We start from the raw sequence: 72,089 nt of genomic DNA, 5'->3' as shown, positions 1-72,089 counted from the left end.
ATGTGTAGACAGTTTTAAGGGTTTATAATATGCTTTTCCATGTGTTATCTCATACAGCATTCTCAGCAAAATTATGAACTTATTACCCTGTTTTAGAGAGGAAGAGATTGAGGCTCAGAAAAGTGACATTTTATTCAGGGAGATAACTATGGGTAACACAGAAGCAAACTTAGCGAAAGAGTAACCTGTAAGTATGGAAATCTAATCAAATCATGTTTCTGCTTAACACCTATGGTTCTTAGGATAACATTTCAACTTTTAGCCAGGTGCAGTGGCAAGTGTCTGAAATTCCAGCTACATGGGAGGAGGCAGGAGGATAGCTTGAGTCCAGGAGTTCAAGACTAGCCTGGGCAATATAGCAAGACACCATCTTAAAAGCAAACAAAACAGAACAACTCAACTTCTTAATGTGGCAGCTAAAGCCTGGGATAACCCAGACTCCCCACACACTCTTCCATCTTCTCAGCCTCAAGACTCCATTCCAGCTCCTGGAGAACTCTTTAGTTTCTCTATATCATGATGATAGCTCTAAGCATTGGCCTTCCTACTTGCATTCTTTCTTTCTGGAACAATCTAATTCCTACCACACCTCTTCCTATTTCCATTTGGATGACATCCATACTTTTTGGTTCTCTCAATGTTTATGTCACTCCTTTCTCTGAAACACACAACTGTGGGCTAGATGGCCCTCCTCTGTGCCCCCTTAGCCCTTGCTCTTGCCCAACCCAGCACTTTATGTGCTGTGTTATGAACTCAGCCTCTTTCAATATACATTTGTATTTTTCAGGAAGACAGGAGCTATGATATAACTCTACCCATACAGGTTTGGTCCACAAGAAACATGCCACATTGATTTGACTACCCTTGGAGTTTCTATTTCTTTCTCAGATAGGAAGGTGGAAAGAAGTCCTGAGAAAGTTAAGCAGGACTTTTATGGTGAGGTAAGGCTAGACTCTGATCATAAGTGGTGGGATGAATTTGCAGAGGGGAGGGGAGAGGAAAATACACCCAGAATTTGGGAAATAGCATCAGATCCTATTGAGCATGGCACTTTAATGGAATAAAGAAGAACTTGGACAGGCTGAAGAGGAAGCTGTGCATTAGTGAGGAAGGACAGCAATAGCAAGACCTGGAATTTATTGAGCACTTACTGTGTGCCACTCACTATTTCTAGAACTGTGCATGTATTAACATCCCATAGCAACTCAATGGAAAGTAAACAACTCAAGATCAAACAGCTAGCTATATAGAGGCAGAGCTAGGATTCCAACTCGGTTCTTCTGTGTGTTAAAACCCATGATGTTTCTGGTCAGGTGTGGTGGCTCATGCCTATAATCCCAGCAGTTTGGTGACTGAGGTGGGCAGATTACCTGAGGTCAGGGGTTTGAGACCAGCCTGGCTGAAGTGGGGAAACCCCATTTCTACTAAAAATAGAAAAAAAATTAGCCGGGCATGGTAGGACATGCCTATAATCCCAGCTACTTGGGAGGCTGAGGCATGAGAATTGCTTGAACCCAGGAAGCGGAGGCTGCAGTGAGCCGAGGTTGCACCACTGCACTCCAGCCTGGGCGACAGAGCAAGATTCTGTCTCCAAAAAACAAACAAACAAAAGAAAAACCATGTTTCTTCCATGTAAATTCCCATATAATAAACACATTGGGTCTCTCAAGCAGGGAGAGGATAGCAGGGTATTTAAAATGCCACTTCTAGTGAGAAATCAAAGACAGGCCATCAATACAAGTACAATGCTATGGAAAAATTCTGAGCAGGAATCAGAAGGTATGATTGAAATTAATGCTTTTGGAATACTTCTCTGGTACCATGATGAAGGAAAGAAATAGGCAGGAAGAGAATGGCAAACTGGGGGAAAAATAACAATCTGTTGGAGTGGTTCATAATGGAAAATAAAAGAAAAGCAATGGTTAACGAGGAATTTGGAAGGAAAAAAAAAAAAAAAACATAGCAAAGCAGTCCAGTAATTCAGCTTGATTTCCTGAAGAAACATCCTGGGAAGAGATGTGCTGGTAAGTTTTTCACAACTGGCTCTAAATGGGAGACCTGCTTGGTAGGGTCATGGTGGAAATACTTTCCCTATGGCTGCTTGCCACGGTGTAAATATTCTCAGCATGACTGATTTCAAGTTAGTAACATGGCATCTCTGAGCTCAGAGCTGAGAAAAGAGTAAGATGAATTCCCGAAAGCTAGTAGGAGCTGGTGCCAGGACACCAGTGGCCCTGAAACACAGAGGGCCCAAGTTGAAAGTTACAATGTCCTGGGGCCTGAAAATGCCCTGCTTGACTCTGATACGCAGCAACCTTTATCAGGTCCACAGGAAGTAATGGAGGGAGCTAAGATGGTGGATGAATAACCCGTGTGGCAGCTTCCACTTAATCATGTGACTCCCATGACTCGGCACTGTGCTGGGCAATGCAGACACAAGTACAGTCTCATTTAATCCCCAAACCACTCTGGGAAGTAGGTACTGGCTTTTCACAGATAAGAAAACAGAGGCTTGGAGAGGTTAGTTTATGTGCTCCAGGTCCCACAGCAAGTAGGTAAAATGGAGAAGAGATTAAACATAGGCGTACCTAACACCAAAACGCTACACTCTACTTCTTCTCAATGACTCTTCCTATCAAACAAGAGACAAGGGCCGTGAGAGCAGAGTGGGAGGAGAAAATCAAAGATTGCCTCCCACAATATAAACCAAACGCACATTTACTGCATATGCTGAAAATTCCTAATTCATGCCAAACAGCAATGCTAGAGACCCTAACTCCACCTCCACACCAGATTTGTAATGTGATTTTCTTACAACCTTTTCCCTAGATTCCTGAAGAAAATGATAAAGCAATGTGAAAATGAATAATATCTCTTTTGCAATAAATTAGCAGCATTCTGTATCTGTACATTGGACACATATCTAAGACAGAAATACAACTCCTGGCCCAAGTTCCCCACTTCTCAATCCTGCACGACTTATCCCTTAGTCACTTAATATTGCCTACACTGAATGTTTCTGGACCTAACAGCCTGACGGGAGAATAAGTTTTCATGTTTAATATGGATAGCACCATCATTCTCAGCCAGCACACAAGCCATGATAAGATGACATTTAGAGTGATGATAAATTTGTAGAACCATCAAAAGACAGTGGCTTGTTCATGCCATTACTTATTTTAGTAGTGAGGGAGAAAGCTATTTTCTGGTAAAGACCAACAGTTTCAGATTAATGTAGGCTAGGAGTTGAGATGTCTAATTTGGAAAGAGAAGAAAAGAACACGAAACTTACTATTGAAAAAATATTTATTAATAGAAAGCCAAAATAAGGGGCAAAGGGTTCAAAACCATGGGAACTGTTACAATTCAAACTGAGACTTCCTTGGATAGTACAGAAGATACCAAGATATCCTGAAGCATCCCCAGCTCCTGGTTTCATACCTTGCTGTAGCTCCCCCCAACCATGAATAGGGCTGATCTGTGTGATCAACAGGATATTGCAGAAGTGACAGTATACACCTTCCAAGGTGAGGTCATACAAAGTGTCATAGCCTCTCTCCTGTCCTCTGTTAGGTCACTCCTTCTGGGGGGACGCAACTACCAATCCATGAAGAGACTCAAACCACCCAATGGAAAGGTGCCCCTAGGGCAGGGAAACACAGCCTCTAGCCAACAGCCAGCACCAACTTACCAAACAAGAGTAAACCAATTTGGAAGCAGATCAACTAACCTCAGTCACACCTTTAGAGGACTACAGCCCTGGCCGAGGTCTTGAATGCAACCTTATGAGATTCTAAGCTGTGTCCAAAGTCCTGACTCCCCCCAAGAAAACATGTGAGGTAATAAATTTCTCTCTTTTTTCATCTGCTAAGTTTCAGGGCAATTTGATACACCGCAACCTAACTGATACAGATGGTGACTTGCATCGGGTTCCCTTTAAACAGACCCGGAGAGTGGTATTCAAACACTTATCATTTGAGGGAGTCTATTTCTGGAAGGATCTCTAAAAGGAGGAGTAAAGCAGGAAAGAAAGGGGAAGGGGCTGAACACGGATGCAGTCCCAGACAAGTTCTAGCCTTGCCCGGGTCCTTGGGAGCCTCTGGAGCATAAATTGCCCTGCTGAGTCATCCCCTGAGGAGATCAGGCGTTGGTACTTCTGCATCCATCAGCATCGGAGGTGGGCTTTGCCCTTTGAGCATAATTTCCTGGGCGAGGCAGCTCTTACAAGTGGAAGGAAATTCTCCAGAGAAGGGGGCAGTGAGAGCCATGAATGGCAAACTATCACCAGGCTATGGGAAGCGTCCACTGATTTCATAAAGAGGCTTGTGCAGGGCTCTATGGCACTCCTGCCCATTGGAAACCTCCAGCGTCATCTCCATCCTATTGGGCTCACTGTTCTGCTTCCCAGCAGGCCAGCACCATTCGATCTCATCTTCCAGGCAGCTTCCTCTATTCTAGCAGGTTCTTCCTTCCTCTTGGAACTGGAGATGGATTAGGATTCCTGTGAGTTCAGGAGGAGTGAATATACATTTATATCCCAGGAAGAAAATAAAAGAATAGAAACAAAATGGCAAAGGCTTCATGCAGTTTAACACTTGTAAGTCCAAAGCAACCCGGAAGCACTACAAGTTGAGAAACTTCCACCGTCGGGATGCTTTCCCAGTTGAACTTAGACACACACACACCACTTTTTATTTTTGTCTTTTTTTTTTTTCTTTTGAGACAGAGCCTCACTTCATCACTAAGGCTGGAGTGCAGTGGTGTGATCTCAGCTCACTGCAACCTCTGCCTCCCAGGTTCAAGCAATTCTCATGCTTCAGCCTCCCAAGTAGCTGGGATTATATGCACACACCAGCACACCTGGCTAATTTTTTGTATTTCTATTAGAGGCGGAGTTTCACTGAGTTGGCCAGGCTGGTCTTGAACTCCTGACCTCACGTGATCCACCTGTCTCAGCCTCCCAAAGTGCTAGGATTACAGGCATGAGGTGAAAAATATTTTTCTCTTTTTCATTCACTGTTATATCCCTATTTTAGTCTTTAGTTTATCAAGTTTTGCTGTTTATTTGTACTTAGCAGTCCTTTTTAACTAACTCCCTTACTGTACATACCCTTCATATTGTAAGTGGCAGAGATAATATAGTTTGTTAAAGGAGAAAAAAGAAAACAGACCAAGTCATAGTGTTGGTTAATCCATCCCACACAGAGAGTCCACGAGGCGTTGCAGAGAGTTCAGGCTGAATTGGTTGATCACAGTGCTCAGGGAGTCACCTTCAGTGGAATATCGTGATGGGAGCCTCCACGCCCTTGAATTCAGCCAACAGGTTGACAACAGCACGGGATTCTCACTTAGCAGGTATGCGCTGGAGGCAGCCCTAACTCATCTCAGTGTCAAATGTCTATAAAACCACCAGACATTGCTGATAGAGTAGATCTTTGCATAAATCCTAAGTCCAGCTAAGCTCCACACATCCATCTCTAATTTCTGCTTTGGTCACCTCTTCCTGTTCACTACTTTTGTCCTTGCCCAGACCCTGAAGTGGGGAAGGGGTACATGCTATAGCCCAGGAGGGAGACAAAGGAAAACAGCGAAGACCAAAATATCCTGTCACACTTTTATTTATGGGTCACTGGCTCATGCATTTGTACATTACATCTGTACACATGTACTGTTGTCTCCAATTCAACCGGAAGCTTCTTTAAGCGTAGGGAGGTGGGTGCCTTATTTCTTTTCTATCTTTGCCTCCAGAATATCTGTATCAGCTGTACCAAGGCTCACATTTGTATATACTAACATCTGTATTTTCTGATACCGTGTCTACTGCGACAGGTTCCCAGTAACTACTGGTTACATCATTCATAATCTTCTCAATCTGTTATTTTCCCCAATTGTATCATGACATGTAAGATTCTTAACATCCTCCATCCACAGCTTCAGGCACATAGCAGGTATTGTTGAGCGAATCGACAACATATCAATAGCTTTCTTTTCAATGTGGCATTTTAGGAAGGCAGCCTGACCCCGTCCCACTGGTCTCACCAGGCATGGTCCCAGCTCAGAGCTCATACACTTGAGGTCCCCTTTACCAGATAAGCCATTCCTGTGAAGAGCCACACTCTGCTAACTTACTACAAGGCTTCATGTCACCCTGGCAATGAGATCACGTCTGAAATTGCAACAATGCTTCCCCCTTCCCCATCTGCTCCGGTTTTATTCCTTAACCCTTGAAAACATCAAAGCTATCAAGTAACTATTTATCTTCAACTGTCTATCTTGTATATATTGTCTTTCCTTACTAAGTTCCACAAACATGGGATTTTTCTCTTTTTTATTCACTGTTATATCCCTAGTACCTAAAATAGGTCGGCGCAGAGTGTACCCTCACCAAATATTTCTTGGATTAATAAAGGAGCGAATGGCTTAAATGTGCATTCAAATCTAGGTTCAGCTATTTATTGGCAATCTGAGTCCCATTTTGGAGGACTTTTCTACTATGTGATGTGGCACGTCATTTGATTTTTATGAGCCTCAATTAACTCAAATGTTAGTAGGCTGCCTATTTTCTTTACTTGTCACTTTTGAGAAACAACATCTCAGCTTTTCCCGAGAGAGGCAGAGCACCTCTATTCAAAAGACAGCTTTTAACACCAAGAAGCCTGGAAAGACAGCCTTGTTGAGTCTTTCTGTGGGAACCAAGTTGAATTTGAAATGCCCCTGGTTGCCTCAGCTGTCCCAAGAACGTCTGCTTAAGCGTTAATGAATTATTTCCATCTTTATCATACACTGGGGTCACCAGGGAGAATATTGTTCTTGGACAAGAACGCACACATCCTCGGGAAACTCACACTTCGAGTAACCTCACCAGTAGGTCAGACTGTCTGTGTCTCTCTGGGGCAGACAGAATGAGAGCTTGAATTACAGTGTTTGGAAGTCCCTTTCTTTGTGAGCTTGAATTTAGACTTCCCTTAACCTTCAAAAGGGAGGGCAACTCAAGGTGTCAGTGAAAGAACTCAGGTACAAAAAATGTTACAGGATTCAACAACTACCAGGATTTAAATTAGAAATGTCTGCATGTGTGAGTGTGAGTGTGTGTGCGTGTGTGTGTGTGTGTGTGCACACGCACGTGTGTGTGTGTGTTGGGAAAGGAAGCAGCAAAAAACATTGGGGAAACAGACTGAACAACTTCTTGAATAAGACTTGAATCTCAGCCGGGCGCGGTGGCTCACGCCTGTAATCCCAGCACTTTGGGAGGCTGAGGCGGGTGGATCGTAAGTTCAGGAGATCAAGACCATCCCAGCTAACACGGTGAAACCCCGTCTCTACTAAAAAATACAAAAAATTAGCTGGGCGTGGTGGCGTGTGCCTGTTGTCCCAGCTACTCGGGAGGCTGAGGCAGGAGAATGGTGTGAACCTGGGAGGCAGGAAGTTGCACTCAAGCCTGGGCGACAGAGCGAGACTCCTTCTCAAAAAAAAGAGAGAGAGAGACTTGAATCTGTAATTGAAAAGGTATTTTGCCCTTGGCTGTAGAGGAGGAGAACAGAACTTACCATTATCTGCTATCTGCCATGACACGCTGCGACATCCAGTCACCAGGAAAACAGTGTGATCAAATTGTAATTTTACAGATTTTTAAGAATGCAATAAAATAAAAAGAGGTTCTATTTGCTGAGGGTCCTTTTGTGTTAAAAGCTGGTCTTTTCACGTTACACCTTTTTCATCTTAATGTTGTGGCATAGGAAATACTTATATTCTTTTATTAAAGATGAAGTCATCAGGGCTCAAAGAGCTCAAGTGACATCTACAGAAATGTCAAGAGACTCAAATTGGAGTCTGCCTAACTCCAAAGACTGCAGTAGTTTCTATTTGCTTGTATTAGCTGGGGGATGACAGGAAGGCTTAGCTGTTCTTTCCTACCTGGTCATTCACCTCTTTTCTCTTATATCCATTCTCCATTTTCTGCCTGCCTCTGTATTTCAGGAAGCCGCATTTCCCATGTTCCATTGCTTTCTGGCTTCTGGATGGACTTGACAATGGGAGGCACTGGCAGAAGATTAAAACAGTAAAGTGAGAAGCCAAAGTATTCATTCTCTCTCTCTCTCTCTGCTTCCTGGAGAAGATCCACCACAGCTCTGGCTGCTGCCCTGGCTTCCATACTCTGATGACTACACCTATTCCTATTATTTCTCCCGACATAAGGATGGTAGAGCTGCTACACAGCTCTGGGTTACCTCATCTCCTTTTTAGGTTCTCTGCTCTCCCATCATCCATGTGGCCATTTCCCAATATCGCATTGTGTCTGTTTGAAAGACCCAGATTGGTATATATTTTCCCAGCTATGCTCTGGCTGATACATATATCTTCTTTCAGAAGACAAACACTATTCAGAGCATTTACGACCAATATTAAAACTACGGTTGGAATCAAAGCATAAAGAAGAGAGAGGGTAATCATCGGAATGATTTAAATTATGTGCATTTGGTATTATGCTGAGAACCAGTGTGCAATAACCACAGGCTTTGTCATTAGAGCTAAAGCTTCTCACTGGTGTTTACTAGCTCTAGTGACTTAAGGAGAATTATTTCAACCTCTGAGTCTCATTTTTATTAATATAAAAAGCCTCTTTTGCAGTGTTGTTTCACAAAGCAGAAATTGCACGTGTAAAATAGAAACACATAATTCCTGACACATGGAAGACAATCGATGAATGTTACTTATTGTTACTGCATTCCAGTTAGCTTCAGGAATCTGAAAGATTTCAAAAGGGCTGAAAGTAAACATTTTTCAGTAATGGCAAGAAAAATACATTGCTTTCATTTCAGGAGAAAATGACGAGAATGACATTTAAAATGAGGAGCTAAGAGTGAAATAGCATCACCTGAAATAACGTTAAAACTAAAAGATTGGAATAGGAGGGGCAAAAAGAAGACAAACGTTATAAAAATGTTTTTAAGAATTTTTTTTTAATCACTCAGCCGGGAAGTATTTATTTACCTTCTCCTAAATCCAGAGCTAGGTGAGAGACACCAAAATTAAGTGGCCTCACACTGGGAATAGAGATCTGGAATGACCATCAGGAAACCTGGGTGCTGGTCCCAGCTCACTTCTCTCAGAGCCTCAGTTTCCCCATCTGCTAATTACTAGTTCAGGGTCATGTGCTTCAGGATCACTCATACAACTTTTTCATTTAACTTTTACTTTAAGTTCAGAAGTACATGTACAGGTTTGTTACCAGGTAAACTTGTGTCTTGGGCGTTTGTTGTACAGATTATTTCATCATCCATGCATTAAGCCTAGTACCCATTAGTTATTTTTCCCAATTCTCTCCCTCCTGTCACCCTCCACCCAGCCCCAGTGTGTGTTGTTCCCTATGTATCCATGTGTTCTTATCATTTAGTTCCCACTTGTACAACTTTTTTTTTTTTTTTTTTTTTGACACAGTCTTGCTCACTGCAACCTCTTCCTCCCAGGTTCAAATGATTCTCCCACCTCAGCCTCCCAAGTAGCTGGGACTACAGGCATGAGCCACCAAGCCTGGCTAATTTTTGTATTTTTAGTATAGATGAGGTTTTGCCATGTTGGCCAGGCTGATCTTGAACTCCTGAGCTCAAGTGTTCTACCCCCCTCAGCCTCCCCAAGTGCTGGGATTGCAGGCATCAGCCACTGCACCCGGCCCTCATACAACTTTTAAAGCACACACTTACCCAGGCCCTACTGTCAGAATCTGATCCAGTACATTCCCTGGAGGTGCCCCAGGGCAATTTATTCCTAAAGGCTGAAGACTCGGACATGCACTTCTGCTTAATGTCCTTGCTTATGACATCGAAGTCCCCTCTGGCTTTAAGACTCTCAAGCCACAACTGTACATCCACTGGAGGGGAGCAGAGAAAGGAGTAAGCAGCGAAGACTGCAGGAGGTGGAGGAGGCTCCAGGAGAAGAAACGCCTCCAACTTTGAAGGCTGATCAAGATTGAGATAGAACTAGGAGTGACGTCTTTCTAGGTAAGAGTAAACAAGGTAGAGAATGTCAATTTGTTAGTTAAAAATAATAATAATAATAATAATAAAATTAAAAAGGCTCAGCTTCGTGGCTCATGCCTATAATCCCAACACTTTGGGAGGCCGAGGTGAGAGGACTGCTTGAGCCCAAGAGTTTGAGACCAGCCTGGGCAACATAGTGAAACCTCATCTCTACAAAAAACACAATAATCAGCCAGCCATGGTGTTGTGCCCCTGTACTCCCAGCTACTCGAGAGGCTGAAGCAGGGGAATTGCTTGAGCCTGGGAGGTGGAGGTTGCAGTGAGCCAGAATCTCACCACTGCATTCCAGCCTGGGCAACAGAGCAAGACTCTGTGTCAAAAACAAAATACGAAAGAACAAGAGGTAGGCAGGGTCAGCAGGAGAACAAACTACTCATGGATTTACACCTAGTAGAGGGGCACACGTTCATAAAGAAAACTATTATTCTTTTCTGGTATTCCAAAGACTTCACTAATTCAAACTGCCCTTTCAAGTCATGCAAATAATTGAGATTCACAGTGTCTTAAAAAGTCCTAATGTACAACAGAACAGGCTGAGAAGTTTGACTAAGCATGGATTTAAAATCCAGCTCCACGTCTCTATAACCATGACTAAGCAAGCTTTACTTTCTCCAAGCTTTAGTTTCATCAGTAAAAAGAGTACAATGATAGACTGGATAAAGAAAATGTGGCACATACACACCATGGAATATTGTGCAGCAATAAAAAAGAATGAGTTTATGTCTTTTGCAGGGGCGCGGATGAAGCTGGAAGCCATCATTCTCAGCAAACTAACACAGGAACAGAAAACCAAACACCACATGTTCCCATTCATAAGGGGGAGCTGAACACTGAGAATACATGGACACAGGGAAGGGAACATCACATACTGGGACCTGTCAGGGGCTGCGGGACAAGGGGAGGGAGAGCATTAGGACAAATACCTAATGCATGCAGGGCTTAAAACCTAAATGACGGGTTGATAGGTGCAGCAAACCACCATGGCACATGTATACCTATGCAACAAACCTGCATGTTCTGCACAAGTATCCCAGAATTTAAAGTAAAATTTAAGAAAAAGTGAAAGAAAAACTTGTCAGAGACACTGGAACTGCTTCCTAAAGGGCATAGAAAATGTCTTATTTCAGCTTAAGGTTTATCCAAACTGAGTCAGTAAACGGTTTGTCAGTTCAATGTGTTCCACGTAGAGTCAGGGAACTCGTTAAAAAAAAAAAAAAAGGTACAGTGATGGTACTGGTATCATAGATTTGAGGGCTAACTAGAATAATACTTTATGTGCTTCTAATAAAAGAGAGCTAATACCATGGCCATTATCATCACTATTGTTTCTACCGTTTTCTATTAATTTCCTCTTGGATGGCTCACCCTGTCTTTAAACTCAATATGCCTATGCCTCACACTACCGTGGTAAACTGCCGGAATCAAGCAGGAATAAAACGGAATCTGGGGTCTTGAAGAGAAACTTGGATAAATGGAGACAGAAATGGAGGGGATCCGGAAGGGTGATGCGGAAATTAGCAAGATTTAGAGCACGGCCTCTCACCTCCGCACTATCGGTATTATGGGCTGGACAGTTCTTTGTTGTGGAAGCCTTCTAGTGCATCTCCCTGCCTCCACCCACTCAATGTCAGCTACACTCCCCAGTTTTAAGAACCAAAAATGAATCCAGGCATTGCCAAATTCCCCGTGGGGGGTCAAAACCATTCCAGTGAAGGACTTTGAATTTAAAGTAATGAAAATGTCGAGTCCTCAGGAGGAAGAGGTAGCAAACGAAGACTAGAGGATTTAAAAGGCAAGTCCATTTTAATATGTGGAAAAAACAAAAGAGGGCAGGTGTTTTTGTTTTTGGCGTTTTTTTTGTTTGTTTGTTTGTTTTGGCAGGGGCTGAGGGGGTTGCTTGTCCGTTTGCCTGTTTCAAAACCTTAGACCAGCCTAACATAAAGAATTCCTAGATTTCCAAGGTGCTCAGGAGATGCAAGATGAAGAAATGAGCTAGTGAGGCTCCTTGACAGTAACACAGTTTTCCCGGGATGGAAACAGTATCTAAGTCCAGATGACTAATGAAGAGTAAAGATCTTGGCTAATCACCAGAGGACTTTTTTCTCCCTTCAGTGGCCCTGGTTGCTGTGGAGATTTTCAGAGTTTTCCACACAGCCCACGCCTGACCTCTCATCTCCCCACGGTGTTCAGATGGCCCAGGGAAATCCTGGAGGGGACCTGCCAAGGGCTGTGGCCGAGGAAGCAGATCTGCCTCCTTATCGGCGAGCAGGTCAACTTCCCCCCATTCTTTCCAAGAGGAAAATGTACCAGGCAGCCAGCCTCATCAGAGCTGCCTGACAAAGGCCAACTGGTGAAGAGGTGAAGCAGAAATGGCCCAGCAGCCCGAGCATCGGCCACCCCTGACTCAGCTGCAGGGCTTTGCAGGCCAGGGCCAGGGAGGGGCAGGGAACAGCTGCTGGTTGTCCTCTAAAGCAACCTGCCTTTCTCCTACCACACAAGCCGTCATTACCCCCTTCCTTCCTCTCTCCGTCACTCTGAAGTGCCCTCTGTTTTCCCAATGTCACTTCGCTCTGGCAAAGTCAGGCGGGCCACACGAAAGGGGTTTCCTTAAGATGAATGTTAATTCAAACACTCCAAGCGAACACTTAAAGGAGCTGGTACAGTGAAGCACCGTACGTAACTCCCAGAATGTTCTTTGTCACCCTGACTTTATCGTTGATCCTTTTGCTCTTATTCTGAGGCTTTCATCTATGTCAACTCCTGTGTGAAAGATGTTTCCTATTTACATTTTAAGCCACCCTTGAAGACAGGTAACAGAATGTACACATAGCAGAGTGTACATTCATTATTTTTTAAATCCCCAACAACACATAACTTCATGTCAGGCACTGTGTAGGTGCTTGGTGAGGGCTTGTATGAATCGATAAATTGATCAAAAGTATCCGGCAATCAACAACTCCACTTCTCAGTTTTGTCTTGAGTCTGAACATTCACTCACTCGCTAGCCCGGTGTCATTTGATCACTCAATCTCTCATTTAACCACTGTGCAGTTATTTCCAGGGCACCTCCCATGTGTCGGGCACCAGGTGCCGGAGCCATAATGGTGGAAGAAAGACATTGTCCCCAAACTCACGGATATATGCCTAGCAGAGGGGTACACATTCATAACGAAAATGTTTTTTTTTGTATTCCAAAGACTTTTCACTAATTCAAACTGCCCTTCCAAGTCATGCAAATAACTGAGATTCACAGTGTCTTAAAAAGCCCTGGAGCTCAACCAACTGCACCTCAAATAGAAAAATAAGTTTATGTTACATCTACATCACACTCAATTTAACCTACTTTCCTTCTTGGTCCATGCAAGATCTTTAGTTCCTCCCCACAGCTTCCTTTTATCTCTAATTTCTACTCCCATTTTCTACCCCATAAACCCTGCTATACAATTTTCAGTATGTATCCTTAAATATGCTTATAATATTATAAATTATGTGCTTTATGTATATGTGTGTGCATGTGTGTTAAATTTACATTGAAGGTTTTGTGTTCAAAATCATATCCTGTTTATTTTCTTTTTTTCTATTTTATTTATTTATTTATTTATTTATTTATTTATTTATTTATTTGAGATGGCTTCTCTCTCTACTGCCCAGGCTGGAGTGCAGTGGCATGATCTCGGCTCACGGCAGCCTCTGCCTCCCGGGCTCAAGCAAATTTCCTTGCTTCAGCCTCCCGAGTAGCTGGGACTACAGCTGCCCGCCACCAGGCCCAGCTAATTTTTGTATTTCCTAGGAGAGATGGGGTTTCACCATGTTGGCCAGGCTGGTCTTCAACTCCTGACCTCAGGGAATCACCTGTCTCAGCCTCCCAAAGTGCTGGGATCACAGGCGTGAGCCACCATGCCCAGCCTCTTAATCAGAATTTTTATACAATCTGTACATCCTGCTGTATCTTATATGTTTTATGAGTTAATAGAGAATGCTGCATAGTATTTGTATCCATTTCTGATTGCTGCTGTAACAAATTGCCACAAACTTAGTGGCTTGCACAATACAAATGAATCATCTTCCAACTCTCCAGGTCAGAAGTCTGAAATGCATCTCACTAAATCAAAAGTTTCACTACATGCATCTCACTAAGGGCTAAAGTCAAGACATTGGCAGAGCTTCATTCCTTCCTAGGAGGAAATCTTCTGTTTTGTAAACTCTATGGCTCTAGGGAAAAATCTATATCTTTGCCTTTTCTGGCTTCTAGAGGCCTCCCACATTTCTTAGCTTGTGGCCCCTTCCTCCATCTTCAAAGCTAGGAATAGCAGGCCAAGTCTTTCTCATGCCACATCACTCTGACACTGATTTTTCCCGTCTCCTTCTTCCACATTTAAGGACCTTGGTTACATTGGCCTACAAGAATAATCCAGAATAATCTACTTTAAAATCAGCTTATTAGCAACCTTACTTCCATCTGTGACCTAAATCATCCCCCCTTTTCCATGTAAGGTAACACATTCCTAGGCTCCAGGAATTAGAATGTGGAAATTGTGTGTGTGTATATAATGGTGGGAAGAGACAAAGAATTATTCTGCCTATCACAGTATTCCATATTGTGTGTCCACTGTGTGTCTAATGAGTTAATAAAGAATAATGCACTGATGTCCATTACCTATTGCTGCTATAACAAACTGCCACAAATTTGGTGGCTTACACCATCCAAGTATATTATCTTCCAGTTCTGGAGGTCAGAACAAAAAAAACATACACATAGGGTTTTTTGAGGTAGAGTCTTATTATGTTGGTCAGGTTGGTCTCGAACTACTGGGCCCAACTGCTTCTCCTGACTCAGCCTAGTTTTCTGTCTCCAGGGAAATGACAGACACCAATTCCTTGCTAAAACAAACAGGGTCTTGTTCATTCTAGCAGATCTATGAGAGAATTTCTCTGGGAGATATATATATATACATATACACCTGGGGATGGAATTATTGAGTTTTATATAGGATTTATAGTTATGATACTGCATGATTTCACAAAAAGAAATGTTCACTTTGACTCTCTAGCAGGCAGGCAGTATTTCTATGGAAAATACAAGAAGACATTAGGCCAGGCACAATGGCTCATGCCTGTAATCCCAACACTTTGAGAAGCTGAGGCTGGCAGGTCACTTGAGGTCAGGAGTTCAAGACCAGCCTGGCCAAGACGGTAAAACTTCATCTCTACTAAAATATAAAAATTAGCCAGATGTGGTGGCATGCACCTGTAATCCCAGCTACTCTGGAGGCTGAAGCAGGAGAATCGCTTGAATCCAGGAGTTGGAGGTTGCAGTGAGCTGAGATTGTGCCACTGCACTCCAGCCTGAGTGACAGAGTAAAGACTCCATCTCAAAAAAAAAAAAAAAAAAAAAGAAAGAAAAGAAAAAGAATTCCACGACATTGCAGCTGTACACAAATTTTTCGTCTTTTTCCACTTTCCAGGCATGTGATGGGATCACCCCACTCTGACCTCTTTGAAGATAGGCACGCAACTTGTTTCGGCCAATGAAATGTGATGGGAAGTGATAATGGGCCCTCTAGACAGAAGCTGTAAGAGCCAGTGCACAGCTTTACCACTTGCCATGGAGACCATAGACACCTATGCTGATATAGAGCCTTCATCAAACACTGGGTCTCTAAGTGAGTGCAATGGACAGAGACCCCTGCCCCATCACCAGTAATCCTGCCAACCAACTGGACGTTTAGAATCAGGAAAAAAAATCAAGTTTTTATTATGTAAAGCCACTGAATTCTGTGGCACTTATTGCGCCATAAGATAGTCTACCCTGACCAGTATGTCCTTAAAAACAGGAATAATCCAAATTTAAACATTTAGATGTCAAGAAATGTTATAAAGCGCTTTCTTACCTATTATTTCTATGTTTATCACTTGATTCTTCCTTTATCCCTCAGGGTCATGGGCCGGTTTTGCTTTCCTTCCTATGCACCCTGTTGATGAAGATATATTCAAACTATCTCTTCATTATCTTGCTCACTGGTTGGTGATACCTAGTGGTACCTCCAACTGACAGCGTGTTCCTTGAGTGCATAGGCCACAATTTCTCATCAAGTCCAGGCACAATAGTTGCTACCTGTCACGTGTGTCAAATAGTAGTGGTCAAATAGTGCTGACTTAGATTATTCTCCTAATTTTATATATACTAAGGGAGGCTCAGAGAGGACAGAAAACTGGCCAAGATCACACAGCCAGGAAGAGAAGGTCAGGATGAGAACACCCAGGCCCCTCATGTAACATAATTCATTCTTGGCCAAATCCAGTCATAAGCATTCCATGGTACTATCCAGGACCTAACCCATCACTGCCTTGCCCACCCCACACAGATACAGACACTGAAGTTTAAACACAAGAGGGGCTGCATGGATTCCTTAGAGACTGGATGGATTCCCTTCCTTGTTTTCAAAGAATGTGCAAATAATGGCTCTGAAATCTATTTCTGATGAAATTCACATTTGGGCTAATTGCTTCTCAGCATCTTGGTTACACGTTTGCTAATCCTTCCTCTTTGCTCATTTGCACAGGATGCCTCACAAACATGCCTCATCAGATGGGACATCATACAGCATGATGTAAGCCCAGTGTCTCCAGAGATGTAAACAACTCACATTGGCAAGTGTTCTGGGAAGTAAATATAGACTGAAGGTATGGGGACATACATGGAACATCCAGTCCAGAAAAGAGGGCCCATGTTTGGTTTAACATATAAATATAGAGCTTGAATGGGAGAAAAACCAAAATGTTCCATTTCCTCGTATATTGTCATAAATGTGGTTAACACTGATCCCAAATGTACTCAGAGACTTGGCTGTGAGCAGATGGTGCGGCTTCCTTATCAGTTCGTCAGCTGGGCTAACATGACCCTGTAGAAATATATTTTTCTCCACTGCATCTGTGCAAATAAACGCTGGCAATTTCTAATACTGAGCCGCTTGCCTGTAAAGTGATCTAAGTGATGTAAAGTTAATAATGCACAAATGATGGCTTGCCTCCAGTTGGACCTAAAACATCAATTTGCTAATTCCTCTGATTTTCCCTTTTCTTCTTGCCCTTGACCCTGACAGATTATCACCTTGAATATAGGTGAATAGTTCCAAGCTGGAGGTCCCATTGTTTCTAGGACTCAAACTTCCAGTTCTTTGAAAGGAAATGATAGTTGTGACCCCAGAGAGCTGGAGGTGAATGTTAACAATGCTATCCTCATGGTACTCCGAACCCAGAGCTCTGGCAACAAGGAGGCTGAAGGATTTGACTTTGCTGTGGAGTTAGGAATGGCCCTGAGGGTGCTAATTGTGCATGATGTAAGGAAGCTTGAGCCTTGGCATCAATCTCTGGATGAGATGATCCAGCCGGCTGCTCAAGAGCTTAGGATTTGGACCTGGGTTTGAATCCTGCTCTGCCACGTAGTAGCTCCAGGCCCTTGCACTTAAGTGTATTTAAAGTTTCCCAACATGTTCAACTGGAAAAGGAGTATCATAGTCGACTCAGATAATGTCATTTTGAGAATTGAGTAAAATTATTTATATAAATGCTTTACACAGTTCCTCTGTGAACTATTATATTAACAAAGAGAAGGATATTAAGCATAGACAATCCACTGCGGAATAGTGAGATATGTCTGCAGGTATAATACCCAGCCTGAAATAAGACTTCACGAACTAAGAAGGTCACCCAGGACACACAAATCTCTGGAGCCCGGAGAAGCAGGCTCTCCTAGAGGAGAAAAAAAGAGTTATCTAGATGGGCCAGAAGCATCCTCTTGGGATGTGCCAACAGTGGTGAGGCTATGAGCATCATGGGCAATGGATCTGTCCAAGGAGAAGATGGCTGGGGAGGAAAGGTCACCCCACTGGAGCTTATGGGAGTCAAGAGCACCCTTGCTTGAAGAGCCAGTTAGCAGCTGCCAGTCACAAGGAACCAACCCTCAAGGCAGACCCTCAAGGAGTGTTCAGTGCAGTGGCTTCTGCCATTGGAGGGCAACACCATCTGAGATCAGCAAAAGAAAGTTATTATTCTCTTGCTTAAAACCCTTCAATGGCTTCTCACTGCCATGGGAGGAAAACAAAACTCCTGTTCCATTGTAACAGGGCTACTCCTTTCTCACTCTCCAGCGTCGACTCCCCCCAAGCTCTAAGCTCTGCTCTGCCACCCAACACAGCAAACTCTTTCTAAGCTCTCAGCTGTTGCAACTTCACTCTCCCTTAGGTTGACCTACCTCCTCTGTGCCCAGTTCACTCCCATGAAGCTACACATTTCAGTTGCAGCATCATTTCTTCTTAGAAGCCTTTTGCAGGTATTCATAAGCACCCTCCCTATTGTGGCTGCAGCCCTCAAAGGTGCTATAGGTCTAGGAGTGAAGGGCTTTCCACCATGAATGGTCCCTGAGTGTTTCAAGCCCTCTGTTAATTCCCGTAACCTCTATATAGTACTGCCTCCTTTAAAGACTCTTCAAAATCTCAAGTTTTACTAGAATCTTGGCTATCTCTTTCCCAAATCAGGAAAAAAATGTCAGAGACCTCAAGTTTACATACCACACTTGACTCACTAATCATTCCGTGAAGTTTATGGCTGCCTCCTCAGCTACCACAGCATCAGCTTATAAATTGGGGCAATCAGCATGTTTTAAGACAGCCGAGTGAGAGCTGCTGAGTGGCCAGTCCAAGACAGGCTCAGAAAAAAGGACCAGGATGTTCCAGCACATGAGTCTTCCCCAATTGTCTGCACATGTGCAGAGCTAACATCACACAATGGGAGGTTCCTTGTAGCTTTAAAAAATTTAGACAATACAAGCCCTGAGCTGAGGGAGATGCTGAAATGAGAGCAAAGGGGTGAAATCATCCTTCCTCAAGTGATGGTCCCAAGGGCATCAATGCCTCTGTGGTATCCCAGGGAATGTGAGTGCTTCCTACAGGGAATGCAGAGCTGATTGGGAAACTGCAAGAGCTGTCTCTGCATGGCATGTAAATACACTAAGGTCTGCTCTTTCCAGGTGTTTTGGGATCCCAAAATGACCAGCAGCTGCCTTGAGAAGTTTTCACTCTGGAAATTTATTTAAAATTATTTAAAGCCCACCCCGCCTCCATGATCTTACGTATCATTTTCTGAACCGTGGAAATATATAGTTTTCAACACTATGATTCTGGTCTGGCTTCCCAGAAATGTGTGCCAAACCTCAACCTGGCCAACACGGAAAGACCCAAAGGGGTTTCTGAAAGGTAGAGATTGAAGCTTCTAATCCTAGAGGCCACTAGTGACTTGGAAAGGTGACATCCAGCTAGTGTCTCAGATCAAACTCCCCAGCTCATGAACCACCCCACAATGAGGTCTGGACTTGGCTCAAAGTGGGCCAAAGGGTCTCGTTTGCTTCGTATCTATGAACTTTAGTGGGAGTTTGTCATTACTGGCAGCTCACAATCCATCCTCCTTCCTTTTGGGCTTGATGGCTCTTGCACAGGGGCAAGCATTGTCTGATGGCAAATCCAGGTAACTCCAGTCGTATTTGGGCAGCTGAAGCCAGACAGGGAGAAAGCAGGCTAACTTCAGCAAATTAAGCAGTCCCTCCCGGGATTTTGAATCTTTAGCACATCACTGCAGGTCAGAAAAGAAATGGGTTAAAATTCATTATTTCAGGTATGATTGAGTGACTTGCTAAGTTACTCTAATAGCTGAAGTCTAGCTGCAAAATACTACAAATCACAGGCATTAGTAAGGACTTAAAACCATCAACATAAAAGTTTCAATGCCAAGAACCTACTACATGTGGGGGCAGGGTTGATACCCCACCCAGACCCTCCACAGTATCTTTGCGCTGCGTGTGTACAGCCCTGGCTTCTGTGTGCTTTTACTTAAAACAGCCAGCAACAGGAGCTCTTAACAGATTCTGATCTCGGGCAAATGAAGTTGGCTTTGCTCATAAGCAGGAGAAGCCACAAGTTCCTTGGAATGTATGTCCCTATGTCCCTCTCCTCCTCCTGGCTCTTAACAAATGACTGCAAGGTGCAGTAGGAGGAAATCCTCATCTCCCCTGCCCCAGATTCTAAGTTGTAGCTTGCCCTCCTAAGTCTTCCTGACGGGATCAGGCTGAAGATCCCCCAGAGGACTTTGTCCAAACTTGCCATCTCCCTTGGCATCTTCCCCTGTCCTGCCCTGCCCCCCTACTTCTTGCTCTTCCCTGGGAGTCTCTTCTTATACCTGTATCCTCATTCCAGGGTCTGTTCCTGGGGCCATCTCAGTTTCATTAACTCCAATATTTCATTCACTGCTACAGCAGCATTTTCAAATGTGAAAGTGAGAAAGTGTAGAGGGTGTGTGTGTGTGTGTGTGTGTGTGTGCCAATGTCTATATTGAATATATATATATATATAGGCACACATATATATATATGTGCCAATATCTCATCCTGTCACCTAGGCTGGACAGGCTGGAGTACAGTGCTGTGACCTTAACAATATGACCTTGCTATATGCCAATATCTATATTAAATATAGATATATTCTCTCTATATATATATATGCCAATATAAGTACTGGCATATATATATATGTAGGCACATATGCGCCAATATCTCATCCTGTCACCCAGGCAGGACAGGCTGCAGTGCAGTGCTGTGACCTTGGCTCACTGCAGCCTCAATCTCCTGGGCTCAGACAGTCCTCCTACTTCAGCCTCCTGAGTAGCTGGAACTACCATGCCTGGCTAATTTGTTGTTGTTGTTGTTGTTGTTAAGACATGGGGTCTTACTTTGTTGCCCAGGCTGGTCTTAAACTCCTGGGCTCAAGCAATCCTTCCATCAAGGCCACCTGAAGTGTTGGGATTACAGCCATCATGCCCAGCCAGGATAGCTAATTTTATGTGTCAATTTGATTGGGCTAGGGGATGCTTCCATAGCTAGTAAAACATTATTTCTGATGGTGTATGAGGGAGTTTCTAGAAAATTAGCCTTTAAATCTGTAGACTGAATAAAAAAGAGCTACTTTCATTTGGTACAGTGGTTCAGGTCTGTAATCTCAGCTGCTGCAGAGGCTAAGGTGAGAGGATCACTTAAGTCCAGGAGTTTGGGCAACATAGCAAGACCCATCTCTAAAAAAAAAAATTTAAAAACTTAGCCAAGTGTGGTGGTGCATGCCTGTAGTTCCAGCCACTCAGGAGGCTGAGACGGGAGGACCACTTAAGCCCGGGAAATCAAGGTTGCAGTGAGCTATGATTGCCCCACTGCACTCCAGCTGAGTGACAGAGCAGCACCCTATCTGGAAGAGCTGCATTTACTAATGGAGGTGGCCATCATCCAATCCTTTAAGGGCCTGAATGGAACAAAAATTTAGAGGAAAGGTGAATTTGCTCTCTGTGCTTGAGGTTGACACCCATGCTTTCCTGCCCTCAGATATTGGCACTCCCGGTTCTTGAGCCTTCGGACTTGGACCGGGATGTACGCCATTAGCTCTTTGCTCTCAAGCCTTCTGAGCTTGGACTGGAACTACATCACCAGCTTTCTTTGGTCTCCAGCTTGTAGATGGCACATCCTGGGACTTTTCAGCCTCCAAAATTGCATGAGCTCTCCCCTCATCATAAATCTCTCCTATATAGCTAGAGATATCCTATTGGTTCTATTTCTTGGAGAACCCTGACTAATGCAGTAGATACATTTGCATAAGAAACAATTCAAAGAATTACCATTGAAACATAAAGGCCCCAAACCGGCTGCAAGGCATCTTAAACACATTCAAGATCCCGCTTTTAGTGAGCTCACAGTCCAATGGGAATGATTTCTAAATCGAATATGTGGTCTATTATATACCACGTATCTATTTACTACAGTATATATATACATGCATATATATATATACACACATGCATGTGTGTATATATATACACATATGTATGTATCACACACATATATGAATACATAGTGTATAGACTAATGGATAAAATTAACCAGGAAAAATCAAATGCCGAAATGCTAATTGCCGAAGCTCCAGAGAGATATCCAGTGATTCCTCTCTCTCAAAACCAAGTTTGCAGGAAAACAGCCTGGCCCCATTGGCGTCATTCTTAAAGAGTCAAGGAATAGCTCAAAAAAATCAGTCTTCCTTCATAAGCATTCCTTAGGGATATGACATCAACGCGAATATCTAAAGGATTTTGTGGCTATTTCTTCTTTTGGACCACTTCTTGGGAATAATGTATTCCACAAGTTTCCTGCAGTGAGACATAGTGATCAGTGGAAAGACTGTAGGAGCAGATAACTATGGCTTTGTAATGTGCCTCTGTCATTGACTAGCTCTGTGGTATTAGAATTCCAATATTAAAATGTCTATCCAACTTCCTTTCTGTAACATGGGACAGTCGTCAAGCCCCTAACAGTTCCTAGTGAGGACCACACATGCAAAGAGCCTATTCAGTACCCAGCACACAGTAGGACTCAATGAAATTTATTTTCTGTTCTACATCTTACTCTCTTTTAAAGACATAGACCCAGGATTCACAGTGACTGACGGAGACAGGAGGCTGAGAAATAGTCTAATTCAAGATACTGTTGAAACCAGTTATTTCGTAAGCTCCTCGAGGGCAGAAGTTAAATCTTTTAAGTACTCAGTACAGTGCCAAGCGTGCTGGAGTTGCCCAATAAGCATTTAAATAATAATAGCTGCTTAAAAACTAGATTTTGGTCTCAGTTTCCTTGGAGAGGTTGCCACCTTGTGGACAGTGGTTAAAACAGCACACCTCGGACACCCATGTTATTCCTAGAGTTTATTAGATGGTAATAATTTTATTTGCTACCATTTATAGTCCCTGGGAGTCTGTACGAGTAATAATGTATTTCCAAGAAGAACAAAGAGCATTTTAGAAGAAAACAAAGCAACTTATGTGGTTACTAAAAAAGTCAATCCTTTTCTTCTTTTTTCCTAAGAGACAGGGTCTCATCCTGTTTCACAGGCTGGAGTGCAGTGGCGCTATCACAGCTCACTGTCACCTACTCAGGCAATCCTCCTGCCTAGGACTCCCAAAGAGCTTGGATTACAGGCGTGACCCACCATGACTGGCACTAGTCAATATATTTTCTTTGTCCTAATCCTTAGATTAGAGGCTTCATCTTGTCCATTTTCTGGCCCTAAGAAATAAGGGTAAACATTAGCATTATTTCAAAGCACATTAACCATCTACATGAATTTTACTCTAAGCTAAGCCAAGTGACAAGGCCATATTGAGTTGTTCTCAGTCCACTAGTAGCTGGTGTGGTCAGTAGAAAACCCTATAGAAATGTCTAGTCTCTGCCACTCTGAAACGTCAAGCACCCTCCAAGCTTCTGAGATCTAAGACATAAAGTCACCTTTTGGGAAAACACACATGCAACATACAACTGATTTTCCAAATGTTGGATATATTGACAAAACAGAGCAGAAAGGAAATTCTACATGGGGGTGGTGGGAGGCGGGAAACTCCTAGGATCACATTCAATGATCAATAATAAAATGGAAAGAACACTGCTTTAAAGATCAGATGACTGTATGTATGAATCTCAACTGTGTAATCTTGGACACATTTCCAGACTTCCTAAGGCAGAATTTCCTCACCTGTACAATGGGTGGATAGAGTTTCCTGCATATAACCACCACACAGCCACTTCTAGTTATGGTTCCCGGGTGTAACCCCCGGACCTGCCCATCATGACGTGGAGAGCCTGAAGCATTCCCAGCATTCGAGAAACCACCACTGTGCAACGTACAAGAGCTTAGGCCTTTGTGATTCACGTCATGGTGTCCTGTATTACTCAGCTCATCCTCCCATCTCACCAATCAGATGTTTTCACAGTGAGCCCATGGAAGTCAGGGGTCAAAGCAGCACTTATGAACGAGTGCCCACAATTTCCTGAACAGAGTTTTCAAGTAAAGCCAATGATGTAACAAAAGCGCTACCCACTTCCATCAATTCATTTCTGCCCGTGCTTCCTAAAAGATCCCTATGAGTGATTGTGATCAGCTCCCCGAATGCTTTCAGCTAATTGGCCCAGGAAAAAAGAGGTTCTGGAGTGGAATTCGTGTGACGTAGTCCAGTCTTGGCTTTTGCTCTTACTAGCAGTTATTTCCTACATCGAAAGGGGAAGCTGAAAGGATATTTATGTTGGTGACAAAAGGCCTCACACTGGTGCTAGGTAAAAGTAAATTGGGGTGCAAGTGAGGATCATCAAGAGAGTTACTGTAAGGGACCCGCACTCTCATCCCAGGGCAGAACGCATGCCAAGATCCCTTCACATGCAGATCAGTCTAAGCATTTTTGTTTCTAGAGAAGGCAAAAGATTCTAGCTGACTCATTTCCCACCTACTGTGCTGTGCTGACTCATTTCCCACCTGGCATCGGTTTCTCAGATGAGCTCCTCTTGTTGACATCTGATTGGATTTTCCTTGGCATTACGCTTGAAAAGAATCCTACATGTTAATACTGAATAAGTGCCCAGGTGGGGGGTAGAAATCAAGCATGGCAATTTACTGGTGAGGAGACATCAGAGGTGAAAACGCTCAATGCAGAATGAAAAAGCCTGGGGTGAGCCATAGAATGGGGAGCTACAGGCCTGTATCACCCTTGAACAAGGGACTTAACAAGCCTCAGTTTCTTAATCTATAGAATGGGCTTAATATTCACACAGCAGAACCCTGCGATGAAAAGTAAAATTATTCTCTTCCTTTGGAATTTTATAAGAATGCACATTGAAATCACCTATGAAAAGTACTTTCCACATACTTGACACTTAGTGGGTACTCAGAAAAGGGTATTTTATCTCTGTAATGATCCAGGGTGGCAAATATTGTTGAACCTGTTTTAGGAAGGCAGCTCAGTAAAACTTTTTAAAGATCACACATCTAGTAAGTGTTTGGGTTTGAGGGGGCATAAAATTCAGTTCTAGATCTAAAGCTTATGGCCTTTCCAATGGGGACAGAGATCCTAAAGCTTCTATGGCTGTCAGAATCTCTTGTGAGGCTGCTTAAAAGTGAACATTTTGGCCAGGAGCAGTGGGGCTCATGCCTGTAATCCCTGCACTTTGGGAGGCTGAGGCTGGCAGATAGCTTGAGTCCAGGAGTTCGAGACCAACCTGAGGAATATGGTGAAACCTCATTTCTACAAAACATACAAAAACTTAGCCAGGCATAGTGGCACATGCCTGTACTTCCAGCTACTGGGGCTGGACTGCTTGAACCAGGAGATTGAAGCTACATCCAACCTGGGTGTCTGAGTTTTAGGAATGGCGTCTTCCTCCCATGTAGGGAGACACCTCTATAGGGGCCAGTGACCCTGGTTCTGCACAGCTGTCATGTCTGGGGTCCTGGTTACCTAATGTGGCAAGTGCCCTCAGGTGGCGCTGACACAAAGCACCTGCTAACCATCACAAACGTCGAGTCTGACAGTCTTGTTTCTCTGCCTTCTCCAGCTCTTGGGACCACAGTACAGCCTCTTCGCCTTCAGCACTTGGATCCTAAGGGATGCACTTCCCTTGCAAAGGAGGAAATAAATCACTTCTGGGAGCCACTCCCATCACCGGCTCACCTGTTTAGTCATCTGTCCAGTAGTAATCCTCTGTGGAGGACAACTGTGCCCCCCGGCCCGCCACCCCAGGGGATCTGGCAATATGTGCAGACATTTTTGGCTATCATGAGTAGGAGGTGAGTGCTAGTGACGGTGATCTATAGATCACAGCAAAGAACACTGCTAAATAGCTTACGCTGCACTGGATGAGCCCTCCCCACTGCCCAACAGAGAATTATCTGATGTCGATTATCAGCAGTGACCAAGGTTGAGAAACCCAGGATGAGAGGTTCATCCAATCTTTAGTTCTTCTCCTACAAAGCCAATGTCTCCCAAAGTATTTCCTCAAGAGGCAAGACAAGGAAGCATTCAAATATCTGTAAAACAAGGCAGAGGAAAGGAAAATGGCAGGTGTTCATTGATCCTCTATACATAAGTTGTTGCATTTTACATGTGCATTTGGTTGCTTTTTTGACTTTGTTTTTGTTTACATCAGCCCCTATACGATGGGGACTTTTATTACCTCCATACTACAGAAGGGGAAACAAATACCACTCTGGATAAAGCAACCTTTCAAAATCACGAGCTGGGATTCAAACCCTGGGCTTCCTGACCCTGAACCTGGTGCCCCTTTCTGAATTCCATAAACCATCTTAGATCAGCCGAGGAGGAAACGGAACAGTCAAGTCTGATAATAGGAGAAGGCAGGGTCCTTCTATGCTTCCCCTTTTAGTGTCTTGCCTGGGAAATGTAAATAATTTAGAGCACAGGGGCTGGAGGGATAATTACCCTGTCTGGTTTCAGAGGCCACCCAGATGGGTGTTAAAGATGAGCTGGAACTCACAACCCCCTCCCCACCACCTTTGCCCTACGCTCACCTCACTCCCTCTAACCCGCATGCTTTCAGACTCTTGCCGTTCCAGGGCTTATAGTCCCGTCTTATTCGCAAGTCCTGCCCTTTCACCAGGGAAAAGGCAAAAGGTCAAGATATTTAGCAACCAAGTCCCTCAAGAAAGAGCATTACAGGCTGAGTAAAATGGTATGAAGGCAACTCTCAATCAACATGTGTGTTTTTGATCCCTACTGTATACAAGTCTCTATGCCAAGAACAGTGAGGACTGGGAGGTTGAGACAGAGTATTCATACCCCTCCCATTCATCACAAAAAGCTTTACCGAGCATGTAGATTACGCTCATCAGTGCTAATCTACATGCTTTACCGAGCATGTAGATTACGCTCATCAGTGCTAGGCTCTGATGCACCAGGAGAAATAAAACAGGATCCCTGACCTCAAAAGGCCTGTGGTCTCATAAAAGTGCTAGTTAAGACACACACTGATAGCAGCATGGAGAATGCATAGTCAATGAACTGTATGTTTGATGGATGAATGGATGAATGAATAAATGAAGTGGTATTAAACAAGGGATGAGTACCATTTCAAAAGTGCAGTTAAAGTGTTGGGAAAGGGTGCAGAAGTGAGTGAAATATGACCTGCAACCAGGAAAAATTTATGGGATGGATTGGCCTTTAGGCTTAACAAGATTTACACATGGGCATGAGAAGAGCTACATCCTGAAAGAGGAGAATTAGTCAAAATTTTGAGGGGTAAATACCTTCTCAGACTGGAGGGAGAAATTTTTCCAGAGGTCAAAGCTGTCTGGGAAGACAGAGATGGGACACAGCCAGGATTGTCCAGGTACTCAACACAGAGGAGATTGTATCTGGAGGCCTTTTTATATTATGTCACTAAGACTCATGAGAACTAGCAGGTAGGTGCTCTTATGAAACCCATTTAACAGAGGAAGAAGCTGAAACTACCCACCTACAATTCCAGAAGGTAAGTGGTAGAGCCCAGGTAGGATCGCAGGGGCCCTTTGATTCAGTTTTTGGGGCAGGAGTCTGCATACTGTGGCACGTGGATCAAATCTGACGTGTCACCTCTTTATGTAAATACAGTTTTATTGGAGCACAGACATACTCATTCATTTGCACATTGTCTATTGCTCCTTCCATGCTACAACAGCAGAGTTGAGTAGTTACAACAGAGACCACATGGTTTGCAAAACCTGAAGTATTTACAATCTGGCCCTTTACAGAAAACGTCTGCAGACTGCTACCCTAGAGCTCATTCTTTCGGCTTGCATGACCCAGCAAGCTTTGGGCTGGCAGCACCAGATGGAGCCGTCAACCTAGCAGACATTCCCTGCCCTTGGACACTGCCAGCCTTTCCTTCTTTGATGGGGCAGAGCCGGTGCGGAGGCAGAACTCAAGGGTCTTCCCAGGACGTATTAAGTCCTGTAAGAAAGCACATCCCTTGAGAACTTGAATTCCTGTGGCATCTCTACTATTTATATTAAAAACACCACAAGAACTCATTTTTCATGCTATTTCAGCTGAAAACAGCCATGGCAGGACCACAATCTGGAGATCAAGACAGAGTGGGGAGAGCATGTTTGCGGAGTCAGGGCTTAGCCTGCCATGCCCCAGGTTGCCTGTCCCAGGTGCACTGGGCCCAGGCCAGGTTTCTTTCTGGGATAGTGGGCTTGAGGAAGAGGGTAAGTCGAGAGGGGAAAAGGTACCTCACTGGAAACCTTGCCTCCTCTCATCTAGAAAAGCATGAAAACACAAGCTGGCGTTCGCACGTCCACCTTGTTCAACAACCTAACGTGGGTCATTAATTGAGATAAAATGAAACCAAATGGAACCCAGATGTTCGCATATATTCACTTGCACACAGTTCATACGCAAATCACCAAATGAAAATGTGCAAAGATATTCACAGTAGTTATTTGAAGGGTATGGGGCTATCTTGTTGTCTCTACCTCAACTCTTAGTTTTGTTTTGTTTTATGGCGCTTAAGCAAAGAAAAGGAGAAAAAAAGGCACAAATGTACAACTTAGAATTATTTTGTGTTTCACCACTATAAGAATGTCAACTCCACAACTCCACAACAGACTGTCTGTTGTTCATGGTTGTATCCCTGATGCCCAGAACACAGCCTGGAACACAGTAAGTATCCAATGAATCGTTGTTTTTTTAATAAACACTTATATTTTCATATATGCCAGTTGATTCACAAGCAACATACATTACTGTTACAGTAAAGAAAACACATTATTTAAAAGTATGTATCAATCAATTAAAAAAAGGATGTCTTAGGTAATAGACATTCACTGACTACCTACTATGTGTTCACATTACTGTTTTTCTTTGCCTCCAGGAGACCTTGCACACTACAATATTCATAAGAAATATTCAATTAATGCCTCACAAACATTCCTGACCACACAAACTGTACAAACGCCATCACAATTACCACCTACTTTGAGGATGATATATAAAAGCAATAGAACAACTACTCATCTTTAAGAGATCAATTATTCCAATGAGCCTAACATACAATCCCCAAGAGTCTGGAGTATATTTCCCGGGGAGATAATAAAACTGAATTGCAGCCATGGTGCAGAGGAGAACCAAAAGTTGTTTTGGATAAGTTGTCATGGGCCATTATGATGCTGGCAACTTCTGTGAATAAACAAGGCAGCATTTGTGAAAGTTTCCCACACAATGCCTGGCACACAATATGCCCCATTTTGCTAACCTCCACTGAGCCCCAAGCTCTGAAGATCAAAGTCAAATCACGAAATGGATGTGAGAGAGTTGGAAAGGTAACTACAAAGCCTCTAAAAGTTACTTAAGTTAATATGGGCTTTGTCCTAAGCATGCGACGCTGAGGCAGACTTTTAACTCATTTTTGTTTTCCTGTCTACAAACTTGTCAATGAAACCTTTATTTGAAAGACCACTCCTTCGTGTCGAGTAGGAAAAGATACCAGAGAATAGCCAAGATTGCAAAATAATGGCTGGCCTGGCTGCACCACCCAAGACTGGCTCTCTGGTGGCTGGGCACGGTGGCTCACACCTGTAATCCTAGCATTTTGGGAGGCCGAGGCAGGCAGATCACCTGAGGTCAGAAGTTCAAGACCAGCCTGGCCAACATGGCGAAACCATGTCCCTACTAAAAGTACAAAAATTAGCCAGGCGTGGTGGCAGGTGCCTATAACCCCAGCTACTCACGAGGCTGAGGCAGAAGAATTGCTTGAACCCAGGAGGTGGAGGTTGCAATGAGCTGAGATTGCGCCACTGCACTCCAGTCTGGGTGAAAAGGGAGAGACTCCGTCTCAAAAAAAAAATGACTGGCTCTCTGGTAAAACCAGACTGGAGCTAATAACCCCACACTACTGAGTGTTAACCTGCTCCCTGTGACCCTTCATTGTTAAAGATGCTCGTGACCACTACATGGTTATCCACCTCACATCTGCCAGCTGGGAAGTTGTGCAAACGGCGTGTAGGGGCAAGTGAAGGGCAGCTGGGAAAATGAAAAACACCTTCAGAAAGTGAAATAAACTTTCTTAAGATACCACCCTCCGCTAGCTGTATACCAAACCGTGAAAAGAAAAATATTAGGCCTACGCCACATGGAACAACAAGACAATCCTTTTATCTCAAGGAGGGAAAAAAAGCCACACCAAAATAGCAGCCAGATGTCCCCAGTGCCGCTCTCTTTAAGAAAGATTACCAAATGATGGACAATCAGACATTATCTATTCATTCTGCAAATAAATATTAATGACCTGCTCTATGGCAGGCCTAGGTGCTGGGGAAAGAAAAGACCAAATAGTCTCTACCTTTAACAACGGTGGTTAGCTCCTTAACAACACGCTCAGATTCGCTAATGGCCTCCTATGAGCAAAGCTCATAGTGCTTTACAGATGTTATTGTCTACTCAATATATGTCTATTAAGCCCCAAGCATGCACACGGCACTGTGACACTGTTGTAGGCACTACGGTTACCAAAAACAGACAAAAGTCCCTTGTTAGGCATCTCATTTTAAGTTCAATTTACCACCATGTAGCAGATATCATTATTCCCATTTTAGAGAGAGGAAAAGTGTGGGTAGCCCTAACCCCCCAAGGTCAAACACTAGTAAAGGCCAGAGCCAGGACTTCCGCCCAGCCTACCTTTAGGTCCTTGATCTTTCTCTGATCCAAGGTTCAGCAGCAAACACAAACGTCTGCAAGGGCTAGGATGACAAAAATTACAATGAGCCAGGTTTATGCCATCATAGCCACTTATATTTTGTTTTGTTTTCTTATTAAACACACTGACTATTAACTCATAATTCTATTTTCCACTTCAGCCCCCAAACAATAATAATGCTTCCTCTCATTTTTCTTGAAAACCAGCCCTTTCATGCTAACTTTTTATTCCCTGAGACAGAGCCATAGGTAACAGGAAATACATCACTTTATCTTTTCTTTCCTTTCTTTTTTTTTTTTTTTTTGGAGACAGGTCTCACTCTGTCACCCAAGCTGGAGTGCAGTGGTGTGATTTCGGCTCACTGCAACCTCCGTCTCCTGGGTTCAAGTGATTCTTCTGCCTCAGCCTCCTGAGTAGCTGGAATTATAGGCATGCACCCCCTATGCCTGGCTAGTTTTTATTTTTAGTAGAGATAAGGTTTCACCATGTTGGCCAGGCTGGTCTTGAACTCCTGGCCTCAAGTGACCTGCTCACCTCAGCCTCCCAAAGTGCTGGGATTACAGGTGTGAGCCACCATGCCCTGCCTTCACTTTCTTTTTAACACTATTGTAAGAAATAATTAGAATGACAACGATAGACTGGATTAAGAAAATGTGGCACATATACACCATGGAATACTATGCAGCCATAAAAAATGATGAGTTCATGTCCTTTGTAGGGACATAGATGAAACTGGAAACCATCATTCTCAGTAAACTATCGCAAGGACAAAAAACCAAACACCGCATGTTCTTACTCATAGGTGGGAACTGAACAATGAGAACACATGGACACAGGAAGGGGAACATCACACACTGGGGACTGTTGTGGGGTGGGGGGAGGGGGGAGGGATAGCATTAGGAGATACACCTAATGCTAAATGATGAGTTAATGGGTGCAGCACACCAACACGACACATGGATACATATGTAACAAACCTGCACGTTGTGCACATGTACCCTAAAACTTAAAGTATAATAATAATAAAATTTAAAAAAAGAAATAATTAGAATGAGAATGGTGATAAATGGGAAACTGACTCTCATCCACCCAAACATTGAGGAGGCAATGGCAGTTGCTTCTTGGCCTCAGCTGACAGTCACCATGCAAAAAGTAGGCTAAGCAAAGTGAAGCCAGAAATTTAGAATGCTGTATCAGATCTCCCAGTACTTAGATACTGATAATCAATTAAAACTTTTGAAAAACTATGTACGTCAATATTTTACTGGCTCAACAATATGTATTTTGGTATTAAATCTGGCATTGATCTCCAATTTATAAGCTCCACATTATTCCTAGTATTCTTTTTAGCAAATATCATGCATATTGCACAGTACTTTTATTTATTTAAAATGCCTATTGATGATCTTTCTGTATTTATAGATAGGCCATGAGACCAATTACATAGAGAAGAAAAATGTGCTTATATCAAAGTGCACTATATTCTAAGTACCAAATATAAGATGGTGACAATAACTGAAGTGAAAATTTAAAGAGGGGAGAGGTTGCCTGATTCCTGAATAGCTGTCAAGGAGGAGAGCAGACTCTACCTTGGTTTATGGATGGGCCCAATTTGGACATACAGAGAATTAGGTCAAGAAGAGATAAAGCATGAGAAAAACCTTAGAGATGAATGTGAGAATGTTTAGTTGCTCATTACTATTTAAGGAGGAGTAAATTTAAGAATATTGGAAGATCACTTGAGGCCAGGAGTTTCAGACCAGCTGAGACAACATAGCATTTCTACAAAATATACTTTTAAAATTACCTGAGTGTGATGGCATGCACCTGTAGTCCCAGTTACTCAGGAGGATTGCTTGAGCCCAGGAGTTGGAGGCTGCAGTAGGCTATGATTGCACTCCTGCACAATAGCCTGGGCGACAGAGCAAGACTCTCTCTGTTTAAAAACAAATAAACAAACCAACCAACCTGAAAAGACTAACATTGATAGAGTAAAAAATATGACAAAGAAGTTGTAGAAGGTGAGGACAGAAGGTTATGCTGTAGAAAATAATAGTGTATAAAATGGGGAAGGTATCTGGTCTACTTCATGACATCAGGTTACAGCTCAGACTCAACTCTTGAGGGAGAAGTTGTGCTATACATCTTTTGACATCTCCTGCATCTAACACAGTGCTTAACATGTAGAAAGCTTCCAATAAAAAATTAAAGATGGAATAAGGTCACATACACAAAGGCATTTTGACCAACACATATCATGCACTACTTCATGCGATTATTAATATTGATGAGGAGAGAGTTTTCAAAGGAAATTTCCATAGGACTCCTGAGACGTGAATAATAAATTGAGGGTCTCTGGCAATCGTTAACACTGTTGTCAAAGTTCAACAGGCATTTCCTTCTCAAAAACAATGAAGGGAAACCCATTCTACTGGTTCCTGCTACAACGGGGGATATTATGCCAAAAGGGCAAGAGGAATAGAGGTTACTATGTGGCCCTTTTTGAATTTCAGACTTGAGACACACTCTACCCTTCCCCCCCAGTCTCCCCTAATTTAAAAAAATTGCAATAGCCTTTAATATAAGCAAGCAGGAAGTTTCACATTCACCAAATGCTATAGTTCACCTTCCATTCATGACAGCTTAAGCTATGGAATCAGACAGACCTGGGTTCAGGTCGCAGCTCAGTCATTTATTAGCTCTGCCACTTTAGACAAGTTACTGAGCTTCTTTCAGCCTTTGTAAGAAGATGAGGCAGCAAAAGCAGCACCTATCTCATACAACTTATGAGGATGACGGAAGTGATGGATAGGAAACCTAATCACCCCCATGTAAATACCAGCTTGGAGACAAAACGATCTCATTTCAAGGAGACATCAAAAGCCAAGGAGCCAATTTCTGTTGAGTTGAAAATCCCACAAAGACTTCATCCAGGTTGTAAATTGGTACTTGATATTAATCTATTTTTTGACTCCTCCTAAGTGCAGTGTTGCCTTCACACGTAGCTGTGTCTCTCAGCGGGGTAATCCATATCCACAGATTGCCCACAGCTGTCCCAACCACATGAAAGACCCAGACACTCCCCAATGACCCACTGGCACAAGGTAGCCATTCATCAAATGCTAGAAGCTCAGCACCAGACACAATGAAAGTTTAGCGCTCGGTTTTTATTGCGTTGGTATTAGCTTTCCCTGTCTGCAGCCATTTGATTGGTACAACGCTTTACACTGTTTACAAATGTTTGAGAGTCCTGGCCTTTTCTTCTTATTGACTTTTACATACTCACATCATTAATCTTTAATTTTCATTGCAAACTTCATCCAGCAATCAAAATGAAATGCTGCCTTCTGCCATGTGCCTCGAAAGTCCTGATGAAATTGCACACCACTAAAGAGTCTAGGTAGAGTACAGTGTGTTGGGAGGAGAATTGCCATTATTCATTCTATGCAAAAGTTGTAACTGTTATTTTCGTGACATCGCATATGCACTTGATACCAGCCGCATATTTTCTAGCATACAGTGAGCATGTCATAAAGAGCAGTGTTTTTTATTGGCTGTGGTTATCTCCGTAACTGATATCCTTGAGAAAAACAACTGATATATATCAAAGATAGGAAGTAACTTCTAAAGTAAATAACATTCTTTGTCAATGATAACTGTTACAGAAACAGCAGAGCAATGAAAGAAGTAGCAGCGTCACTATATAATCCAAGCTTGAGGGCGCTGAACAAGGGTGTAATGCAATTTGCCATTTTGCTTACTGATGTCGCATATAAATGGGGAAGACAAAGTGGCATACTTTTGAGAAAAAGGAATTGTTTTCAGATTTCTTTCAAATAATTTCCAAGATCAGCATTGTCAAATGCAACAATCTGTGATGACAGAAAAGATGCATAACAGCAAAAAGCTGGCATGCATCTGTGTCATTAAAAACTCAGTATGATTTAACACATTTTAGCTAAGATACTGTGTTATATGATGTGGATATGGCAGACATTACTTGGTCACTCCCCTACTTTTTCTTATTATAGTTATTTTTCATTTTTTCTACTGTAAATATTTTCATAATGTCAATCAAAGAGTACTTTTGAGATCCAGTGCTATATAATGAAACTTTGAGAAGCTAGTTATACCATTAGGAATCCCAAACTCTTAGAGTTTTGCTTACCATTTAAGATGAATCCGAAAGAAAGGGTCAATCAACATTGCATTAATCCATTAATGAATATAATTATATGGATGTAACTGAGATAGGATTTTCAATACACAAAACCTGTGCTGTTAAGGAATAGATAAAAAGGAACCTATAAGGATTTTACCCCAAGTTGCAATAGTTCCTTGCTATCAAATTTTTGGATTGGTTTATAAAACTTTATGTTCAATACTTCCTGTTTAATTCATGAAGCATATTCTGGCCAATTTGGGTGAAACCACCAAGAAAGAAAAGCAAACAACTATACTTAGTATAATTCGTGGTAATTGCTCTTATGAAAGAGATTGTGAATCATATTTTTCTCTACAAATTTGATGCATTTCCAAGCATTCTGGTGTGGCACAAGAATATTAAAGATTCAATTCCTCAATTCCCAAGAATTTCCTGTTTCCCAAGCATTCTGATGTGGTACAAGAATATTAAAGACTCAATTCCTGATTTTGATGAAGTTACAGTGTGGCTGGGAGGCAAGACATGCACAAAGATACTAAACATAACTTTACATAAGTTGTGCCAAAGTAAACACTTTAAAAGAAAAGGTAAAATCTCCACTACTGGGATGCCAGGATAATGCCGTAAGGGAGTGGATGTAAATTTGTCTTTGAGGATGGGGTAAGCCTCATAAAATCATCATAAAGAAGAATGGAAAATAAAGACTCCTGGTGTGTCTGTGAAATAATTAGAGGACTAATCTGTGTAGAGGAGATACATTTATTGGAGGCAGGTGAGGTAAGGTAAAAGAAGGCAAAGACACTGGCTGCAGTCTGAATCTTCAGGGCTTTATTCTATACCCAACAGAGATGTCATTTAACAACATAATGACTTACAAAGATTCTTGCTTTCAGATATTGGTCTGAGCATGATGTGATCAGGGGAAAGAACGTGGGGGACAAGAAGATCACTTTAGGGAGCTATCTTGCACATTTGGAATAAGAGGAGAATACAGGAGAATAAAATATGAACTCAATGACATCAGCAGAAATAAAAATTCTTTCAGAGGGATACTGAAGAAGCATGATTAACAGACTTTTGAGGTTATATGGATATTGTCAAAGAGGCAGTGCCTCATAAAAAACCACCCTAAAATTGTAAACTCAGTTGTTGGAAGAACTTCTGAAATGACCACTGAGAAAAAGAGAAGTTAAAGAAAAGTATTAATTTAGGAATGGCAGAGAGCAGATGATATATGAGTCTGGTTTAAGACATGCTGAGTTGAATCTATTGATATATTACTAGATGGAGGGACTTGGTGGATGGTTTAAAATATTTGGCTGAAGCTCAGGAAAGAGATTGGACACTGGGAGTCACCTATTGGACAGCTGAAGCAATAACATTAGATGAGCTCACCAAGGGAGAGGTGTTATGCAAAGAAGATTGCAATCCTGGGACCAAGACCACACATAAAGACAGGAGACAAAGAAGTTGGTGTTAAAGGGAAAGAAACAACCAGAAGGATAGGATGGGAACTGATGTCTTGGAAAAGTATGGGATCCCAAGATTGTTACCTTTGAGGATTACTCAGAGTTCTGAAACATATTTTAGCCACCGGGGGTTTTTGTCAAGTGAAAAATCTGTGAGAAAACTGAGAATAGCAGAACTGCTCCAGTAGAAGACGGGTTGGAGAATTGAAGAACTGATGTTTCAGTAGGGCATGGTGGCTCACACCTGTAATCGCAGCACTCTGGGAGGCTAACACAGGAGGATCATTTGAGTCCAGCAGTTCAAGACCAGCCTGGGTGACATGGCAAAACCCCATCTCTACAAAAAAATACAAAAATTAGCTGGGTGTGGTAGCACATGCTTGTTGTCCCAGCTACTCGGGAGGCTGAGGTAGAAGGACTGATTGAGCCCTGGGACGGTGAGGCTGCAGTGAGCCATGATCAGGCTAACAGAGCAAGACCCTGTCTCAAAAAAAGATAAAAAACAAACTGTCATCTCAGCTCTCCCATCTCCAACCTCACCCCCACCCCAAGCATTCACTGCTACTAAGGGAGTGCTGGTTGACAAAGACTCCATAAAACAGAGCTTGAAAATCATTGTTGACTTTTGATTCTTTTTATTTTAAAGATGAGGAAACTGGAACACTGCGAGGAAAAGTGAAGAGAGTATCAGTGACAGAATCATGAGTTTCATCCCCTGATTTCTGGTCTGTTAGCCTTTAATTACCAACAATGCTTCTTACAGTGCCCAGAAACCTGAGAGAGAAGAGAGGTTCAAGGAGGAAGGATGGTGGCCTGTGCACAGAGTACACAAGGGGATGAGGGAGTCCTGGAGGTGCTCCCAGCCCAACACAGACAGACAGCTGCTCGATCCTCCATCCCTATTCCAAGAATACACCTATCAATCACTTTCTGCAGGTCGCAGGAGATAATTTATTCTCTGTATACCACTTTATACTTTTTTTTTTAAGATGAATCTCACTCTGTCGCCCAGGTTGGAGTGCGGGGGCTTGATCGCGGCTCACTGCAACCTCTGCCTCCCAGGTTGAAGGGATTCTCCTGCCTCAGCCTCCTGAGTAGCTGGGATTACAGGCACCTGTTAAGACACCCAACAAATTTTTCTATTTTTAGTAGAGATGGGGTTTCACCATGTTGACCAGGCTGGTCACGAACTCCTGGCCTCAAATGATAGGCCCACCTCGGCCTCCCAAAGTGCTGGGATTACAGGTGTAAGCCACCACACCCAGCCCACTTCATGCTTTTCAAAGTATTGTCACATCCAACATCTTTTTTTATCATCACAATAATCATGGGTAGGGGACAAGTTTGGCAGGTAACACTACAGTATTCACAATGTACACAATGACTCAGAGACATTAACTAACTTGACCAACTCACTCCAGCACCAAGATTAGAACTCCAGTGGCTCCCCATGAATAAAACAAGGCAGGTATTTGGGTTAAAGAATGAGCACAAACACCAGAAGGTTTTGTGTCTCACCAAAATCAATAACTAAGGATTTCTGTTTCCAAGTAACATGGAAGAAACACACTCGACTCTGCCTCTCCCATTGAATAGAGCAATAAAACACGGACACAACATCCGAAGCAGCTACTTGAGGACTCTGAGAAGGAAAGGGCAGCACGCAGATTGGGGGAGAAGACCAGAACTTGAAATGCTGCTGAACCACGGGTGGGTTTTTCACTCTTCTTTCCTCTAGTATATCTTGGCCTGAACTTAAACACCAGACCTAGTAGTGGGTAACAGTGCAGAGACAGATGGGAAAACTGTAGGAGAAGCCATGAGGACCTGAGAAGGGAACTCCTACCTCCAAAAGAAACTAAAGAAATCCCCATTTGGTTTTCTCTTTTCTCTATTTTTTAGCTGACATATAAAAAGCTGTACATTTCAGTGTATATATCTTAATGAGTTTGGGGAAAGTATACACTCATGAAACCACCACCACCATCAAGGCCATCAACATATTTACGACCTCCTCAAATTTTCTACTCTCCCTTTGTTATTACTACTAAGATCGTTTCTTCGTAAAAATCGATTTTGCGAGGGTGGTAGAAGAGCTCCAGTAACAGGCACTCACAGAAGCCAAAACTCTGGGGGAGAGAAATTTCTGTTTTCTGGACTCGTGATCCCAAAACAGTGAGGGAAAACCTCCATTTTTCTCTCTGTATTCCCACCACTGGCAACCAACCCACCAGAGGGGGATAATCAATTTCTAGTTTTGTAATCAGAAGGCCAAAAAGAGGAACTTCCAGGAAACAGAAAATATTAAAGGCATGAAATAAAGTAGAACTCAAGAAAACAAACCCATAAATGTGTTTATGAACATTTGGGCTCATTCTTTTACACTGCACGTACGTACGGTTCTGATGCTACTCAGCCTCCTAGATAGATACATTGCTCAATGAACAAGCTACCTTCCAGGATCCAGACTGGCCACTAGGTGGAGAACATGCAGGGCAGATCCAAATAGCACTGAAAAGGCTTTGAAAACTGAACAAATGTTGGAATCATAACCCATAGAATGTCAGGTAGAACTTGGGGCCTGGCCTCGGACAGCCCAACTGACTGCTAAAAGAAAAATATCAACATTCTTCACAGGATTTTAGAAAGACCCAGAGTCTATTATCACTACTTTTAAAATATTCAGGATACAATCTAAAATTACTCCAGCAAACGAAAAATCAGGAAAGGCTAAACTCAAATGGTAAGAGATAATCAATGGACATCAACACAGATATAATACAAATGTTGAAATTATCTGAGAAAGCCTTTAAAATATAGTATAAAAATACAGTTGCTTAGGCAAGCAACTCTACATGCTTTTGAAACCAAAGGAAAGAGAGAAAGTCTCAGCAAAGATATAGAAGATATACAGAAGAATCAAATCAATATTTTAGAACTGAAAAGCACAACTGCGATTTAAAAAAAAAAAATACACTCACTGAATGGGCTTAATAGAATGAAGACAACAGAAGAAAGAGTCAGTGAACTTGAAGATAGAGCAAAAGAACTTACCCAATCTAAAAAGAAAGAAAAAGATTGAAAAAATTTAATAGAGTCTCATGGATCTATATGATAATAAATGTTTTAACATTCATGTGACTGAAATCCTGGAAATAGAAAGAATACAGTACTGAAAAAATATTTGAAGATTACAAGTTGAAAACTTCCCAAATTTGGTGAAAGACATAAACCTATAAATTCAAGAAGCTGAGTAATTCCCAAACAGGATAAACCAAAATAAATCCACACCAAGACACATCTTACTCAGTTAAAAACTAAGGAAAAAGAATAAAGTCATTACCTATAGAGATACAGCAACTGAAATTACTGTAGGTTTCTCACTAGAAACTGATAGTTACAGGAGGCAGCTCAATGCCTACGCAGAAAGGGGCAGATCCCCGTTGAAACCCCACCTCCAAGGCAAAGACAATTTAAAGCCTGAAAGCCAAGCTACAGGTTAAATCCTCGGACCAGGTTGAGAACTTGTCTTCCCATTTGGCGTACTTTCCTCTGGTTGATCCCCACCCTTTACCTATTTTACATTTTCCTACCCTTTCCTAATGGTTTTCTACACTGTTGTGCCCACCTTTGAGTGGTGTCTTCATTTTAATCTTTTGCATACAAACCAGTCAGCATGCACTCCCCATTCTGAGTCCATAAAAAGCCCCTGACCCAGCACTTTGGCAGGCCAAGGTGGGTGGATCACTTGAGGTCAGGAGTTCAAGACCAGGCTGGCCAACATGGCAAAAACCCCTCTCTACTAAAAATATAAAAATATTAGTCGGGCATGGGGGTACACACCTGTAGTCCCAGCTGCTCCAGAGGCTGAGGCAGGAGAATTGCTTAAACCTGGGAGGCAGAGGTTGCAGTGAGCCAAGATGGCACCGCTGTACTCCAGCCTGGATGACAGAGCAAGACTCTGTCAAAAAATAATCTAATAATAATAAGCCTCTGATCCAGAAACACAGAGAGGGAGGAATCACCTGACTGCAGGGGTGGGGAACAACCGCCCCCAGCCAAAACTCCTCTGTCTGATGAGAGCCGTTTCATTGCTCAAAAAAATCTTCCACTCTCATCACCTTTTAATCATCAACATGACCTCATTCTTCTTGGACTCTGGACAAGAGCTTGGGACACACTGAGCACAGGTACTCTGAAAGGCTGTAGCACTGGCCCTTTGGCCTTGCTGGTGGAGGGCAGCACCCCATATAACAGGGCAAGGGGCTGACTGAGCTGCTAACACACTGCTGTCCATCTGGCTGTGGACAGCGGAACTAAAAGAGCTAATGAGCACACTAACGCTGCTGCTTTGGGGTCACCAGCACCTCTGCCTGGGCACTGCCATGTTCCCCTGGTCTGGCCGTGGGCCGACAAGGAGGTTGCTCCTGTGTTGGCACTCAGAGTGGCTGGCTGAATCCTGTACTCACGTGCTCGTGTGCTCCCTCCCGCAAGGGGCTGAGCATGATGGGTGGAGTTGATGGGTTGTCCCTGCTGTGAGTCCAACAAAGTGGCTGAGAAAAATCCTGTTTCAAAACTGTGGGCCCAGAGGGTAGTTGCACACTATTTTTAAAGTGTTGAAATGAAAGAACTGTCAACACAAACTCTACATCCAGAAAAAATATCCTTCAGAAATAAAGTTGAAATAAGGACATGCTCAGATGAAGAAAAACTAAGAAAAATCGTTTACAACAGATTTGCCCTCACCAAATTGCTAAAGCAAGCTCCTCAAAAGGAAGGAAAATGATACCAGATAGAAATTTAAAACATCAGTAATAAAGAGCAAATGAAGGAGTAAATAGACCATCCTTCACTTGAGAAAAAAGATGGAAAGCAAAAATTAAATGCCATTTAGAGGGGTTTTCAATATACATAGATGTACTGGATGAAAAATTATAACCTAAAGGGAAGTAAAGAGATGCTTATAGTAGTGTTGATATTCCACTGGAAATGGTAGAATGTTGAATTTCAGTAGACAGTAAAAAGCTAAATATTTAATTATAAACCTCAGAGCAACTACTTAAAAACCAGACAAAAATACATGGTTAAAAAACAGTAGATTTTTAAAAAATGTTTAAATAACTCAAAAGTAAGCAACAGAGAAGGAAATAGAGGATGGAAACAAGAAGGCCATGGCCCCTACTTCCAAGACAATTTAAAAAGCTGATCAGTATTTACATTTTAGGATAAAACTCCTGAATGAAAATGTGAAGCAGAGCAAGCACCGTTGTAACTGCCTAGCAGAGTCTTCCCGCCTGCTGCACAAATAAAGACCACAGCATTGCAGTAAAGAGTTTAATTGATGCAAGGCCAGCCATGCCACGTGGCAGATGGAGTTATTACTCAAATCAATCTCATCTAAGGCTCATAGCTTAGGGGTTTTACAAAGCAGTTTGTAGGAAGGGGTGGCGGTGGTCAGGTAATGGGTGCTTGCTGATGATCAGGTGGGGTAAAAATAAAATCACAGGGGGTTGAAGGTGTCTCCCTCAGGGAGTTGCTTCTGAGTGGGGCCACAAGAGGAGTGAGGGAAGGGTAGTTGGGTCCGCTTAGAGCCATGGGTATCAGAAATGCAAAAAACACCTGAAGAGATATCTTAAAAGGCCAATCATGTGTTTTACAATAGTGACATTATCTGCAGGACTTCCAGAATAATGGCTGGCAATTGTTTATGTCTACGCCTTAGCAGAATTCAGGTTCCTGTCCTCCCTCTAGCCTGGTGGCATTTCATTAGCTTTACAAAGGTGGTTGTATTTCGGGGGAAGCCTATTATCATTTGAACTATAATCTAAATGTTTTCCAGAGTTAGCTTCATCTAAGCCCAGGAATAATTAAGACAGCTTGAAAGATAAAGGCAAAAGAGCTGCGAGTTAGATCAGATCTCTTTAACCATCATAATTTTCTCACTGATATAATTTTTGCAAAGGTGGTTTCACTGTGACGTAGACTAACACTGCTGACCCACAGTGATCAGGAATGCCTCGAGGAGGAGATGAGCTTTCAGTTGAGACAAAAAGCAAGTCCAGGGAAGGATATCTCAAGCAGATGGAAGATCATGAGCAAAATCCCTACAACAGGAAGACTTGGAAGAACTGAAAGATCATTGCAGCTGGAGGAGTGAGCAAGGAGCCTGCTAGGAAGGCAAAAGAGGAGGAAAAAGTCTGCATAAGCCCTTGCAGACCATAGTTACAAGTCTGGAATTTGTTCTAAGAGCAGAGAGAACCTGCTGAAGTTTTGCATTTGAAAAGAGTTACCCAGAAGAACCCTACCTACCTCCACCCAAAGTGTGAGATTCCCAGGCAGAGTATATAAGTTGCTCCCTCAGGGTTTGGCTGAGAATTACACAGCAGAACAAACAAGGAGGTCCCAAGCAAGAGCCAGCTTTCTCATTTCTTTGACAACTGAATGGTTGACTTCCCCGGGCAGAAATGTGTATAAATCTGGATTACATCTAACAGTCAGATGCCTTATCTAAAAGACGACAGCCAAAGTTTGATCTTTGGCCTAAGGGGAGAATTGAAAGGTGTTTATGTCTTAGAAATAATCAGAGTCAGACATCTCAAAATTAAAATTCTTTGTCAGCCTGTCAATATTTATGAATGTGTAAAATTTCCAACAGCCCCATTCCACAATTTCCATGCATTGAAGGTTGAGAGATGTTTGACCTTGAAGATAACATCTCTTAGCCTGCACATTTCTCATTTTACAGAGCTTATTTAAAACTCTGACCCATCTTCTAGTTAAGTTACCTATGTTCGTCTTTCTACTTGAAGTCAACCAGAGTGAGATTTTCTTACAATAGACCTTGCAGGATTGAAAAAGTAAGCTACAGCTCCCCCCCACCACCCCAAAAAACATGAATTAGTAAACCACGAATACTGTATGCTACAGCGAAGCTAGTTTGGAACAAAGGTAAGATTTGTTTTCAGAACAAAAGGTTTTTATTCATAGCTTTGACATTAACTTATTATGTAAACTTGGTCAAGTATTTTATTTACCTTCAGAGGCTTCTCTTTTATTATCTGCAAAATAAAGAGATATTTAACATAATTTTGGGAAATGCTAACACCACAAACAAGATTAATTGGAGGCTTACCATAAGCCAGGTTCTTTTGCAGAAGTCCTCTATGTTCTATTTGCTTTGATCCTCACAACCCCCATATGATGTAGCATGGCAGACACGCCAGCTTTCCTGTTCTCCCTGAGATGTATGGTAAAATGTGGCCCAGAATCCCTTTCCTTGAAGGGCCTGTTGCCTCAGTTACTGGTAGTACAGTCAGCAGAAGTCATCTGACTGTCATTCTCTTCAGGGGTCACCTCCGCAGCCAAAAGCAGCCTCACCCAAGGTCATGTCCCTTCCCAGGAAGCCTGTACCTAATAACTGATCAATGTAAGAACATAAAGGCCCAGCCTTCATAGCTCCAGAGCAGCTTTAGGGGCCCGTTGAGGCTGTCATGGTCCCTGCATCACAGTTTTTCTCCCTCTGCCATCCCCTGCATCACAACTGATCCAATAAACATCACTGCCAGCTGAAAATTAAAAAGTCATTGTAAGTCCATATACACGTACATGTGTGTATGCATGTTCATGCATATGTACATACACAAGGGTCACGTTCCCTAGAAGCAGAACCTAAGACAAGGATTTAGAGGCATGTGATTAAATGAGAGAGCACCCTTTGAAACAAACCTCCAAGAAAGATGAAGCAGGGTAGGGAGGGGCAAAGTGTTGAACACAGAGTATCTTGTAAAGTCTGGCCTTGGCCTAACTCACCAGAGCAAACCACCATTGCAAAATGTAACTGAGACAGTGAAAGAGATCTGACCTAACCAACTCTATCTTTATTCTAACTTCCAAGCTGTCCTTGTTCACTCCTGGGTGTAGGCTGAACTAACTTTGCGAGGAACTTAGTTTATAGTTTGTTTATTCAGATGGAGTCTCACTCTGTGGCCCAGGCTGGAGTGCTGTGGCACAATCTTGGTTTTCTCTGCACAAAGGAGCACATTCAAGGAGAACAAATGTCCAGTTCTCATGAAGGTCCCAATTTGTGTCACTGTCATCCTTCTTCATTGGTATTACCAGAGAAACATTGGATCCTATCAAGCTCTGTACGCTCCATCAAAGCAGGAATTTTGTCCCATCCACAGAGATTTTCCTCAAGCCTAAGCAAAATAGTGTAGAGGTGATGGGATAAATATATGTTGATGAATGTGGGGGATTGAATGGTGTCCCTTGCCCCCAAAGATGCATTCATTTCCTGACCCCTGGAACTAGTGAATATACGACCTTATGAGAAAAAGGTCTTTTCAGATATCATGAAGGATCTCTCAATAAGATTGGCCTGGATTTAGGGCGGTGTCTAAATTCAATCACAGGCATCCTTACAAGAAAAAGGCAGAGAAAGATTTATGACACAAAGGAAGAAAGGTGACTTGAAGACAGAGACAGAGATTGGAGTGGTGAGTCTACAAGTCAAGGAACATGAAGAAGATCCTGCAGTCACCAGAAGCCAGGAGAAAGGCATGGGACAGATTCTCCCTCGGAGTTTGCAGAGGAGCAAACCCAGACACCACCTCGATTTTGGGCCTCTGGCCTCCAGAACTGTTAAGTTTTAAACCACGGAGTTTGTGGTAGTTTGTTTTGGCTGCCCTAAGAAATCAATATAGAGAATGAATGAATTAGCAAATCAATGTGAATGTCTGGGAATGAGTAAGAAGAACGCAAGCTGAGAAAGGAAGAGTAGAGAGGAGTTTTTCAAAAAGTTTTGGGATCTGTCTGCACAACTCAACTCAAATAGAATCTCTGCTCCCGGGTTGGGCCCTGAGCCTGGGACTGATAAGGAGATGACTGCAGTTCTACGACAAAGGCGAGCATTGGGCTGCCTTCAAGTATCCAGGCTGTAAGGAGCCCAGGATGAGGTTTTGGTGAGTATATGAGAGAGAGAGATGGGTATAAAATGGAAAAGCTGACTTTGGCTTCTGTGCCTCAGGTCTGGAAGACACTCAGGTTGGGCTGTCTCATGGAATATGTTGGGAGAATCCACAGAACTCTAAGAAACTCCAATCTAGACGTGGGAATCTCTTAACTCTTCAGAAGGAACTCACGAATGGAATATAATTTTGGCTAAATTTGAGTAACAATATCCACATGGAGGGGAAAATACTACAGGATAAAGAAAGGGGAAGAAAAGGGGAAGAAAAGGCAAGACATGAATACCTGCATCTCAGTTTGTTAAAAAATGAGAACAACACAAGAGCCCTGGAGGGCGTCAGGGACCTGCATCACTGCCCTTTGCTCTGTACTCTGCATCATTTCTTTTCCCATGACCTCATCAGCAGAGTAAGTTATGGGATAAAAAAATGGGCTGGAAAGGACAAGAATCAGTGAGCTAACACTCATGTACAACCTCAAACACTCGCTTAAAAGATAAATGCACACTCATGGGCATACAGACACCCTACCACGGTAGGACGGAAGGAACAAGTTTATGGAGACACGTTCACGAGAATTGCAGTTTTGATCTGAAATTCTCGGTACTTTCTGAGGTTCATAGCATTTCTGATAAGAACCTCTGATGCTCTGCAGACTGTCTCTTGTTATCGCTTTCCAGTCCTGAAAAAGGTCTTGGAATTCTCTGACTCCAGTTACCTTTCCCAAAAGGAACACTAAAAGGGATGAAGTAATAGAAAATGATTACGTGTTTCTACGTCTTCAGTGATAAGATGGCCGAAAGGTGATAAGATGACCATAAATTTTCTCTCTGAAAATGACATTTCTAGATGTAGTGCCTTTCCTACCTGCCCTGTTTGAAATAGCAAGCTAATCACACTTCACCCAGATTTAATTTTCTGTGTTCATTAACTACCTAATATTATGTCTCCCGACAAATATAAACTCTATAAAGGCAAGGACCTCATCTATCTTGTTCATATCTCTTAAGTAGTACCTGGCACATAGTAGGTATTCATTAAATATCTGTCTAATCAAGAAGTTAACATTAATTTAGCTTCAGTTAACTAGATGACACTGATGTACAGTCATCCCTTGGTATCCTAGGGGGATTGGTTCCAGGATGCCCTCCCCAACTACCAAAATCAGCAGATGCTCAAGTCCCTAATATAAAACGGCACAGTGTTATCATATAATCTATGCTCATTCTCCTTTATTTATTTATTTATTTATTTATTTATTTATTTATTTAGAGACAGTCTCACTCTATCGCCCAGGCTGGAGTGCAGTGGCCTGATCTCAGCTCACTGCAACCTCTGCCTCTTGGGCTCAAGCAATTCTCCTGCCTCAACAACCTAAGTAGCAGGGATTACAGGCAACCACCAACACACCTGGCTAATTTTTGTATTTTCAGTAAAGACAGCGTTTTGCCATGTTGGCCAGGCTGGTCTCAAACTCCCGGCCTCAAATGATCCAGCTGCCTTGGCTCCCCAGAGGGCTGGGATTATAGGAATGAGCCACTGCACCCAGCTCAACAATAGTCTTTAAATCATCTCTAGATTACTTATAATAGCTAATACAATGTAAATGGTATGTAAATCATTGTTACACTGTATTATTTTATTTGTATTATTTTTTATTGTTGTATTGTTATTTTTTTATTGGGTTTTGTTCCCAAGTATGTTTGATCAATGTTGGCTGAATCCACGGATGCAGAACCTACAGGTACAGAGGGCCAACTTTATTTGCTTTGTGAAATTGTACTATGTAAAGGTGAGAAGTTACCCTCCGCAAGATAGCAACGTAGATAAATAATGATGGTGCTCAGGGAAACTACAAGCCATGTTGAGTTATAAACGAAGGACTAATGAGAGAGCAAGGAAAAAAATCATGAACCCTTTATGAATTTGAGCACTACCCATTAACAGAGACGAGACTCAGACAAAAAACTCCAGCACACAGTGGGCTTGCAGTGGCGTGGGCCTTGTTTGAAACGCCCGTCATCTGAGAAGCAGACTTCCTGACACCATCACCTTGGATTAGTAAGTTGTATTTTGTGGAACTTGGCTTCTTCATCTGTTAATTAAACAACCTCTGCCTAGATGATCACGAAGTCTCCCTTCCATGACAACACCGGGTGGGGAGAACTGTAACAAGTGGAGCAGGGTTTGGGTATCAATTCCTTCCAAAGTCTGAGGCATGAGCAACAAGAGGACATTAAATCAGTAAGAGTTACATGACCCATAGCCAAGCCGTCTGCTCTCAAGATCTAGCTACCAGGATGTCCTTCATAGAGTTAATTACAATAAAGAGAAAATGGAAAAGCAAACTGGAAACTGTTTAGAGTTTAGTTATTTTGAACTAACTCCAGACTTAAAGAAAAATTACAAAAACTTGAGTTTCCTATCTCTCTCACCCAGCTTATCCTAATATTTTAATAGTCTCTTTCTCTTTGGTGCTCTGAAATTTAACTGGGTTGTGTCTAGTCGTGGGTTCTTCTTTTACCTGCTTTGTACCTGGTATCGTAACTCGGCACTGGAAAATTGTCCTCTATTATTTTCTCATTCCCACTGACTCTTTTCTCTTAGAGGGACTCCTAGGAGTTGGAGATTGGGCCCAAGTACGTATATGAATGCTCTACCTTTCAAATGCTCTCCCACGTCTTCTCTACATCTTTGGCTTTCCGTTCTGAGAGACGTAATGTATCTCTTCTAAATGTTAAAGAACATTTCTTTCACTATGGAAATAATAGTTTTAATTTAGAGCAGGAGTTCTCAATCTTGGCAATATTGACATTTTAGGACACATAATTCTTTGTTTTGGGGGCTGTCCTGTGCATCGTAGGATGTTGAGCAGCATCCCTGCCGTCGGCCCACTATGCCAGTTGCACCCCCGACCCCACTGGTCACAGCCAAAAGTGTCTTCAAGACATTGTTAAAAGTCCACTGGGGAACACAATTGCCTCCAGTTTAGAACCATTAATTAAAAGAACTCTTTATTTTTGAGTTCTTCTCTTTCATTGCAGCTTGTCCTTTTTAAAAAATGGCCAGAATCACTAATACAATTAGGCTTTGCTAAAATCCTCTTTTGTTCCTTGATTAATTTCTGTCTTCCAGAGTCAATGTTCTGTTTGTTCATCTTGGTCCTCCTTTAGAATTGTTTTCCCTCACATGTTTGGTGGTCTGGACTGTCTGTATATATTCATAAATACAGGTTATAACAATTAACATAGGTCACTGAGGTAAGCTTCTGTTTCCTTTCAGTGGGTTCCATGCCCCCAATAAACTTCTTCCTTGAATAAGGGGATAGACCAGGAACTGAGTTTCTAGTTGGGGCCTATGAACAAGCTGGCTTCACTTTAGGGTGGACCAGTCCAGAGCAAGTGAACAGACTGACTGCTCCCCTCCCCAAATGTCTGATTATAGTGTGCTTCACCATGGGCTCCTGGTACCCCATACCATCTCACACCCACACACAAAAAAGTCCTAGAGAGGTCTCCCAATACTCACCCTGATTCCTGCATCTTCTCCAACCCTCACCCTTTGTAATCTTCTGAACCAAAGCCAGATACATTCTGAGACTCTGGGAAAGAGTAATTCTCAAATTTAATCTTGTCATTGCTGCCTTGCCCTCAGGGTGTTCCCGGCCCCTTCCTCCAAATGTCCTTCAATAGGTGATTGATTAAACAAAACATTTTACATTTATGCCAAGGAATGCTACGCAGCATTAAAAAAGGGCAAATATTGATGTACTTAACAACTTGGATGGATCTCAGGGGAAATGTGTTGACTGAAAAAAGCTAATGGCAAAAGTTTACACACTGGATGATCCCATCGACATAACGTTCCTGAAATGACAAAATCATAGGTGGAAAACAGATTAGTGGTTGCCAGGAGTTAGAGATGGGGATGACATAGGGTGTGTGTGATTGTAATGGGTAGCACAAGGGAGATCTTCATGGTGATGAAATATTAATAGTCCTGTGTCTCGATTGTGGTGGTGGTTATAGAAATACACACGTACATGTAATAAAACCAAATGTCTACACACACATACCCAAGTGCACGTAAATCGGGTAAAACTGATGGCTGAAGTTCTGTGATGGTACCAACGTCAATTTCTTGCCTTTGATATTGTAGTAGAGTGATACAAGATGTGACCATTGAAGAATGCTGGGTGAAAGGTGACTTCCTTCATGGAACCCGTATGGAATCTCCATGTATATTTTTTGGGTAATTTCCTGTGACTCAGTAATTATTTCAAAATAAAAATGTTTAAAAAGTGAGGTCACTGTGACTCCATCTTCATTTTCAGCTCCAGATATTCATGACCTCCACTGGCCCACTGGAAGTTCCCTCCCTCATTCTTAGACAAGTAAGCTTTCATTTCTTCTGTAGCATTTCAATGGGATTTTTGGAGGTAGAGGAAGCAAATTCTTACATTTACCTGTGTACACTCAGCAGTCAATTCACTTTTTTTTTTTTTTTTTGAGATGGAGTCTCACTCTGTCATTCAGGCTGGAGTACAGTGGTGTGATCTTGGCTCACTGCAACCTCTGCCTCGCGGGTTCAAGCAATTCTCCTGCCTCAGCCTCCCAAGTAGCTGGGATTACAGGTGCCCACTACCACACTTGGCTAATTTTTGTATTTTTAGTAGAGATGGAATTTCACCATGTTGGCCGGGCTGGTCTCAAACTCCTGACCTCAAATGATCCACCTGCCTCGGCCTACCAAAGTGCAGGATTACAGGCATGAACCACCACACCCGGCCCATACATTTCGTTCAAATTAAGAGAAGCATGAGGTCTTAAATCACGGTTTCAATTAAAAGCCCAATTTATAAAGAACAAGATTTCTTTAAAAGTAATCTACATTTAGTGATATGTTATTCAAATGTTATCTATTCTCTTATGAATTCTAAATACTATCCTTGAAATAAAGTAGGAAGCATTAAACAAGTATAGGTTTCTTGTATGGCAGTCTTACCTCAAAACAGCAGTTAAAAAATATTAAATAATATCACCATTGAGTGAACATAGACACACATACAAAGAGGGTATCATATCAGAAGTCTACACAGTAGGATCATGCTGACTAATCATACTGCAAAATTTTCCCATATTACTAAGCATGTCAGCACAAGTCGGATCTGTGCCCTTGACTTTTGCTGATAATCTTCTCAAGAAGCATTCACATTGCAATAGTTGCTGCATATGCTGTGGACGTCTTTTAAAGGAATTTTCCCATAGATTACTCAATATCTCCTCTCTGATATCACTTCATAAATGTCCTTTAGAGCAGTGGTTCTCAAATCATGGTCCATAGACCAGCAGCATCAGTATCACCAGGGAATGTGCCAGAAATACAAATTTCCAGGCTACAGTGATTCAGACACTCTACGGACAGGACCTAGAAATCTGTTTTAATAGGTCCTCTAGGAGACTACGAGGCAAACTGGAGTTTGAAAACTACAACCTTAAGACATAGTCATGGGTTCTCTATTTTGGAAGTGGCTACAATAAAGAAACTTTTTTTTAATGACTTAAAATACAAGAAAAGAACGTGGTGGCTCATGCCTGTAATCCCAGCACTTTGGAAGGCTGAGGAGGGTGGATTATTTGAGCTCAGGAGTTTGAGACCACCCTGGGAACCATGACAAAGCCACGTCTCTAGAAAAAAAATACAAAAATTAGCCAGGCATGGTGGCATGCATCTGCAGTCCCAGTTACTCAGCAGGCTGAGGTGGGAGGCTTGAACCCAAGAAGTGGAGGCTGCAGTGAGCCAAGATCTTGCCACTGTACTCCAGCCTGGGTGACAGAGCGAGACCCTGCCTCAATTAAACATAAGAAGAAAAAATATGTAGTGATGGGGGAAAATCCCTGATAAAAGTATTTTTATTCTAATTTTCTGCTACTGGGAGCTTTGTGAATTTTAAATTCTTTTTTGGGTCAGGGGAGGTAGGATGCTCAGAGCCAGAAAGGAAGCTCAGTCACAGTAAATATATTAACCCAGAGAGTTAGCATATGGATTTCCTCCTCCTTTCCTTGCCCCCATTTCTTATTTTTATTTTATTGGATTTTGTTCCTTTGGGAAAAATATAAAGTTATAAATATAGTCAATAAATTTTGAAACTGCTTAACAGTGGCAATCTGCTTTTGTATGCTGCCACATGTTCTGAGTATGAAACACAGATCACGATGACCACGCAGAGGTTACCAGATATTAAATTGTTTCAAAAATAGATTACACAGCATGAAAATCCAAATACTGCCTAGAGAAAATATTTTCACGTGTAATTCCCAGGGATATTCTTACAAAATAGAATTGTTATTGCCTTTTTGTTTAAATGTAAGAGGAAGGATTTGGGCTTAGATTTATTATATTAATATATTAACCACCACTCTTGTTCTTTTGGCTTCTTGCCTTTCGGTGATGTTTTCTTGTGGAGAATTATTTTCTGTTTCCATCATCTTGAAATAATGTGTATTTCAATTGTCTTTTTCTTTTCCCTGAGCCAACAGACCAATAAAATTCCCATTTGAAAAGATTCTTCTAAAATATTATACATAACTAACAAAACACTAGGACTGCTGTTAAGTTTCACTGTTGCCATGAATGTGTTAGATCTGGGGGTGTTTTCTCTGTGATACATTCTCATGTACCATTTAAAACAATATGGTCAAAAAATACTCTCTTAAAAATTAAATGAACAACCACAACCATCATCAATAATCAATAAATGTTTCTTGAGCAATGTTTTAGTTGTTTTCTTTTTTAAGTCTGAACTTTGGAGGTCAGAAAAAGTGTGTATCACATCCACTGAAGACTGACTAGCATAGACTGATTATGTTTCCATTGGAACCTACTGGTGCAGATTCCTTCCAATCTGCCTGACTCATTCCTGGAGGCCTGATCTAATCATGCTCTAGGGCCTGGTCGCGCAACTAGGCCTTTGACAACTTCTGGGTCCTGTTCTGAAACAGACAACCACATCAAACCTTCAACCTGCTGTCCACCTACTTCCAAGCATGATCACCTCTTAGAATTTGCTACTGCTCCATCCCATAATAAGACAGAGCCTCTGGGCATCAGTACAGGAACACTCCAGAGTTCTTACCCTTGGAACCCACCCTGTGTATTAGTTTCTCAGGGCTGCCATAAAAAATCACCACAAACATAGTGGCTTAAAATAACACAAATTTATTATAGTTCTGGAGTTCTAACGTCAGACTCGCTGGACAAAAATCAAGGTACTGGCAGGGCTGCAATTCTTTTCAGAGGCCCTAAGGGAGAATCTGTTTCCTTACCTACTCTAGCTTTACAGGCTGCCCACATTCTTTAGCTCTTGACCTCCTGGCATCTGCGAGGCCAGCAATGGCCAGGGGAGAACTTCTAACATCACATCACCTGGACACTGACTCTTCTACTTCCACTTTTAAAGACTCTTGTGATTGTATTGGCCACTTGGATCATCCATTTATATTAAGTGTTACTGATTAGCAACCTTAATTCCAACTGCAGTCTTAATTTCTCCTTGCCATGCAACGTGATGATGGAGTAAAATATTAACATCTTTGGGAGGTAGACATTGTTCTGTCTACTGTAACCAGTCAGCCAGTGAGCGGATAAATGAGTAACTAACAAACTAGTGGACTGATGCGATTTGGATGTTTCTCCGCTCCAAATATCATGTTGAAATGTGATTCCCAGTGTTGGAGGTGGGGCCTGGTGGGAGGTGATTGGATCATGGGGTCGGATCCCTCACGAATGGTTTAGCACCATCCGCTTGGTAATAATTGAGTACTTGTTCAGTTAGTTGACCTTAGATCTGGTTGTTTAAAATCTGAGACCTTTCCCCACATGCTCTCTTGCTCCTGCTCTGACCATGTTCCACGCTGGTTCCCTGTTGCCTTCTATCATGATTGTAAGCTTCCTGAGGCCTCACAGAAGCAGATGCTGGTGCCATGCTTCTCGTGCAGCCTGCAGAATTGTGAGTCAATTAAACCTCTTTTCTTCATAAATTACTCAGTCTCAGGTATTTCTTTATAGTAACTCAAGAATGACCTAACACATGGACTGACCAATGGGTGACTAGCTCTAGGTGATGAATGTTCAGTTCCTCTGAAACAGCCTGTTTAAGGGACAGCCATGGCAAGGGAGAGTCAAAGCTCAGTCCTACCACTTACTCCTTCAACCCTCTGAGCTTCACCTGTCTTGTCTCTGACATGAGGATAATAACTCCTATTTCACTGGGTGACTACAAACCTTACATGAAAAATCATGCCAGTGTCTGGAAAAAGATAAGTTAATAAAAAGTGTCAAAAGAATAAAAATATGAAAAACAAAAATATGAACCTATATGCCATAGTACTAAGGACAGCATCCTAGAGCTGAAAATCTCTGAACAGTCATTAAATGGAAAATAAGGAGCTGAGCTTCAGAGAGGGTGTCTTAGTCCATTTATATTACTACAAAGCAATACTTGAGGTTGGGTAATTTTTTTAAAAAAGAGGTTTTATTTGGCTCATGGTTATGTAGACTATACAAGAAGCATGAGACCAGCATCTGCCTGTAGTGAAGCCTCAAGCTACTTCCACTCATGATGGAAGGCAAGGGGAGCATCCCACAATGAGAGAGAAAGGAGGAGGAGGAGGAAGGTGCCAGGCTTGTTTTAATCATTGGTTATCACAGGAACTAACAGAACAAGAACTCACTCACCTTGAGGACAGTACAATACAACATCATTCATGAGAGATCTGCCTTCAAGACCCAAATACTTCCCATTAGGACCCACCCTCAACATTGGAGGTCACATTTCAACCTAAGATTTGGGTGATGCAAACATCCAAATATAGCAGAGGCGAAATAGTGTCATTCGGCATATGGCAGAAATAAGATTCAACATCAATGCTGAATGAGAAGCCATGAAACCTCTCTCCTTAATACCTACCACTCGGCCATTTATCAGGACAGGGATGCCAACCAACAGTGCCCAGTGTCTACCAGATGACAGATGTATGCCGAATCCCAAAGCACCTCTTTAAGGACCTTTCTGTTTCTGGCACGTGGGAGCCACTCTCCTTATGCAGACTTCCAACTATTTTTTAAAAACAGTATTTCAGCAAAGTTTCAGTGATATTAGAAATAAATTCACCATGGATATGAGGCAAGATACAAAATTGTACATTCATGCTAGCAATAATTACATAGAAATAAGCATTTCTGTTTGACTTGACATAAATGTAAACAATGTTAACAGTTCTTATTTTTATGTCATATATGAGAGCCTTTTATTTCCTTTTATATTTTCTAGATTTTCTAAGTGAGCACAACTTCTATAATAAGGTGAAGTAAAAATGATTATTTTAAAAAATAATGATAATGAGAAAGATGGCATTTTTAATCAATTATTTTTTCTTTATGACCCCAGATTTCTAGAATCTGGATATTCAAAACTAGTATTTCCTTTGTAATCTCAAAAATATTATTCCCAGCAATTGCTTTTCCTATTTCCAGTGGATTGCTGCCTTATGCCACAAACTGTAGCATTAACTACCTCAGTAAGCATGTGTATGGACCACTTAAAACTGACATGTCACCATCCGCGAAAACAATAAGTCAAGATGTGTGACTATGTACACATCTCATAGCAACATCATCAGCATTATTTAACTAATGTTTGCCAGATTTATATACTACATTCATTATTCAGGCAATCTCCTTTGTAACATCATTTCATATCCAATAAAGAAATATGTTCAGAGGCTGTAACTCTAAGTAGGAACACAAGTCAAGTCTCTCCTAACCCATTTTTCCCCTCGTTGCAATTAGTTTAACCTCTTTCTGAGCATGTTCTTAATATAGGCTTTTACCATGAGCCATTTTTCATGTGTCCTAGTTTTTCATCACTGAATTCTTGAGTAAGACCACAGACATTAAAATGATAACATATCATGTTTAAATTATGGTTAAGTTCAAGGGGGAAATAACATGCTCTCTCTCGAGTTAGAATGAAAGAAAATGATTGCAGATCACGACTATCATTTTCATAATATTTGGACTTGTTTCTGACTGTCACACATGGACTAATGGAGTTACATTTTGAAAGTCACTCCTGAGCCTTCACAGGTCACGGTGCACACACTCAGGGAAGGGGGAGAGCACATTTTCTCAGAGCCAAGGCCTTAACAATTCACTAAGATGGCAGATCATGTCCCTGTTACAAAAAGATCTCAAAGCCCCTGAATAAAAATGGGAAGAAACAGTTTTACTTTAAAGTGACTATGAATTAAAAATCTATCTCATAAAAATAAGATTCATCTCTACCTGATTTCCAAAGGGATACTCTCAACAAACTAGACTTATGAAATGGTCAGGGTTTATTATTAATAATAGAACACTCCTAGGAGTCTCATAATTGATTCACCTGACATTCTACATTATGTCTCTGAGATTCAGCAATTTCCCAGTGCTGCCCCTGTCAGCCCAGCTTGTTTTCCTGAATCCTAGATCAGTTGACTTTCTCAAGTATACTGCACTGACCACTACCTCTTTATGTAGCTGCAGTGCCTAAAACATCCAGACACATAGAAAGATCATCAGCTGTCAGGACTTAGAATTTGCTGATGTTACCAGTGGACTCATGACTTCTAAAATCATGAGTCCATTGCCTCTATTTTGATAATAATTGTTATATTAACAGATGACACTCATTGAATGCTTTCTATGTACCAGGTGTTTTTACTTGAATGATCTCGTTTAGCTCCCATAACAACCACACGAGGTAGGTTTCAGTTAATAAACTCTCGGAGCCTCAATATTCTCATCTGTAAAATGAGCATGTGCAAATTTGCGAAGGTCACACAGCAGGTAAATACAAGGTCTAGGAATCACACCTAGGAATTCTGAAACCTAGAGTGCATGCTCCTTAACACAGCACTATTTGCCTAATCTTGCTATCAAAATTCCCAAGGTCAACCTCATCCATTCATGCCATTCTTCAAGTTCATTGGAGCAGAACTTGTCTTCTTCAATAGTTCATCTTATTGCAAAGAAAGTGTGTGTGTGTGTGTGTGTGTATGTAATGTATGGGAATTATTTTAGAATTACTAAAGATTTACAAAAGTAGCACATAGAGATTCAATAGTTCCTTCATCCAACTTCTCTAAGGACCATGCATTTTTTAAAATGCTGTCTTCATTCTTCAGATCATCACTGTTGAGCTGAAATCAGTGAAACCACGGCATAACAAGGACACAGCCACAAAAACCAACTAATATTTGAACAGCGCCTTGCATGGATGACATGACCACTCCCTCGGTGGAGGAGGCTCTCAGCTGGCCATTTCACACATTAACTGTTATTATTCATGAGTCCCTCTGTGCGTAGCACAGACACTGACTTTGCAGATCTGCACGTGTTTACATAACAGATCAGAGACTCTTAACTTTGTTGGCTCCTTGACCAATTTAAAGAAGTATCTTTCTTCCTAGAAAATGCAGAGAAAAATCATCCTATATATTTCAGGTAGTTTGCAGACCTCAGGGTACCTCTTTAAGTTCAGCCTTATCTGTTTTATTTTTTTAAAGCTAACAATTACCGTCTGACCTGCTAACCTCACTATCTTTTCCCCCAATCTTCATAGAGCTCCTCCATATCACTAACCCTGGGGAGGCTGCCAAAGAATTGCAGAATCACTCCTTCTAAGACATGGCTTCAACCATTGAACTGTTGTTGGTTTGGGGCTGCGGAAATGGCCATTTGCCAAAGAATACATGTAACTGACACCAGGACAATCTCAGCAGGCAGTAAGGACAGTGAGTCTACTTCTCCCACCGTGTGGAATCCATGACTTCAGGGATTTCCTGACAATATGGGCAGCCCAGCCAGGTACTCAGCCACAGACTTGCCGAAGGTCAATCCACTTATCCATGCAGACCCCAGTAACTAATCACAAATTCGCATTTATGAGACTAATGTTCTGTCCAAGCTAAACATTCTAAATTAAATATTGCTGTCTTCTTTCTTGATAAACTGGAAGTCTGAACTTCTCAGGTCAATATTCTACTACAGGATCAGGTGGGGATTACGGAAATTGCAACACCTAAAAACGGTATTGCCAGACCAAGCCAGTGAGCACTTTTTCAAAGAACACAAAACCAAAATGTTTATTGCATTTTCAAATATCAATAGGTTCAAAAATATAATGGGCAATTTCCAATAATATCCACATTTGAAAACAAAATTAGTCTATCCTCAGCATGATGAGGAGAACCCAGGTTTTAGAATTCAAAAAATAAACCTGAGTTTGGATGTGCCACTTACTCAGCTATGTGACTTTGTTTAGCTAAATGCGGAATAATATATACGAAAAACTACTATTATGAGGATAAAATGTGCCAGTGTGCATAACGTTCTTTGCACCAAGGACTAACTCAATAAATCTCAGTTCTCTCTCCATTAAAATTCTTTCCAGAACTGCCAGGTACATACAGCAGAAAGAAAGTAGACGTTTCTACAATTTGAGAGACCTGAATCATATCAAACAGTAAGGAACCACTTTGGGAGACCCAGGCAGCCAGATCACCTGAGGTCAAGAGTTCAAAACCCGCCTGGCCAAGATAGTGAAATGCAGTCTCTACTAAAAATACAAAAATTAGCCAGGCGTGGTGCCCGCGTGCCTATAATCCCAGCTATTCTGGAGGCTGAGGTATGAGAATCACTTGAGCCTGGGAGGTGGAGGTTGCAGTGAGCCAAAATCACACCACTGCACTCCAGCCCGGGCGATGGAGTGAAAACCTCTCTCTCAAAAAAAAAAAAAAGTAAGGGACTTAAGTAACTAAGGGTACAGATCCCTGTATGCCTGCCAGGGAATCATAAGCCAAGAATGAATATTTAAACTGATTGGGACCAACCTGGGACAAGACAGAGTCAGTCTCTTTCACCCTTTCTCTCTCACTGAATGCAAATATAAACCCTAGATAAAAAGCATGCAGCAGTTAACTGAGGACTCCAAAACTAATGATAGTGGGTAGATTGGGAAAAGCAGAATTTGAAGAACCACCAAACTGGTGTTGTTTTCCACTTTTTCCTCTTCAGTATCACTTAGCTTGGATTCATATTCAGCCCAAAACCCAGAAGTATACACTGGTGTAGCCAGAAAGGGCTTCAGAAGACGACTTGACTTTTCAGGCCCAAAGACCAGGAAAGGGGGCTCAAAAGATCAGAGACAGTTTAGGAAGTCTCAGTTTAAAAAAAAAAAAAAAAGTTTCTGTCCCAGCCCCCAGGCAATCCTGCCTCACTGCAGCAGAGGCTAGGCAGGTGCTAAAACTGGGGCAAGTGAATGCTTCTCTGACCTGAGGGCATGGTTGCCACAATCGAAGGTAAACAGCCACCACACTTTCCTTTCTGTCCTCGGCAAACACTAAACATAATAACCTCAAAGAAATTAATCCCCAGATTTATCATAATACAATTTGAAAACTAAAGACAAAGGGAAAATCTCGAAAGCAGCCAGAAGGAAAAGACACATAACATAAAGGGGAACAACAATCCCAATCACTGTGGATTTCTCCACAGAAACTAAGGCTACCAGAAGGAACAAGAGCATTATTAAATTTCTGCAAAAGAATAATCAACCCTAAATTCTATTTTTCATAAAAATGTCCTTCAGAAATTAAGGTGAAATAAGGGGCAGGGGAGGAGACGAGGAACATCAAGAATTAAGGAAGAGGCCGGGCGCAGTGGCTCATGCCTGTAATCCCAGCACTTCGGCAGGCCGAGGTGGGTTGATCACGAGGTCAGGAGATCGAGACCATCCTGGCTAACATAGTGAAACCCCGTCTCTACTAAAAATACAAAAAATTAGCCGGGCGAGGTGGCGGGCGCCTGTAGTCCCAGCTACTCGGGAGGCTGAGGCAGGAGAATGGCGTGAACCCAGGAGGTGGAGCCTGCAGTGAGCCGAGATCGCGCCACTGCACTCCAGCCTGGGCGACAGAGCAAAACTCTGACTCAAAAAAAAAAAAAAAAAAAAAAGAATTAAGGAAGAGCACAAAAAGTGATAAATATTGGGGTAAACATCATATTCTTCTCATTATTTTGCCAAATATGTATGATGGTTTAAAGCAATAATTTTAACACTGACACATGGGATTTTCAATGTACATAGATATAACACATATAGGAATTAAAACATAAAGAAGGAAAGGTAAAAGTACCTGTATTGTAGTTAGATTTCTCCAGTCTACTCAAAGTTGAAAATATTGAGTAGAAAGTGACAAGAATGTATATTATAATCCCTAGAGCAGTAACTACTTAAAAAGAAATAAAAAATAAAAAAAATAAAAAAATAAAAACAACGATATGGGCCAGGAGAGGTGGTTCACACCTGTAATCCTAGTGCTTTAAGAAGCTGAGGTGGGAGTTCAAGCCCAGGAGTTCAAGCCTGCGATGAGCCATGATGGCTACTATACTCCAGCTTGGGCAACTGACTGAGACCTCATCTCTTAAAACATACAAAAAAAAACTATATAAAGCAATAGAGTAAAGAATCTCAATAGATAATTTACAGCATTAAAATCAAATAATCCAAAAATAAGTAGAAGAGTAAAAACAAAAAGATAAAAACAGAAGAAACAAATTGAAAATGATAAAATGGTACACCTAAACCCAAACAAATCCATCACATAAACATGTAGTCTAATCACACTATTTAACAGATATTGTCAGAGAAAGTTTTTGAAAATAAAACCTAAGAATATATTCTCTACAAGATATCTACCCACTTTAAATATAATGATATTTGTAGGTTATGGTAAAAGGATGAGAATCATATCATGCAAATGCTAGTCAAAAAATAGCTGAAGAGACTCTTATTAAAATCAGAAAAAGATTTCAGAAAAAAATTATCAGAAATAAAAGGCAACATTATATGATTATAAGAAGGATAAATGTACAGAATGTCTATAGTGAAAATCTCAAAATATTGATGAAATAATCAAAGAACACCTATATAGAGAAATATACCATATTCATAGACTGGAAGTTTTTGTATTGTTAAAATGTCAATTATATCCTCCTCCACAAAATTGATACATAGATTTAATGCACTTCTAACAAGAATACCAAAAAGAGATTTAGTAGATATGCACAAGCTTAATTTAAATTGTATATGACAAAAACAAAGGTAACAGAACCACCAAAACTATTGTGAAAAATAAAGTTGGTGGAGTCATATTTTCTGAAGACTTATTATAAAATTTTAATGATCAAGACAATGTCAGAAATCAGACACTAATCAGAAAAGAGTTTGACATATAGAACAATGGAATTGTTCCTAAAGTCCAGAAATAGACCCACACAAATATGGCCAACTAATTTTGACAAAGGTAAAAAACACATTGGAGAAAATTTTGTTTCCAACAAATAGTATTGGAACAAACGGACATCCATATGCAAAAAGTAAACGTCGACCTAAACTTCACATCTTATGCAAAAATTAACTCCACATAGATCAGAGATCTCCTTTGCAAAACACAAAACCCTAAAACTTTTAGAAAAAAAGAAGAAAAACTCTGTTACATGGGGTTAGGCAAAAAGTTCTTAAATAGAGTCGTTTCTGAAAAATTTAAACACACATTTATCATACGACCCAGCAATCCTACTTCTAGGTATTTCTCTTGGCAAGCTGAAAACTTGAAGTTCCCTCAATAAACCTGTACACAAATGTTTATAGAAGCTTCATCTGTGATAGCCAAAAACGTCAAACAACTTAAAGGTACTTAAATGGATAAATAGATCCATAGATTCATACCGTGGAATACTATTTGGCAACAAAAAAGAACAAACTATTGATACAATGTAACAACTTGAGCGAATCTCAAAGGCATTATGCTGATTGGAAAAAAAAAAAAACAGTTTCCAAAAGGTTGCATAATGTAGGATTCTTTTATATAACATTCTGGAGCAAAGGAAAACTACAGTAATGGAGGACAGATCAGTGGTTTCCAGGGGTTAAGCATGGAGGGGTATATTACTACAGAGCAGCAGCATTAGATAATTTGAGGGGAACAAAGTACTGTTTCATATCCTGATTGTGGTCATGGTTACATGCGTCTACACGTGTTAAAACTTACAGAAGTTTACACCAAAAAAAAGTCAATTTTAATGTTGATGTAAAAAATAAAATTTAAAAAAACTAGATTGGGGTAAAGGGAGATACTGTTACTCCCCCAAGAAATAAAACCCATAATTTGGCAATAACAGCAAAAAAAATACTCAGAAATTCAAATCAGGACTTAAGACACTGGGTATATTTCCTTTCAAAGCAAAGTCAGCCCCCTTTATTTTTTATAATTGATTGATTTCTAATTATTTCACTACCTTTAGGGGTACAAGGCATCTTTTGTTACATGGACGAATTGCATACCGGTGCTGGGCTTTTAGTGTACCTGTCACCTGAACAGTGTACATTGTACTCAATAGGTAGTTTTTCATCCCTTATTTCCCTCCCAGCCTTCCCCTTTCTCAGTCTCTGATGTTCATTATAGCCCTCTATATGCCACTTAGCTCCCACTTGTAAGTGAGAAGATGTGGTATTTGGTTTTCTATTTCTCAGTTACTTCACTTCGGATAATGACCTCCAAATCCGTCCAAGTTGCTGCACAAGACATTATTTCATTCTTTTCCTATGGCTGAGTAGTATTCCACAGTATATGCCACATTTTCTTTATCCACTCATTGGCTGATGGGCACTTAGGTTGATTCCACATCTTTGCGATTGTGAATTGGCCTGTGATAAACATGCATGCACAAGTATCTTTTCTTTATATAACGACTTATTTTCTTTTGGGTAGACTGCCAGTAGGATGATCGCTGGATCAAATGGTAGATTTCCTTTTAGTTCTTTGTGAAATCTCTATACTGTTTTCTATGGTGGTTGTACTAATTTACGTTCCCACCAGCAGTATATAAGGATTCCCCTTTTACCACATGTACACCAACATCTACTGTTTTTGTTTGTTTGTTTGTTTGTTTGTATTTACTTTTTAATAATGGCCATTCTGGCTGGGGTAAGGTGGTATCATATTGTGGTTTTAATTTGCATTTCCCTAATTAGTGCTGTTGAACATTTTTAATATGTTTATTGGCCACTTGTGTATCTTCTTTTGAGAAATGTCTGTACATGTCATTTGCCCCCTTTTTAACGGGATTTTTTTTTTCTTGCTGATTTGAGTTTCCTGTAGATTCTGGATATTAGCACTTTACTGGAGATATAGTCTGCAAATATTTTCTCTTATTCTTTAGGTTGGCTGTTTATTCTTTTTCGTGTGCAGAAGCTTTTTAGTTAGGTCTCATTTATTTTTGCCTTTTATTTTCCCCCGAGACAGAGCCTCGCTCTGTCGCCCAGGCTAGAGCGCAGTGGCGTGATCTCGGCTCACTGTAACCTATGCCTCCTGGGTTCAAGTGATTCTCCTGCCTCAGCCTCCCAAGCACCTGGGACTACAGGGCACCTGCCACCACGCCCGGCTAATTTTTATATTTTTAGTAGAGACGGGGTTTCACCATATTGACCAGGACGGTCTCAAATTCCCGACCTCGTGATCTGCCCGCCTCGGCCTCCCAAAGCGCTGAGATTACAGGCGTGAGCCCCCGCACCCAGCTCTATTTTTGCTTTTGTTACATTTGCTTTGCCATAAATTCTTACCTAGGCCAATGTCCAGAAGAGTGTTTTCTAGGTTTTATTATAGAATTTTTATGGTTTCTTAGATTTAAGACTTTACTCTACCTTGAATTAATTTTTGTATGTGGTGAGAGATAAAGATCGTTTCATTCTTCTGCATGTGGCCAATCAATTTTCCCAGCACCATTTATTGAATAGGGTGTCCTTCCCCAGTGTATATTTTTGTCTGCCTTGTTGAAGATCAATTAGTTGTAAGTAGGGTCAGCTCCCGTTATATTTCACAGTTTTATCAATGGCTTCATCACCAAAATGAAGACACTACAGGGAAGAGCCCTAGTGGCAGAGAAACTATATTAGACAAAATCCGGAAGCCATGAGGCTATTGACAGCAGGTGTCTTAGATCCAGGATTAACCTGTGGTAGAGACAAGAAAGCAAAGAGCCTTCTCTGGGCTTCTGTCTTCTCACCTGTATCACAGGCAGCTGCCGTACAAAACCGGGAAGTGGTTAAGAAACTGAAAACAGACAGTGTAGGTTAAAATTTCAGCTCTGCTTCTTACTAGTTAAAAGACTAGTCAAATGCTTTGACATCCGTATTATTATTTTGTCAGGGTCTCACTGTCACCCAGGCTGGAGAGCAATGGCGTGATCTCGGCTCACTGCAACCTCTGCCTCCTGGGTTCAAGCGATACTCCTGCCTCAGCCTCCCAAGTAGCTGGGATTACAGGCCTATGCCAGCACGCCTGGCTTATTTTTGTATTTTTAGTAGAGACGGGGTTTCAACCATGTTGGCCAGGCTGGTTTCGAGCTCCTGACCTCAGGTGATCTGCCCACCTCAACCTGCCAAAGTGCTGAGATTACAGGCATGAGCCACCGCACCCGGCCCAAATGCCTTGACTTCTTTATGTCTCTCTTTGCTTCTATGCTACATTGTCTCATCCAAATGTAAAATTACACAAAAGCACCTATCCTTCAGGGTTGTCAGGGGAACTGAGACAATCTTAGTACTATACTTGAAAAGCAGTACCTGGTACAGGAGAAACATAAAACAAATGTTACTGATTTTTAAAACGATTATTTCTAAAACTAGAGAGACAGAGCCGTATCTCTCAAACTTACTGTCTTCCAAGCGAGTTTTTCTTTTACATTTTTTGCTAAGCATTCCTCCTCTCCATGAAATTTTAACGCCACAGATACGCCGTAGATCTTTTTATGTGGTGTAGCCCTTCAGAGAGCCACAAACCATTGTAATAGTTACGATTTTTTTTAACCACTCCCAAGCACCAATTTTTACCCCCTTGCTAGCAGGATTACCCATGTTGAGAATGTCTATGATCAATCAGTTGATCTCTAATATTCTAAATCTGTATAGATCATATGGCCTTCAAGATTTCCTATTTAACTATATTACATCAGATACGAGCTAAAATTACCAGTGGAGCCAGGGCGTGATGGCTCACACCTATAATCCCAGTACTTTGGGAGGCCAAGGTGGGAAGATCACTTGAGGCCAGGAGTTCAAGACCACCCTGGGCAACAAAGTAAGACCCCACCCCCGACCCCTGCAACCTATATCTGCAAAATTAAAAAAAAAAAAAAAAACTAGCCATGGCATTGGAAGCTATAATGACTTCCTTTTGGTAAATATAGCAGGACACTGAGAACTCTAGGAGGCATGTATAACAGGCCAGGGGACATGGGGCTGGAACTTGAGTAAAAAGCCAGTCCCTTAGGCTGGGGGTGGTGATTCAGGCTGTAATCTCAGCACTTCAGAAGGCCAAGGTGGGAGGTTAGAGCCAGGAGTTTGAGACCAGCCTGAGTAACATGCAACACAGTAAGACCCCATTTCAAAAAAAAAAAAATTAGTTGGGCATGATGGCATGTATGTTTAATCTCAGCTACTCAGGAGGCAGGGGCAGGAGGATTACTTGAACCCAGGAGTTCACCACTGCACTGAACTGCGATCAGGCTGCTCTAGTTTAGCTTGGGCAACAGATCGAGACCTTATCTAAAACAATAATAAATTGTGAGTAGAACTGCTTATCTATTATAAATTATGCTGTTCAGCATTAGGAGAAAAATGGGTTAAATCTCAGGATTTGGAAAAGGCTTCCCTATCTAGTACACACAGGCAGCTGGCCAGAGACTCAGTCCCATTAGATAAATATCATTACACCCTAGAAATATATTTATGTCAAAGTTACCGGTATATGCTCTGGGCTTGAAGATTTATGGGATTATAAAAACTGTTTCTAGTCATGAAGAATATGAAAAGGTAAAATAGTTTTCTTAAAGTCCTAAAGGCATATTGAAATGTTCTAATTTCTCGACACGCATCCCATCTCTCATCAGCATATAAGGGTGTCTGTTACTGCAACACCTGTCTAGTACTTATTTTCAATGATCAACGATCACATTAGAAAAAAGATCTCAGCCTCATCTTATCTTTAAAAGTGGAGAAAGAAGCCTGAACATCTACTCCGGAGCCAAGAAGGCATGTATTTTCTCAGTCCCTAAATCATACACTGATGGTAAAAAAGAAAAAAAGAAAAAAAAAAAACTCAAGCAACTCTTTGGAATACTCCAGGCTTCCATTCTTTATTAACCTTAGAGATACTCAGCTCACTCTCGATGAATTAGCAGAGTATCACCTATCTTAACATCGGCTTTTATTTTCCCGTGAACTTTTCATGTGTTTCTTCTTTTATTCTGGACACATGAGTTATTCCACATTGGTTCCATCTCTGATGTTATACAGTTGATAATTATTGAAATCAGAAAGAATGAGTATAGTGATGTCAGAGAGGAAAGCTGACCAGTTTTCCAACAGAGAGCGTCTTCTGGGAAGATCACATTCAAGTTCAGATTTTAACATTAAGTCGTTTACATTATTAGTAAGTTGACCATGATCTCTGGGACTGACTCAATTTAATCAGATTCCTATAAAGTTGATATACATTAAAATGTCCAGCTTTTGGTTTTAGGTTTAATTTACTCTAGAGGAGTAAATGAGTAACTGAAACAATGGAGCCTTGTCTCTCAAGTCACACCTACACAAATAGCAAGGACTCTATGAAGAAAAAGTAGTAACCAGATTGTTAGATTAGAAAGTAATGCCCTAAAAGCGAGAGGTGGGGTAGAAGTGACTATGTAGAATAAGACAGACAAACATGTGGCTTGTGTTCCACCATTACTCCAAATCTCACCGTGAATTTTAATAATCCCCACGTGTCAAGGGCAGGGCCAGGTGGAGATAATTGAGTCACCAGAGCAGCTTCCCCCATACTGTTCTCATGGTAGTAAGTTTCACAAGTTTTATAAATGAGAGTTCCCCTGCACAAGCTCTCTTGTCTGCCACCGTGTAAGACATGTCTTCCTTCCCCTTTGCCTTCCACCACGACTGTGAGACCTCCCCAACCATGTGGAACTGTGAATCCATTAAATCTCTTTTATAAATTACCCAGTCTCGGCTATGTCTTTATGAGCAGCATTAAAACAGTCTAATACACCCCTCTTGCACCCATGGCAGACAGTGTTAATCACTGCACATGTTTGATACTGAACCCTAATGCAGACTCAGCACCCATTCCATACAGTGCTCTAAGCAGCCCCATCCAATCAGTATTATTATATAAGATGAACTCTTATATGCCATATCTGGCCGGAAGGGATGATTCATCCGAGCCATGGATTTTCTTTTTCTGCCATAAAACAAAACCCTTCACTAGTTACCAGAATTTCTATTTGTAGCAGATTTAGTAGCTCTCTTGCACTAGCTTAACCAGACAACTATTGCCAGATTCTTCTCCTTTTGTCCTGGTGGAGCTTATCTTACAGATACAGTTAGAGATAGAGAGCAAAGTTGAACTTTGGGGAAAAAAAACTCTAGAGATGGTACCTGAGCAACTGTATTTTTTGAAATCTCCATGGAGCTTTTGGGGGTTTTCATTTGTTTGTTTGTTTTTGAGACAGAGTCTCACTCTGTCACCCAGGTTGGAGTGCAGTGGTGTGCTCCCACCTCACCACAACCTCCGCCTCCTGGGTTCAAAAGATTCTCGTGCCTCAGCCTCCCAAGTAGCTAGGATTACAGGCACCCGCCACCATGCCTAATTTTTGTACTTTTTGTAGAAGACGGGGTTTCATCATGTTGTCCAGGCTGGTCTTGAACTCCTGACCTCAAGTGATCCACCCGTCTCAGCCTCCCAAAGTGCTGGGATTACAGGTGTTGCCACCACGCCTGGTTGAGATTGTTTAAATCAGCGAAGTTGTGAACTGCTGGCCACTCAGGCAAAGAAACAACCCGGCCTCTATAGTTCAACTGTCTTGTCTCTACCACTACAAATAACGCTGAGCTATCACAGTCTTCTTTGATTAGTTGAGGACAGACTCAAGACCTCCCAAGATGATGCCCTAGAAGGCACCTCCCAAGCAATTAAATGTAGTATATTATTGAATCATTAGAGTTGTTCAATTCTCTCTTCCTACAAGCATAGTAGAATGACACTGAATTGACATTTGCCCAGCCGCCTTAAGGCAAATGTGACTAGGTGACTTGATTTGGCCACAGTGTTGGAGTTAAAGGTATATGCCAACCTTTAGGATACAGTATGTGATTCAACATACTCTCTTTTCTTCTGCCACAGTGACCTTCATCATTCTTCATAGTAGATGAATGAATGCTCTGGACTCAGAATAATGTGAGACAGAACCCCCAGTCTACCCATTATAGGCATGTGGAGTGATCAAGAAATAAACCTTTGCTCTTTGCTTCCATCAAGATGTAGCGGTTGTTTGTTCCTGCAGGACAACCTGGTCTATTCTAACTGATACATCGTTTAAGGGAAAGCCTTTATGCAATCCTTGTAAAATATTTGCGGAAGCTCTCGAGAGAAGAAACAAAACTGCTTTTGGTCTCATCAAGGTCCATTCAATTTTGGCAAATTATAAACATATAAGCAGATAAAAAATAAACTATATTGGTACGGCGAGATTTTTTTAAGATGAGGTGTCTAAAAAGGACCAAAGAGCAGGTTTGAATACAATAAGGAAGTGAAGGAGGAAGAAATGGAGAAATGTATAGGGGAACAATTCACTGGTGTTCACGAAATCCTGTGCTGATCCCTGACTTTTGACTTCCCCAGGATGACCAGACAGGGACCCAAGCCAACCTGTTGGAATAAGACATATTGAACCACAGTGAGCATATTGGTCCCAGGACTATCATCGAAAAAGCAAGACTGGAGCAGGATTAGTTAAATGTTACCAACCATCACTTTCCAGGCAAACATTTAAGTTTTTTATTGCTTATATGTCTCTTCTATGACAGGAAAAAATTCAAATAACTGATTGAAAGAGGGTTTGGTGCCAAAAAAGACAGTATTTTTTTTCCTGTCTATTTTTCACAAGATATGGTATTTTTAAGCTACAAAATATTTTTCAACAATTTCAAAATTTAAGAGGTGCCATTCAAGAACTATAAGCTACAAATCCAATTTCTAAAAGTTCATACAATGTCAAATAATAAAATTGTTTATATAATAGAAAACATATGTTTTCTTGCGTAAAGTAAGCTGCTATTTTTAATAATGCCATAGATGATTAATTGCAATCAGCTACACCAAAAGTACTTTCTTACTGCCTGTTTTTTTCAAGGATACATTTGGGAAAAAGTTGAAAATAACATGTCAACTCACATAAAAATATTGTCCTTTCACGGTAAAATTTCCTTCAAAATTACATGTTCAGTTATGGTTTTATAAAGTCCTAGAAATATATTTTATAACCATACGTGGCGCTTAAAAGATTGACTTTTACAGGACATTCCAAATGAGACATTCAATTGTAGGACAGAGATTACTAACAGTGCATTTACCCTTCAAATAAGATATTTAGTGTCGTTAGGACTGCTACAGTGAATTCATTCATTTATTTTATCAGAAAATGTTTGTAAGCACTTATCACCTGCCAGGCTCAGTTCTGGATGATGACGCTACCACTGTCAACATGGCAAACAACAACCAGATTCACAGACCTCACGTGTACGTAGCACTAATATACATATATACACACATTAATGTACACCAATACTTGTATATATGCATTAATGTAAGCACTAATATATAATGTATGCAAACACACATTTATGTCTGTTTCAGTTTGTGATCCTAACTGGACCATAGGCTCTGTGAGTCAATGGTTGCTGTCTGCTATATTCACAGTGGTAGCTTCATCATCCAGAACTCAGTCTGGCAGGTGATAAGCGCTTACAAATATTTTCTGATAAAATAAACAAATGAATTAACTACACCAGTTTTTATTATACTGTGTATAAGTTCCACAGTCAGAGGATCGAGAATGATGGTCAGAGATGAACTTAGATAAAAGGATCAGCAAAAGCATTTTTGAGAAAGATGCATTTGGGAAAAATCCTTAATCAAGTGAGGAAGAGTATTCCAGATAAAGGGCTAAGCGAAAAGGCCCTGAGGTAGGAAGAAACTTGGAAGATTTAATAAACAGCTTTTGGAAATCGCAAGGTCTAAGATACAACAGTGGGCGAAGACAGCAGACGTAGGTGGAGAAATTACATCGCTGGAGACAAGGAGGTCAAAGACAGGGAAGCCGAAGCACCGGATGGCTCATGTAAGTGAATAATCTCATATCCTTCGGTTATTCATTTTGAATCTATTAATAAGATCAGCTTCAGTCCACATGCTGTTTTAGCTGATTCAATTTTTAACATGTAGTGTTTGTATTGTTATTTGGAGTTCTGAGTATTTTCCAAATGCCACTAAAATTTTTTAGATGAGTAAGGGGCTGTTTGAATTAGTAAAATTATCAAACATGGTTTCTGGGGGGGTTTATTATTGACTTCTAAGATTAACGTATGGTGGACAAGATTAATGTATGGTGGTATGTATAGTACCAATTCACTGATGTGTGCTGTGAGTTACTGTCACCTGGTGTATGATTTTTACAAATTTTCAATGTGTACTTTTTTTAAAAAGTGAGTAGTTTTTAACTTCTGGAACAGGGTCCCATATGTACCCATTAGATCAATTGTATTGAACCTATATTTTGTAGTCTCGCTGATATTTGATTAATCTATTGGTATCCACGGGACGCATGTTTCAATTTCCTACTATATTTCTATATTTGACCATTTCTCCTCGCAATTCTGCCCATTTTTGCTTTACATATTTTTGTGATTATCTTTTTATATGTGCATTCAGGGTCAAGTTTCCAGTATCTTTCTGGTTATTTCCTTCTGTTAGAATTCTATAAGTCCTAATAATATATTTTACCTTACAGTTTATTCTAACTGACATTAATATGACTATCACTTTTACCTAATGTATATTTTCCATCTTTTAACTTTCAGTTTTTCTGCATTATGAATTCAACTGTCTCTTGTAAGTAAAACAGATTTTTCCCCAGCATGAGAATCACTGCCTTTTAATATGTAAATTAAATCAATTTATTTGATTTGCAATTACTGATGTATTTTAATTCTTCCATCTTTATTTTTGGACTAGTTTTTATATTAATTCCAGTGACATGATAGTGAAAATTCAGATTAAACACACAAGCATGGCACAAACTTCTTACTTTGTTCACTCCTAGGAAGGTTTTCCCCTTACCCAGAACAACAAATAGAGCCAAGCTCCTTGTTGGTTCTGTGACTAACGAGCACAGTTTTTCTAATTCCTCTTCAACATTGAGGCAACATTTCCTGGTTTTGTGCAAAGGTCTCAGTTTCAAATCCAGCCTTGCAGGCATCAGTCTTCAAGGAAGAATTAAAACTCCAGTCACCTTACCGTTGAGCAATGCTTCCTGGGATGCAAAACATCAGCTCACACCCTCAAATTTTGCCCTTGAATTCCATCTTTATTTCTAATATATGGAGATCTACTGTTTCTTTTGATCTTGGCTGCATATTTCATTTGGGGATACACAGGTCATATTTTATCCAGAATGTCTATATATTTGACTTCAAGTGAAACAATACATAGTTTGCTTGGGTTGCTGATATGGTTTGACTGTGTCCACACCCAAATCTCCTCTTGAACTGTAGCTCCCACAATTCCCATGTGTGGTAGGAGGGACTCAGTGGGAGGTAATGGAATCATGGGGCAGGTCTTTCCCATGCTGTTCTGGCGACAGTGAGTAAGTCTCACGAGATCCTGATGGGTTTAGAAAGAGGAATTGCCATGCACGAGCTGAGACCTTTGCCTGCCACCATACACGTAAGACATGACTTGCCCCTCCTTTCCTTCTGCCACAATTGTGAGGCCTCCCCAGCCACATGGAACTGTGAGTCCATTAAACCTCTTTGTTTCGTAAATTGCCCAATCTTGAGAATGTCTTTATCAGCAGCATGAAAACGGACTAATACAGCTGCCATACAGAAACTTACTTTCTTATAATTCTGGAGGCTAGAAGTCAGAGATCAAGATGTCACTAGAACTGACTTCCTCTGAGGCCCTCCTCTTGGTTTGTCAATGGCTGTCTTCACCCTATGTCTTCACATGGTCTTCCCTCTGTGCATATCTCTGTCCAAATCTCCTCTGCTTTGAAGGATTCCAGTCTTACTGGATAAAGGCCCACCCGAGTGACCTCATTTTAAATTAAATATTGTCTTAGTCTGTTCAAGCGGCTGTAATAAAATAGCATATGCTAAATAGCTTATAAACAACAGAAATTTATTTTTCACAGTTCTGGAGTTTGGGCAGTCCATGATCAAGGAACTAGCAGATTCAGTGTCTGGTGAGGCCCTGTTTTCTGGTTCCCAGATAGTACCTTCTATCTGTGAAAAGGCAAGGCACCTCTCTGAGGCCTGTTTTATAGGGGCACTAACCCCATTCATTAGGGATGCATCCTCATAATCTAATCACCTCCTAATATCACATTGGTGATCAGGTTTCAAAATATGAATTTGGAGGTGGGGGCACAAACGTTCAGACTGTAGCAAGCATGTATTTATTTTGAGACAGGGTCTTGCACTGTCACCCAGGCTGGAGTGCAGTGGCACAATCTCCACTTACTGCAACCTCCACTTCCTGGGTTCAAGCGATTCTCTTGCCTCAGCCTCCCATGTAGCTTGGACTACAGGTGTGTGCCACCACACCCGTCTAATTTTTTTTTTTTATTTTTAGTAGACAC

This window comes from Hylobates moloch, unplaced genomic scaffold, assembly GCF_009828535.3.
Source record: "Hylobates moloch isolate HMO894 unplaced genomic scaffold, HMol_V3 SCAFFOLD_6, whole genome shotgun sequence".
NCBI lineage: Eukaryota > Metazoa > Chordata > Mammalia > Primates > Hylobatidae > Hylobates > Hylobates moloch.
The sequence above is the reverse complement of the archived record's forward strand: the minus strand, read 5'-3'. Positions refer to the sequence as shown.